The sequence below is a fragment of the Opisthocomus hoazin genome, chromosome 21 (genome assembly GCF_030867145.1).
Source record: "Opisthocomus hoazin isolate bOpiHoa1 chromosome 21, bOpiHoa1.hap1, whole genome shotgun sequence".
Classification (NCBI taxonomy): domain Eukaryota; kingdom Metazoa; phylum Chordata; class Aves; order Opisthocomiformes; family Opisthocomidae; genus Opisthocomus; species Opisthocomus hoazin.
Window position 1 is genome coordinate 16,281,151 of NC_134434.1, and position 68,312 is coordinate 16,349,462.

Genomic DNA, 68,312 nt, shown 5'->3' on the forward strand with positions numbered 1-68,312 from the left:
CCTCGCCCTGCCCCGCCGGCTTCCCCGTCCCCGGGCCGGCGAGGCGCGGACGCGCGGGAGTTGGCGGGGCTGCGGGCGGCCTTGATGATCTTGAATTTTTTTCTGCGCAAAAAATGCTGTGCCGCTGTGGCTGAAGAACAAGAGGAAAGGAGCAAGGAAGCAGGAAGCGAGACCCAGACTCCCGGCCAAGAGAGAAGGTCGGGTGAGCGACGCAGGACGATCAATCCGAAGAACGAAGGAACCGCGTGCCGAGAGACCCTCGGCAGGGGACTCTGGGGTGGGGGACAAGGGGATGTTATGGATATCTAATAAAATAGATGTTATGGATGCCCAATAAAGCGCTTCTGCTGCTGCTTCTGTCGGGAGCTCCCCGCAGCCGTGCTGGGCCCCGCGGGCGATGGAGACCTCCCCGCGCCACAGCCGCCCGCGACGCAGGCGACGCGCAGGGCGCTTTGGGGACGAGTTTTTGGATGTTTTGCGTCAGGGGAGGCTTAGATTGGACATCGGGAAAAAACGTCCGTGCTGCGGGGCGGCCGGGCGCTGGCGCGGGGGTCCCCGGCCCGGGGGGTTCAGGCACCCCGGGGTCGTGGTCCAGCAGGGCGGTGCTGGGGTGCGGCTGGACGTGGCTGTCCCCGAGGTCCCTTCTGCACCCTCCGCGAGCCCCCGCGATCCCGGGGGGGTCCGGCAGCCCCCTCCCGCCCGCGACCCCCGCGCCGGGCACAGCCGGTGCCCGCAGCAGCCGTGGGCGGGTGGGTGCGGGGCACGGCTGGGTGCGGGGAGGGGGGATGAGGGAGAGTGGGCAGGGCCCGGGCGGTGACGCGGGGAATGCGAGGCACGGCTGGGTGCGGGCGGGGGGGGGGTGATCAGGGCCCGGTTGGGTGCGGGGGGGGGGATGCGGGGCCCGGCTGGGTGCGGGGAGGGATGTGTGAGTGATCAGGGCCCGGCTGGGTGCGGGGGGGGGGGGGGGCGGGGCACGGCTGGGTGCGGAGGGGGATGCGGGGCACGGCTGGGTACGGGGGGGGGGGTGGACGGGGCCCGGCCGGTGACGCGGGGAGTGCGGGGCCCGGCTGGGGGCGGGGCCCGGCTGGGTGCGGGTGGGTGCAGGGCCCGGCTGGGTGCGGGGGGGAGGTGAAGGGGGGGGGGGTGGGCAGGGCCCGGGCGGTGACGCGGCAGAGCCCGCCCAGCCCCGCATCCTCCGCCCGGGGCCGCGCAGCCGGCGGGGCCGGGAGCGATGGCGGCGGTGGCGGGGCTGTCCCTGGCCGTGCCCCTGCTCTGCACCGTCCTGGCCATCGTCCTCGCCGCCCTCTTCGTCCGGCTGCGGGGGGGCGGCGGGGGGCGGCCGGCGGAGCGGCCCCGGGAGCCGGAGCCGGGGGCCGAGGGGGGCCGGGAGCCGGCGGGGGGGGTCGGGGAGGAGGCGGCGGCGGAGCCGAGCCCGGCGGCCCCCAGCCCCCCCCAGCAGCCCCCGGCCGAGCCCCCGGAGCCCGGGCAGCGGGAGGAGGCGGAGGAGAGCGAGGTAAGGCCGGAGCCCCCGCACCCGCACCCGCACCGGCCCCGATGTCCCCGCGGGGGGGGTGCGGGGGGGGGGGGGTGCGCAGCGCCCGGGGTTTGCTCTGAAACGGGAGAGATTGGGGCAAAAGGCGGGGTTTGCCCCGGGAGGGGGGGGGGGGTTGGGGCTCCTTTCCACCCCCGCACCCCCCCGCCCAGGAACGCTCTTAACGATAATCGCGACAGCGAAGGGTTAAGGGAAGGGACGCGTGCCTCGGTGCGAGCCCCTCCCGCCCGCACGCCCCTCCCTGGGGAGCCTTTCCCTCCCCCGGGGGGTTGGGGGGGGCTTCTTTCTTCCCCCCATCCGCACCGTCTCTCTCCGGGCTGCCGGAGGGGCCCACACTCGCAGTGCGGGGGTTTCTCTCCTGGGGGGGGTCTCTCCTGGGGGGAGTCTCTGTTGTGGGGGGGTCTCTCCTGAGGGGGGGGGTCTCTCCTGGTGGGGGTCTCTCCTGGGGGGGGTCTCTCCTGGGGGGGGGTCTCTCCTGGTGGGGGTCTCTCCTGGGGGGGGGTCTCTCCTGGGGGGGGTCTCTCCTGGGGGGGGGTCTCTCCTGGTGGGGGTCTCTCCTGGTGGGGGTCTCTCCTGGGGGGGGGTCTCTCCTGGGGGGGGTCTCTCCTGGTGGGGAGTCTCCCCTGGGGGGTCTCCCCTGGGGGGAGTCTCCCCTGGGGGGGGTCTCCCCTGGGGGAGGGTGTCCTCTGGGGGGAGTCTCCCCTGGGGGGTCTCTCCTGGGGCAGCCCCGTGTCCCCGCGGGCTCAGCTGAGCATGGGGATGCTCGGGCCGGGCAGCGCAGGCCCGGGGCGCAGGCGCCGCTGGTCATCAACAGCAGCGTTGCCGACCCTCGGCGGCCGCGTGCCGGCTGCGGGGCAGCGCGCAGACCCCCCCTCGCCTTGGGAGGCGTCGCCGCCGCCTCACCGGCCGGCCCTGGGCGAGGCCCGGGGGCTGCGCTCGCCCCACGCGCCCCGGTGCTCCGCGACGCCCCGGCGAGCCCGGAACCGCTGTGTGGCTGGGGCGGGGGGCTGCCGCCCCGCACCCCTCCTCGCCTCCCCTCCCGCCGAGCCTCGCGGCTCTCCCCTGCCCGGCAGCCCCCTCCCTCCGCCCCGCGTCCTGGAAGCCGCGTCGGTCCCTGTGCCGCGGGATTTGCCGGTGCCTTCGGGTGCCAGGGGCTCGGTCGAGCCCCGGGGCCGCCGTGGGCAGCGAGGCTGGGGCGCAGGCAGCGCAGGGCCCCGTCGGGACAGGCGCCCGTGCCCAGCGCTGCCGGAGCCCGCGGGTTCGGCTGCCGGAGCCTTCTCCGGAACGCTTCCCCTCCCCTCCGGCTGCCGTCGGCCCCCGTTTCGCTGCTGCGATGCCCACGGCCCGCAGGGGTGGGCTCAGCCGCTTGGTCCCAGGGCTGCGTGTGCCCGCAGGCGAGCCCTTGCTGAAGGCACGGGGGTCCCGCGCCCTCCATGAGCCTGGCCGGGCCCCGCGGGACCACCCTCCTGCGCTGCCCGCGGACCCCCACACAAGGCACCCTTGAAGCAGGGTCCTGGCCAGCTGCTCCTCTGGGAGATGGGTGCTGGCTGCGGGAGCACAGCAGGGCAGGTCGCCCCGGCCCCGAGCAGCATCCCTCCGGGGGGACGGGGACCGGGCGGGGGGAGTCCGTGCGTTCCCCCCGCGCGCGTGTGAGCGGGGAGCAGCGCCCGGGCTGCGCAGCCAGCGGCCGATCCCGCGAGCAGAGACCTGGCCCACAGGGTCTGCCCTGCGCTCCCCGGTTTTCCAAGCTGCTCCCTGCAGACATCCTCAGAGCTGCTTCCTCCCCCTCCTCCTCCTCCTCCTCCTCCTCCGAAGCACTGCTTAGGCCAGAGCCCAGCAGACGGTACGGGCACGGACGGGGCTGGCCTTGGGCAGGGCAGCGAGCGCCGGTGGAAGCGTGCCCGGCCCGACCCGCGTGGGCTCGGCCGAGGGCTCGGACCCCGACGTGACTCAGCAGAGGAGGCTCCCGGATGGCGTCCGCTCGGCCGCGGGCTCCCGGCAGCGCGGGGCTGCTTGGCTGACTCGGTGCCTCGGCAGGCAGAGGGCTGTGCCTGGCACTCCCAGAGTTTTATTTCCTTTTTTCCCCCCTCTCCTCTGCGCTGGGCTGGTTCGGCTCCGCGGCAGCCGTCAGATGCTGACGGGTGAAGGGCGCAGGGAGCAGCCAGGCTGTGGTCCATGCCCGGAGCTCTGCATCCCGCTCCCGGCCCCGCGGTGTGCGACCGGCTGCTCCGAGCGGCGCGGGTTGAGGGTCCCCTGCCCGGCCCCGGGACAAGCGGCCGATGCAGCGTCGTGCCCGCAGCTACGAAACGAAGCAGGGGCAGAGAGGGAAAGGAGCCCCGGAGTCCGTGTTTCCATAACTGCTGGCAGTGGTTCCCCTTGTCTCTGCTGGCTCCCGTCACTGGAAAAAAGTTAATTAGTGTGTCGCCGTCTGTTCTCATCCCCATCCCCAGCTCGTTAACGGATCAGGCAGTGCCTCAGAGCGATCCCCTAACGGAAAACTGCCGGGTGGGAACCACAGCATCACCAGGGCTGCTGAGTCTTGCTCTGGTGAGAAGCGGTCGGCGACCCTCCGCTCTCGGAGGGGTCTTTCTGCTGGGGAAGGGGCCGACGGCAGCGACCAGGCAGGGTTTTCGGCACCGGGGACGCTGTCCTGGCCAGGGTGCTCTGAGGTGGGGAGGGCAGGCGGGCAGTGACAGGCTCTCTGCCGGTCTGCTTTGCCAAGGGTTACAGAATCACAGAATCCCAGCATGGTGGGGGTTGGCAGGGCCCTCTGGGGATCCCCCAGCCCAGCCCCCTGCCCAAGCAGGGTCACCCAGAGCAGGCTGCACAGCACCGCGGCCAGGCGGGGCTGGAATATCTCCAGAGAAGGAGACTCCACAGCCTCCCTGGGCAGCCTGGGCCAGGGCTCCGGCACCCTCAGAGGGAAGAAGTTCTTCCTCGGGTTCAGCTGGAGCTTCCTCTGCTCCAGTTTGTGCCTGTTGCCCCTTGTCCTGTCGCTGGGCACCACTGGAAAGAGTCTGGCCCCGTCCTCCTGACCCCCACCCTGCAGATATTTATCAGCATTTTGAAGGTCCCCTCTCAGCCTTCTCTTCTCCAGGCTGAACAAGCCCAGCTCCCTCAGCCTCTCCTCGTAGGAGAGATGCTCCAGTTAACCACAGCTGGTGGCTGCAGAGAGAGCAGTGCCCCGTGGGTGACAGAGGGGACAGCTCGAGGTGACCCAGCAAGGGGCATCCTTGCCCTCGGAGGTGCCCTGGCTGCTCATCGTAGCCAGGGAAAGTCGCGTAAACCCTGCCCATTGGGGACAGCGTGCTGTGCTGTGCTGTCCCGGACAGGGATGTCACCTGCCTCTTCTGCCCCGGTCCCCTGCGTCCCCCACCCCGTCTGTGCCTTCCCGGGGTTCCCAGCACCCCGGGCACACCAGGCAGCAGAAGCAGAAACCACCCGGCTCCCAACTTGCGTTAAATTTCAGAAGTCGGCATCTCCCCCTCTAATACCTCCAGCCCGCCTTCCCCGTGGCACCAGGGAGACCGCGTCTAATTAGTCTGGCTTTAATTGGCAGCCACACAGGCTTCCTCCGCGCTGCCACGGGGCTGGGGCACGGTGTGGGGCATGGCGTGGGGCACCGTGTGTCCCCTCCAGTGGGACCCGGAGGTCGGGGGGCTGGGTGCGGCCCGGGAGCTTGCGCAGAGCCCTCGATGCCTCGACGCCTTCCGAAGCGCCCGGCCACGCGAGGCTGCGGGGCGAGGGCTCCCTGCCCGAGGGTGCCGCTGGCCCACCCGCCGCGGCCGGGGACCTCCCGGCGCTGGTACCCGCGGCGTTTGCGAGGGGCAGCACCGAAGGAGCCGTCCGGGCGCGGGGCTGGGGGTGCTGCGCCGGGGTGCGATGGGTGCTCTGAGCCAGGGCTCAGCCCGGCCGTGGGGCTCCTCGTCTCTCGCCGTCGGGCGCAACGGGACGTTCCTCGTCAGCCCCGGGGCTGCTCGACCCCTCGCTGCGGGCGGGTGGCCCCGGAGCTGCGGCAGGGCTCCAGCCGCTCCGTGGCTCGTCCTCACCCGCAGCGGTGACGGGGGGACTGGCGGGAGCAGAGGGTCCCCGCGCTCGGGGGGTCACAGCTCGGCACGAGGCACGTCCCCCGCCGGCACCCTGCGGCTGCCGGGGCCGTCACCCGGGGCAGGAGAACGGCTCTCGCTCGGTGGCAGAGCAGAGGGGAGCTGCCGGCGTAGCGGCTGCTTTGCTGGGCTAAACTCTGCCCAACATTATTATTTATCCTTTTTTTAAAGGCTAAACTCTGCCCAACATTGTTATTTATCGTTTTTTTTAAAGGCTAAACTCTGCCCAACATTATTATTTGTCCTTTTTTTTTAAAGGCTTCTTCCTTCCCCTGTTTCTGCTGGCTTTTCTCTCTGGCTGGCTGGCTGCTGTCTGCTTTCTCTGCCTCTTGCAACGTCTTGCATCAGGCTTGGAGCAGAAAGCGCAGCCATAAATGGCAACGCGCGGGGCCCGGGAGCTTCATCCGAGACAGTTTTCTCCCCCAGCTTTGCAGCCTGGGATCCTCCCTGCTCCTGGAGCTGGGCTGGGGCACTTGTCTGTCCCCGTTCTGCCCGCAGTGCCGGGGCTGCCCCGATGACCGAGGGCAGACACCAGCCCCCCGGCCTCCCCGCGTCCCTGCCGAGACGGGAAAGCCGAGGGGTTTGCGCCGGGGATGGAGGAAGCGGGGAGGAAACGGCCAGACATGAGCTGAAAACCAGATGATGCTGCGATGGGGAGCCCAGCCCCCGCCTCCCGTGGGGCGGGGAGAGGGCTCGCGGCGGCAGAGCAGGGGGGGGATTTTGGGGGGCCAGCACCAAGCTCCTGCGGCTGAGCCATCGTTCCCCAAGTGACCCGTGGCCCTCGGAGCTGCCCGTGCCCCCGGCGTCCCCGGAGCTCCCCTCCTCCCTCCTGCTCGGCTCCGGAGCCCGGTGCTGCCCAGGCGTCGCGCGGGCGTCTGGCTTGTCGGCCGCGGGAGCTGAAGGGCGAACGCGTTTCTGATGACCCAACGAATGCCTCGGCCCGGCGCTGCCGACAGCCAAGGTGGACGCGTGGCTGCGTTGTTATTTAAGGTCAATGGCTTGCTGGGTTTTAACCCCGCGGCGGCGGGCGCTGGGCTCTCCGGAGCCGCTGGCAGGCTGTGCAGAGGGATGCGTCACCCTGGTCCATCCCGGCAGGCGGGGAGCGTGGGGCAGGTTCCCGGCGCCGGGGCCAGGCAGCTGCCCCCAAACACGTCCCCGTGCCGACGCCGGTGGCGACGCCATCCTTGTTTGCCGCGGCAGCCGGCCGGTGTCGAGTCTCCTCCGGATGCTCCTGGATCATGGCGCGCGCGGTTGCCCGCGGTGCTGCTTCTCACCCTTTTCTCTTCCGTGGGGAGGCTTGCTTGGTCGGCGTGCGACCGTGGAGAGACGCCGGCTCGCAGGCTGGCGGCCGCAGCACTCAGGTCATCGCTTCTCCAGCAGCTCCTCCTGCCCCCGTGCCCCGGTCCGTGCTCCCCTCGCTCCCCACCGCTCACAACAGCCTCCTGGGCTGGGTTTCATGTAGCAGAGCAGTGCCCGGGGTGCCACAGCGAACTCTTTGGTGGTCCTGTCTCCCAGCACTGCCCCAACACCTTCCCCCTCTGTTTTTGGCTGCCGGACACTGCCCGGTTCGGGCAGAGCAGCCCCCAGCCCCCAGCTCCCGCTGCGGGGGGAACCAGCACGGCAGCCCCCGCGGCAGGGCCGAGGAGCCCCAAAACTCGGGGCAGGATCCCAGGGTGTCAAGATGCTCCAGGCAGGGAATGCTCTCCCCCCCGGCCTGGCGGCAGGGGCTGCGGGCACGGCCGGGCTCCGAGTGGGGATTCGGTCCCTGCTGACCGTTTTCCAAGCCAGCTCCCAGCCTGGCGCTGGCGTTTCACCGAGAGGCCGACGGACGCGGCGTCCCGGCTCCCGGCCCACGTGTGTGCTCCCCTCCGGCACAGAGGGGAAGGGGTGGGCTGGGGGGTGCTGGGCGGGCTGGGGGCAGGTGGGGGAAGGCTTCGTGCAGGGGTCGAGGCCATTCTGCTTTCAAAGCTGTCGCGGGACTGAGAGGGTCGGGGAGCCCCAGCTCCGGGACCGCAGCAGGGGGACAGGGGGTGTCGAGGGGGTGCTACCCGGTGATGGAGAAGGCGGAGGACAAGGGGCAACGGGCACGAACTGAAGCAGAGGAAGCTCCAGCTGAACCCGAGGAAGAACTTCCTCCCTCTGAGGGTGCCGGAGCCCTGGCCCAGGCTGCCCAGGGAGGCTGTGGAGTCTCCTTCTCTGGAGATATTCCAGCCCCGCCTGGCCGCGGTGCTGTGCAGCCTGCTCTGGGTGACCCTGCTTGGGCAGGGGGTTGGGCTGGGTGCCCACAGAGGGCCCTGCCAACCCCCAACATTCTGGGATTCTGGGATTCTGTGGTGCCCTTGCGCTGGTGGTGCTCAAAGCTTTCACCTCTTTCCAGCTCCTGCCTCCGGGTCCCTCGCCTGCCTCCAGCCTGGAGCACACGGGAGAAGTGGAGGATGGATGCGGCCCCACGGCGCTTTCCAGCAAGGCAGAGGTGCGTGGGGCAGCGAGCCGGCCCGGGAGGGTGGCACGACGACGTGCCGGTGTCCCTGCACAGGTGGGACGTCGTCGCGGGGTAGCAGTGGCCGTGGAGGGGGTGAAGCCTCCTGCTGCGCTCCCCTGGGGGGGGGGGGGGCTTTTAAAGCCTTGATCCGTTTGAAGCAGAGAGCATCGGCGCTGCGGGTGCGAACGCGCTGCTCGGGTGTGCGGGGGGCTGGGGGTCAGCAGCGGGGGTCGCGCTCGGGCAGCCTGGGCGGCTCTGCCGCCGGCACAGCGATGGCTGCGGGCGCGAGGGAGCGGGCGGGCGGACGGACCAGGGGAAGGAGGTGCTGGCATCTGCTCCGAGCCGTCCAGGCAGAAAAATGCTGCGCTGCGGCGAGCTACCGGCTGTCGCGAGCGGGGGGTTCCCAGCACGGCCACGGCCACGCCGTCGCCTGCGCCTGGCAGCCCCGCTGCTCCCTCATCGCTCCCGTCAAACATTTCGTCCTCTGGCTTGGAGCAGTGAGATTTTCCTTCCTTGGGGGTTTGGCACCCAGATTTCCTGCTTGCTCCCGCTGTTAAATGCTCAGAAATGCTCCGTTCCTGACGCCTGGGCGGGGAACGGGCTGAAATATCCCTGCTTGTGCCGGCTCCCGGGGGCATCCCGGCTGGCACGGAGAGAGGGACATGATGGGGAGCCTCTGCCCCAGGCTGGCGGCCGAGCCCTCGGGGCCGGGGCTGGGCATCCCCTCCCCAGGGCCACCCTTGGGGTGCTTCCGCTCCCCACTGTCCCGGGAAGCCTGGCTGTCCGGAGGGACGTGCCCGTCTTTGGGGCGGTGGCTGCGGGGGTGTCGGCGGCACGTCCTTCTGGGCAGCCCGAGCGCAGGGCGGCGAGAGGAGGCCGAAGGGCTGGGAATAACGCGCATTCCTCGCCGATGACAGGCTGACCGAGCTCTGGGCGCGGGCTGCGTACCGCGCTCCCGCGGGTCGTGTAAAGCCGGCGCTCGGCTCCGCGCGGGGTCCCCCCCGGGCCGCCTTCACCTCCGCCTCTCCCGCGTCCCCCTCGACGGCCTGGTGCCTCGCCGGGCTCCTTCCCCTCTGCCCCGTGTGTTGTGTCCAGCCCCATCGCTCCGGATGGGACGTGTGGGGCCGGGAGGGGTGCGGGAGGACGCGTGCTCGGGGGGCTGCGGACCCCCCGGCTCGGCTCGCGGGGGTGCGCAGCTGGGGCGCTGGGTGCTGCGCGTTGCGGGAGGAAGGCGCGGGGGCATCGCCGTGTCTCCAGGGCCGGAGCGCTGCTCTCCCTCCCTGCTCGCCGTCCACGTGGCTCCGCTGTGGGTACGGCAAGGGGAAGGGGTCTGGGCTGGATAACGCTGCTTGTAGCTTGCGGGGGGCAGCCCCCAAAACTTCTGATACAGCTTTGCATCCCGGCGGCTCGCGATGCAGCCCCCTGCGCGTCCCTGGGCTGGGCGGGGGGTGCGGGGGGTGCTGGCGGGGGGTGCCGGCGGGGGGTGCCGGCCCGGGAGGGTGCTGGCACCAGACTGCGCCTGGGGATGCCGGGCTAGCGGGTCCTGCTTACAAACCTCACCGTCCCCTCGGGGATGGGTGGGCACCCGCAGCTCGCAGCCCTTGGGTGGGAGATGGCAGGAGGAAGGCAGACTAATGAACCTCGCTCGTTAGCGAGCATCCTGCTGGTCTCTTCCTGGAAGGAGGCAGGGACGGGGCGCCCAGCCCTCGCCTCGGGAGCTCCGGTCTCTGCCCTGTGGGCTCCGGCGCCAGGGCCAAGCGCGGGTTGTGGAGCACAGCACCTCCTCCTCACAGCTGCTCTCTGTTCAACTCCCCCAGGAGGAAGATCCGGACTTGGAAAATGAGGAGTTGGTGGTGAGAGAGCCGGAGGATGAGGATGGTGAGTGCCGAGCACGCCAGCGCTCTGAGGAGAGGGCGCGGATGGGTTCGCGGGGCTGAAGCCCGGAGTGCTTGGGGATGGGCTCCTTCCTCCGGGGAACGCAGAGGAGGTTCCTGCCCTGGCCGCAGCCCATGTGCTTCCCCAGCTGCCCTCGGGTGTTCGCCATGGGCTGGCTTTGTGATGAGGCTGCCCCAGAAGCTCCTTCCTCGCATCCAGGACAATCTCTGGGGGCTTTAGCCAGAGCTGTGTTTAACTGATTAGCCAATTAGTTGACTGGAAAATGATTAATTGACTAATTGGGGTGGCAGCTGCTGTGCTCGTAAGAAAATGAAGCAGATGGTGCCAAGCCAGAGCGCGTGTCTGGAGGGGACTCTGCTCTCCCGAGCAGCCCCGGCGATGCTGGGCCGTGCCAGGAGCCCCTGCCTGGGGTGCCCGTGGGCAGCAGCGGGGCTTGGGGTGTGCCCCTCGCCCTGCCCCCCTTTCCGCTTGCCCTTTTTGAGGTGCTGCCTGGCAATCCCCTGGCTCGGGAGGATTACGCCTAATGCCGCAGAGAATCAGATTTTAATCCCGGCGCTGTGCCCGCAAGGTGGGGGAAGCGCCTTTGGGGACGGAGCTCCCCGAAGACACTTGCTCCGCGCCGTTGGGCTTCCTCGCAGCGCTGGGGTCGGGGAAGCTGCGGTGCGGGGCCGCGGGAGAGCTGGTCTGAGGCGCGATGGGCGCGTCCGGCCGAACGGATGCTCCGGGATGCGGCTCTGCCAGGCGCTGCCTCCCTCGCTGCAGCCCGGTGTCAGCGCTGCTCCGGCACCGCTCGCATCGCCCCGGAGCGCGGTGGCTTGGGATCAGGTGGAGACGATGGTCCCTGGCCAGGGGTCATCGCTAGCCCAGCATCCTCCCTAAGCATCTCCCGCAGGCAGCCACCAGCCCCTCTCCTGGGTCGTTCACAGTTTCTGGGGCGGTTTGTAACGGGACTGGGCGAAGCACCGGCTCAGCCCGGTGAGGAGGAGGTGAGCGGAGCGCAGCTGGGAATATCGGAGCTGCCTGGGCTTTGCTGGGAAGCAGCCTCGCTCCTTCCCTCGCCCCTTCTCCCGCGCGGTGCTGGGTCCTGGCCCGGCCGCAGCCGCTGAGCTGCCGCCCGGCAGAGATCCCTCTCAGGCTCACGGGCCTGGCCCGGGGGTCAGTCCCCGGCCCGGGGTGCAGCCGTGGGGCCAACCCCCCGGAGCAGCTTCTCCGTGCCGGGCAGCGGGGCAGGCAGGGGGGAGGCAGGAACTCGTGGCGTGCGCTGGAGCCAGCGCCTTCGGAGCAGAGGCGCGCTGGAGGGGCTGCTTCCCCCGGGAGCCCCCGGTCACGGCGCGGGCAGGGAGAGGAAGGACAAATGTTTTCTTTAATAGGAACCAGTGGAGGCTCGGAGTGAGTGGGTCACCTCATCTTTCTTAGGGGCTTCGCTGTCCCTGTGAAAACTCGCCCTCCTCCTTTCCGCCTCTTTCCTGGTGTTTGTTTTCAGTCTGTGAAGGAAGTTCCCAAGCTCAGAAAACACCCAGTGGTTCCCAGAGCCACACGCCGGCTCCTTTTTAACCACGACATGTGGGCAGGGAGAAGGGTGGCCTCCTCGCCTCCCTCTTCCCTTGTTGTTTTCTGGTGGGGTGGCAATTAAACTGCCCTTTGTGGGACAGGCAACATCCCAAATCTCACTTTACTCGGCAGAAGGCCACATGAGGAAAATGATCTTAATTTTCCTTGAAATCCGGCGAGCTATAGGCAATGCAACGGCTCCCGCTCGGCAGCAGGGTAAGAAGCAGGATGGTACACACCCTCTTTTGTTTTTCCCCTTTCTCTCCATATCCCCCAAAGCAGCAGCCAGCCGAATTGTCTCGCCGTGCGCTTTTACGGCCGCCGAAGCCGCAGCGTTACTGCTTGTCGCCAGCTGGCCAGGCGTATGTGTCTGCGGGTTCGGCGGGCTTCCCCGCGAGGGAAGCGGGGTGTGAACGTCTGGAGCTGCGGGACTGGAGCGTGGCGGTGTCTGGGCTTGTGTTTGGACACTTGCCCAAATACCGGGGAAACGCTTCACCTCGTCATTCCCTCAGGAGCCCCGGTGGTGGTTTGGGATTAGAGGAACACTCGGATCAGTAACTGGACAGTAACCCACCAGGACCTCCCCGGGAAGCTCCCTGAGATCAGGGACGCAGAGATGTAGAGGAGCAGGGAGGAAGCAGAGGCGTCTGCAGGGAGGAGGTTTCTGTTCAATGCCCAGCCCGCTGGCATCACTCCGGGCACACTCCGCTCGCTGGTGGCAGTGACCTCGCAGCGCTCGGCGTGCTCAGTCTCAGCTTGTTTGTGAGATCTCAGATTGCCCCTTCTGCAGAACAAGGCGCTGACTCGTCTTCTGCCTGGGGGTCCCCAAGGTCAGCGAGAGCTGAGGGCGTGCGGGAGCTTTGGGTCGGAGGAACCCTGAAGTCAGCAGCTGACCCTGGACACAGGGAGAAAATCCTTAAGGGCAGAATTGTCCGGAAAATAAAGGGAAGCTGCTGATGCTGGATCCTTCTGGCTGTGAGGAGGGGAGGAGAGGGGCCGCGGGGTTTTTTCATTTGAGTGGGTGACCTGGACAGGCTGGAGAGCTGGGCAGAGAGGAACCTGATGAGGTTCAACAAGGGCAAGGGCAGGGTCCTGCCCCTGGGGAGGAACAACCCCAGGCACCAGTACAGGCTGGGGCGGACCTGCTGGAGAGCAGCTCTGCGGAGAGGGACTGGGAGTGCTGGGGGACGACAGGGTGACCATGAGCCAGCAGCGTGCCCTGGGTGCCAAGAAGGCCAATGGGATCCTGGGGTGCATGAGGAGGAGTGTGGGCAGCAGGGCGAGGGAGGTTCTCCTGCCCCTCTGCTCTGCCCTGGGGAGGCCCCATCTGCAGTGCTGTGTCCAGTGCTGGGCTCCCCAGTTCAAGAGAGATGAGGAGCTACTGGAGAGAGTCCAGCGGAGGGCTATGAGGATGAGGAGGGGACTGGAGCATTTCTCCTACGAGGAGAGGCTGAGGGAGCTGGGCTTGTTCAGCCTGGAGAAGAGAAGGCTGAGAGGGGACCTTCGAAATGCCTCTAAATATCTGCAGGGTGGGGGTCAGGAGGATGGGGCCAGACTCTTTCCAGTGGTGCCCAGCGACAGGACAAGGGGCAACGGGCACAAACTGAAGCAGAGGAAGCTCCAGCTGAACCCGAGGAAGAACTTCTTCCCGCTGAGGGTGCCGGAGCCCTGGCCCAGGCTGCCCAGGGAGGCTGTGGAGTCTCCTTCTCTGGAGATATTCCAGCCCCGCCTGGCCGCGGTGCTGTGCAGCCTGCTCTGGGTGACCCTGCTTGGGCAGGGGGTTGGGCTGGGTGACCCACAGAGGGCCCTGCCAGCCCCTGCCATGCTGGGATTCTGTGATTCTGTGGGTGGAGGCTTAGAGACTGTGGTGAACATGGTGCCTGCAGCAGCAGCGGCGAGGGTTGGAAGGGGCTTCCCAGGCGGCTGGGGCAGGGAACAGTTTATGTACAGCTGGAACAGTCTCTTCTGCTACAGAAGACGGAGGAGTTTCACCACTCTTGGGGTCTTCCTGGTGCTGGGAGGTACCGTTCTGGGTATCTGGGTTGTGGAGAACGTGCAATTTTTCAGGGCTGTGCAGATAATACAGTAACATCTTCTTTTTGCGGACCCCTTGGAGGTGTCCCCAGGACTCCGAGGGATGGTGGGAGCAGCAGATGTTTCGGGATGGATGTGGAAATAGCGATGCTGGATGGCTCGAGGTGAGGCAGCCGAGCCCTGCAGTCCTTGGCAGATAACGGCTGGCGGATAAACAGCCCGCGGATCACCAGCAAAGGCAACCACGCCGCTCCTCCGGGGCTGCCCTGTGGGTTGACCTCCACTCCCGTTGTTGTCCTCATCCGTGGGAAGATAAAGCAGGGGAGAAGTTTTTAAGAGCAAACAGTGCTCGAACAAAATCCGATTGGGAAAGGATCGGCTTTGGCTCCGAGTCGTGAGCGTCGGTGCTCTGCTTAGCGCAGGGCCGAGCCGGGGAGGAGAGCAGCGGGGCTGGAGCAGGAGCCCTCGGCTGCCTCTGCGGGTCCGTCGGCCACGGCAGAGCGGCTGGGCCCCGGCTCTGTTGGGGCTCCCGGGGCTGCCTTGGCCCAGCTCCCTTTGCAGCCCCAGCATTTACAGCGCGGCACCTCCTTTCTTCACGAGGCTCGTCAAGGGCTGCAGGAGAGCTGCTGGGCTGTGCGGCCGGGGACGGCTCTGCTGGTGGCTCCGTCCGTCAGCCACCACCTCAAAGGAATGCTTACGAAGTTGTGTCAGGCAGTGCTGCTGATGGGACTAAATGCAATGTGTTCATTACGTCTTGTCAACATTTTTCTGGCTTTCTCTGTAATGAAAACAAGATAAATGTGAAAAGTTAGGCTCAAGAGAAAGGTTGATGTTTACTGACCCAGATATCCTTAGTCTTCTTTAGTTTTCCTTTAACCTCAGGGGTCCATACGGGGACCAGTACTGTTAAATATCTTAAGCAGCGACGAAGACAGAAAGATTGAGTGCACCCTCCACAAGCTTGCAGGTGACAGCAAGCAGAGTGGTGCAGTCATGCCTGAGGGACAGGATTTTTAATTATGTTTTATGGTGGTGATGGGTTGACAGTTGGACTTGATGATCTTAGAGGTCTTTTCCAACTGTAATGATTCTGTGATTCTATGACTCTGTGATTCTGTGTAAGGGCCCCTGGGCAAGGGGAGGGAGAGAGGAGGAATGCAGGTCTGGAGAGAAGCGGAAAATGCCACGAGCTAATCGGGGCAGGATTAGCATGTCTTGATAAGCCAAGATGGGCCTGCCAGGCTTTGAATCCAAAGAGAGCAGCAGCAGATGGCTCCTGTGCTGTGGGATTTAAGTGTGTCTGCTCCCGCGCCGGGCTGCTCGCTCGCAGCAGTCCTCGCGGTTTCCAGCGCCGGCTGCAGCCGAGGCTCCCACCGTCCTCTGGCCAGCAACGCCTCGGCTCTGCACCGCAGTCCACACAGCTTCCCCGGAGCTGCCCAGGCTTTCTGGAGCCTTGAGCTGGCTGTGGAAGCATCTTCTGGGGTGGCCATAGCGTTTAGGGCGCGTGCGTGGGAACAGCCGGAAGCTCGAGGGAGCCGCCTGCTGCGGTCGGTCGTCGCTCTCGGGAGGTCCCGGGCTCACACAATCTCTTGCTCTGCTTCATCTCTCCCTCTCCCACCCGCCAGCTGCAGATGAGGCGTTCTCTTTCAAGTACAGTCCTGGGAAGCTGAGGGGAGACCAGTACAAGTCAATGATGACCAAAGAAGAACTTGAGGAAGAACAGAGGTAGGTTGGGTTTCCTTTTTCTTCTTGCCGAAGGCCATCTGGTTGGTGTCCTCCCACAGCAAGCTGGGCGTGCTCAGACGTCTCTCCCCAAACCTCCTTGGTAGCCTTGGGCTCAGCATCTCATTGCACCGTGGTCCAGACCTCTCCCTCCCAGGAATACGTGAGAACAACGAAGGTCACGCTGATCCCGGAGGTGAAGGCTGTGGCCCTGTGTGCCGTGGGAGCTGCTCAAGCTCCTGCTCTGGATGCTCAGACCAAGTTTCCCAGCTGCTGCGAGCTGATGTAGTTCCCCTGATCCCATCAGTACCATGCTGATTTACATCTGTTGAGGACCTCATCTCTGGCTGTTTCCCTTCGCTTTACCCTGCGGGTGGCCTCCAAGCTGAGGGCATGGGCATAGCTCAGAAATGCTGCAGCAAAGCGAGCGAGTGTGGAGCTTGGGAGCTCCCTGTGACGGGGCTGAGGTGGGAATGGCTGTCCCTGGGGCTGGCTCCTCAGCTCTCAGCGGTGGGGGGGGGTTCGCCACATCGTGGCCCTGGTACAGAAGGAAAAGTGTCCATCTCGCACTTTTTGCTGAAGTTTCCTCCTGGGCTTGAGGCCTGCCTGAAGAAAGGAGGAGCCTGTCTCACTGCCAAAAACCAGCTTTCCCGCTCAAGATCTCCCAGCCTGCACACGGGAAATCAAAGCCAGCCCCGCACCTCAAGCCGCAGAGCCCTGCCCGAAGCCAGGCTGTGCTGTCGGCGTGGAGGCTCTGCCTGCAAGCGGGGGCAGAACCGGAGGCACCGGACCCTGCCGCCACGGCTCTGCCCCGCGAGCAGGCTCTGCGGCAGGCGGCTCCCCGCAGACCCGGGCGGCTCGGACCCCCCCTCCAGGGCGAGCTGCAGGGAGCCGATCTCCCCGTGGCAGCCCAAAGCAAGCCCAGGAGACACTGTCCTCTCCGCTGCTGTCCCGGGGGCTGTGGGGCTCTCTCTGCCCAGCGGCGTGCACCTTCTGCGATGGCTGTGGGGGATTCGTCACCTCTGATGCTGGGGGTTGGGTACCACCACGCTTGGTACGGTGCAAAGGCCTCACGCGGACCAAGCGGAAACTCGGACGCAGCGGGGAAGGCCAGGATGGAGGGATGGCACCTTGCCCCCGGGTCAGGCGTTCTCCTGACCCAAGGCCTCTGGGCAACACCAGCATGGGTTGCTGGTGGCTGGGCTGGCCGGGGCTTCTCTCCGTGGCACGGACAGGGCGCTGCAGAACGCAGCGTGAATCCAGAGACCTGCACAGGGCTGGCACTGAGACGTCCTCGCTCCGCTCCCGGGGAGACTCGGGCGGTGCGCAGGGCTCCATGCAGGCGGCTGTCACGAGCCGAGCCCACAGCCGTTCTCTCCATTTCAAACCCGGCTTTCCCAGCAGGAGATGTCTTCCCTTTCTCAGCTGGCTTCTGGGCTCCCACCTGCCCCCAGATCTTGGGCTTCACCAGCCTGATAGTACTGCTGGGAGCAGAGAACTGCGAGGGCTGTGTGCTCTGGGGCCGGCAACGGAAACGAGCTCCGGTGTCCTCTGGCAGTGGGTGATTCTGCATTGGCGGTGTCAGGAAAAGTGCTGTTTGCTTTCTTCCTTTTGTTATATATTGTACCTGGAGCCCCCAGCCTCCGAAACGCCAAGCAGGTCCGTTAGCATTGTCGTATTTTCCACTTGGGGAGGGCGGCGCTGGAATGAACTGGATGAATGTGACACGCATGGGGCTCGACGGGAGCTGCTCTTCAGGAGCCTGCGGAGCACCGACGCGAGCAAACCAACCAACAAACCAATCCACCTGCAGCAGGCAAACCCAAACCCTTTGAACCAGCAGCTCCGTCCAAACCAGCTGAGCAACTGCCACGCAGGTTTTCACAGCCACAAGTCCTGCTGGGCCTATGGCTGGCTCCTCCGTGGCTACCGATGCTCCTGCAGTCACCCAAGGGTCTGGGGACGCTGAGGGGATGCTGCCCGCGGACAGCAGTGGGCAGGGGTTCTGTGCTCAGGGCTGTAGAGCGTGCTCCAGGGGCTGGTGGACCTTTCCTGGGTCAGTGGGACCTCCCAGGCATCACTGGTCGTGTCTGTCTGGAGCTCCAGGGGCTGGTGGACCTTTCCTGGCTCTGTGGGACCTCCCAGGCATCGCTGGTCATGTGCATCTGGAGTTCCAGGGGCTGGTGGACCTTTCCTGGGTCTGTGGGACCTCCCAGGCATCGCTGATCGTGTCCGTCTGGAGCTCCAGGGGCTGGTGGACCTTTCCTGGGTTGGTGGGACCTCCTGGGCATCATTGATCGTGTCCGTCTGGAGCGGTCCCAGGGCAGGACGGTGCACCTGGGACTCATGGACGGTGCCTGGACATCGGAATCCCTGGGAGGCTCTCCGCAGCCTTCTGCTCTGCAGGCCGTTGGCAGACGTGTTTTTCCTCCTGCTCCTTTATTTTCTCCTCTTCCGTATTTGTGTTGTTCATTTCTTTAGGGCAGCTTTGTGATTTCTTTTTGTCTTGCTTTGTTGCTGGCTCACTTTTCCCCCCTCAATCTTCCCTGCGGCATCAGCAGCTTTGCATGTCGGGCCTCGCGGGTGGCGTCGGGGTCAGGGCTGCTGCTGGGTGAGCTGAGCGCCGTGGCTCAGCCCCGTCCCGCATCCTCATGCCCCGCAGTCCCACCCGACCCCGCGCACCCCGGCCATGCTGCCGGCCTGCCGTGACCCGGCTTTGCCACCTTTCTGTTGCAGGATTGAGCTGACCTCTGACCTCACATCTCTGTAGCAAGCACCGTAGGTCCTCGGCCACAAACATTCTTGCAAATGGTTTTGGTAAGGACACGCTGTTTCTCAGAAGTCGTGGTACCACTGGTAACATCTGCTAACGTGGGGTTGTTGCTGCTGGGTCTCGTTTTCTGGGGGAGGGCTGGTTTCTGAGCTGCAGTTGACTGCCTGTCCCACCTCCCTCCCCACCTCCCTCCCCCTTCCCTCCTCGTAACAGATCGATGAGTCCGCTTCCCTCTCTCTCCACCTCATTTTCCATGAGGGCAACGGGGGCTCTGGCATTTGGGGCTCACCTCTTCCATCCGGGATGCCTGAGGTTGGACATCCCACCACCACTTCTGTTTCCTGACGTGGAAAATGAGGGCTGCTGAGCAAGAGAGGGGTTTGTCTTAAGGCATGTGCCAAAGCTGGGGCTTTGCTTAGCCTTTGCTTTTAGCCCTGTCAGCCCTCCAGTTTCCACAGAATCACAGAATCCCAGCATGGCAGGGTTGGCAGGGCCCTCTGTGGGTCCCCCAGCCCAGCCCCCTGCCCAAGCAGGGTCACCCAGAGCAGGCTGCACAGCACCGCGGCCAGGCGGGGCTGGAATATCTCCAGAGAAGGAGACTCCACAGCCTCCCTGGGCAGCCTGGGCCAGGGCTCCGGCACCCTCAGGGTGAGCCAGCTCTTCCCGTAGACCACCAGGTTCCTGTATGAAGCAGCATCCCCAGAAATGCCAGCAGGTCCCCCAGGCCCCCTCCAGGCTCCTTGTTGCGGTGGTCAGTAGTCCACGAGTCTTCATTTGGGGACCCTTGATTTTGGAGGTGCCATTGGAAAGAACAACTTGCCTTCTCCAGGAAGGGCTGCAGGTCTTCTGCCAGGAGCGGACAGGCACGCAGTCGATTGGGTTGTTTCACCAGAAACCCACTTCTGCTTTGACCTGCATCACTCCAGAGCCGGCGGTTCTCTTTGTAGTACTCACTGGAGTCTTGCGGCTTCAAACTGGTGCTAAATCTGGACTAAAAGGGGAAGGAATGTGACCTTTACTGAGTGATGCAACTTCCTGCTCCTGGCTACTTCAGTCTTTAGAAACAGAGGGACTGCTCAGCGAGGGAGGAGGCCAGTAAATCCAGCTGGGAAATACGTCTGCTCGGGTGGTGGCTGTGCCTGGTCGCGGCTGGTGGGTCACCAGCACTTCCAGAACAGAAGCACGTGGTGTTTGCTCCCCGGGGGAGAAAAATAGTCTGGGCAGGAAGGGGGAGAGTGCAGGGGGAGGACGCAGCCCTCGGCCAAGCCAGCACAGCGTATTTCCCAAGCCCTTCTCTTCTGCACCCGAGGCTTTCGGCCGTCTGTGGCCGCCTGCAGCTGCTGCGGGGCGAAGCGCTGGTTCAGGCTGAGGAACGCGGCTCGTCGCGGGGCGGCTGGCCCCTGCGCAGACAGGGCTGGGCGGTGTCGGCACGCGTAGGTGCTTGTGTCCTGGCTGGGAGGAAGAGGAAGGGCTCCCCAGTGTGCCTTCAGGGCTCACATGGATGGGTTGAAGTGGTCTCTGCCGCTGCCTTTCAGACTTCCCGTGAGGTTGGAAGAGGCCAGTGGGAGTTTTCTGGCGTTAGAAAGGAGCGTGATCAGGGCTGCGTTGAGCGTTGACAGCTGCAGCAAGGCAAAACAATCAAGAGAACAACCCCCTCGGGTCTCTGCCTCCAGTTCTCCCTTTCCGTGAGGCAGAGCAGGTCCTGACCAAGTCTGGGTCGGCCTCGGTGGTGCCACAGGGTTGAGCTGTCTCTGCTCTGTCCTTGCCCCTCTTCGCTGAGTGTGTTGGCTGGGGAAAGGAGAGCAGATCCCACGTGATGGTCTGTGGAAAGGCCTCTCCTCTCTGTCACCTCTCTTGTTTCTGGGGTTTAGGAAGAGGTGGGGGTGGAGAGCCAGAAGCTGTCCCATGTGGGGCACCCGTGCAGACCCCTTACGCAGGGTCTGAGTGAATGGCCCCGGCCGGCTCAGACGCTCTCTGCTGTTTGCTGGTGCGCTCTTGGATGGAACCGGCGATCGCCCTGACCACAGGCCAGCCTCTGTAGGGCTGAGAAGGTAGAGATGACTTCCCAGGTGATCCCCCCCGACCATGGGCCAGCCTCTGTAAGGCTGAGAAGGTAGAGATGACTTCCCAGGTGATCCCCCCGACCACGGGCCAGCCTCTGTAAGGCTGAGAAGGTAGGGGTGAATTCCCAGTTTCCTGGGCTAATGGGCCCGGTTCCTGCAGCCAGGTGACCCGTTCTAGAAGCAAACTGTCCTCCTTCCCCACAGTCCTCTCCTCTCATCCTGGCCAGCCATGGGTGGGTTGAGGAGACGCTGCTTGAATCCGGGCTAGGCTTAACCCTAGGGCTCAACCGCAAGCTGGAATTCATGCGAGGGGAACTGGACGGCTGCACGTCTCGCACTCAGTCCTTTTCTTGGTGGTGATTTAGCAATGGAGATCTGCCTCCTCCCCGGCTGGGTTCAGAGCTCCTCTTGGTTACGAGGCACAGAAGAAAACTGGGCTTGGACCCTGGACTTTCAGCAAGGCAGGCTGCCCTGGACAGATCCCGGCTCTGGGAGTGACAGAGAGGAGAGGCCTCTCCCTGCTCTGCCTGGCATTCCGGGTCAAAGCGGGGATGTGGCTGTGGCTGGAGGGAGAACCGTGCTGAGGTTTGGTTTTGAAGAAGACAACGCTTGCGATGAAGCACACAGGGCAGGAGGCAGCTGCCAGGGTCTAATGACCATCTGGACAGACCTTGACCTGTTTTGAGCATCCCCACCACTGGCCCTCCAAAATGAAGTGGGTGGACTGGGCTGGGGGAGGTTGCGTTTTGGGAGAGATTTCTGTCACCGTCTGTCCCTGCCCACCCCCTGCATCGCCATCACGCAGCCCTGGCTCGCTCGCTTGCTCCCCGCTCCATAGCATGGGACCTGGGCCTCCTCCTCCTCCCTTCCCTTCTGCTGACCCTCACCCCACCCCGGCAGCGTCGCTGTCCTGTCCTCTCCAGCATGGGGCTGCTTTTGGATGAGGGACGCTGGTAAGCTTATGCCTTCTTTGGGGTTTTATTATTGATTTGCTTTTCATCTTCTGCAGCACGATAGTCATCCTGGGCTGGGGGGAGAGGAGCAGCAGCAAGGGACCGCGCAGCCGGGGGCGGTGGGACGCTTCGGGTCGGGCTGGCCATGGCTTCACCGCGGGCACCAGCCACGGGGATGGCAGCAGCCGCAGGCACGGCTGCCGTCAGTGGTGTAACGCCCAGCACGGGAGCACGGTGCCTTCCCACCCGCCTCGTGGGAAAGGGGCACTTTGTGTCCGGGGGTCCCCGCTGAGGAGTCTCCGGTGGCCCCGTGCTCTTCCTGGCCCCCCCCGTATCCCTGGGGAGCCGTCCTGGGACCCGCGGGACGTCAGTCGCCTTCCGCTCCGGCCCTGTTTGTGGAGCATCCGACTGAGCCGCGAGTCCCCAGCAGCTTTAGAACGGAGCTGCTTGGGATGCCTCCCTCGGAAACCCAGGGGAAGGGGAGCCCAGGAAGCCCCTTCCCCGTCTCCTCCTCTCCTGTCCCAGAGAGGAAACGTTTGCAAGCTCCCCGAAGCCTTTGCAGGACGCGAGTCTCCGAGCCTGCCGTGGGATGAGGTTTCAGACCAGGCAGCAGCTCTGCTTTGAGCTCCCGGTTTTTGCCTTTTGGCTCCGATCCTGCATTGCCCCAACTTGCGGCTGCTTCTCCGTCCCTCCCTCGCCCAGCGCTCACCGCTTGTCTCCACCTGCTTCTGCCTGACCCTGTGCAGCACGGGCGCCTTGCGTTGGCTGTCTGCTGACTCTCCGGGGTCTGGCTCTGCCTCTCCCGCGGCTCCCCTGCGCCTGGGGAGACCGAGGGCTGCGGGGACCGGGGCGTCCCGCCAGGCTGGGTGCGGGCTGGAGACAGCGAGGCAGAGCACAAACTCTCAGTGATGGAGGAAGGCGCCGGCTGGCCCGCTGCGGCGTGGGCTGGGGGTCGCGGAGCACTGCGAGGGGATGGTCTGAAGGAGGTGATGGTGGCCTCTCGGAGCCTGAGCCGCTGGCCTGGCTGTGCTCTGCGCTGCTTGGCCGTCGCCGCTGTGGCTGGGAAACGTGCGAGGCTTCTGCCCGGAAGCAGCGGTGGGCAGGGTCAGTTGGGGGGCAGCAGCCCCCAGCCCCATGGACTCCTCGCCAACCCCTGTCCTACGGGCAACGGGACTCGTGCTTCCCGGTCGCGCGGGCTCCGGCAGTCTCGACAGCTTTCCCAGTGCTCCTGAGGAGCAGTAGGTATCTCCTGAGGAGCAAGAGGTATCTCCCGAGGCCATGTGCACCTCTCAGCTTTTCTGTCCCGCTGGAGGAGCTCAGACTTGTGCTGTTAGAAGCTCCCTTTGGTACCTCTCGCTGTTCCGCGCTTTACTTTTCTAAGCACTGACTGTCGCTCCCTGTTGTGCGTTTAAGTCCCCCCTCTCTCTCCATGTTTTACCTGTTGGTTGAAGCAACTGGCCCACACTTTAGGGACCACTTGGAAAACTTAGATTTAGTGGATCGTTCCTCTTGTTCTGCCTGCAGTACCCCGACCCTGGACAAGACTGGGTCACGGTCACTACCAGAAGTGAGAAGGTAGTGGTCCCAACGGTAGAGACATGGGAAGCAGCGGTGATGGGACCATCCCCAGCAGTGAAATGGGAGGAAGCTGCCTGGGGAAAGCTTGACCACCCATTGCCAGGTCTGCCCCACACCCAGGGCCTTTCTTCACTGCTCTCGGTCCTCACGGGTCAATCCTGGCCCATCCGGATTGAAAAAGGTCTGGAGCCAGATTGCTGCCTGCCCTCCTTGCCAGGATGTCAGACCAGAGGACCGATGTTCCCGAGGAGCCGAGCACCTCTGCCAAGGGAAGGAGCTGGGAATGGTCTGCGCTTCAGAAAATCAGCTTTGAGTGAAATTATTCCTGAAAAGGGCACAAGTGATTGCCGGAGATGGTGACAGCAGGATGCTCTGGGATCTCCTCGGAGTGGGTCAGGATTCCTTTGGAAAGCTGCAGTCTGTGGGTGGGCTGCAGGATTCCCTGACCTCCTGCTGCAGATTTTGCACGCATGAGGGACGAACACATACGGGAATGCCACCAGCCCCCCGTTTGTCTGTGCTGGGATGCTGTCTGCTCTCAAAGGCAAGGAGTCCAGGCCCTTGTCCTGATGCCACGGCTGAGCTGGAGTGCTTCTGAGGCCACCAGAAGGACATGCAGTTTCCATGCTTCAGGAGAAGCATGGTCTTGGAGATCTTCAGTATCTGAGCCTCTCTCATGAGCCAGCACCTGCCCTTGTCTGAGCTCCTTGTTCTCCAGATGTTCCTTGCACAGAACCATGTCCAGCTGAAAAATTGTACAATTCGCTGACTTAGCCTTCGGCTGGGGCTGGAGCAGAGATCTTTGGGTAATCGGTATCTGCAGAGAGGGTACGACCTTCCACCAAGAGAAGACTCTAAGCCAGTTTGACTGATGGGCTGCCACAGGAAAGCAAGCCAGCCAGGTTGATCTCAACGTCCAAGGAGAATGGAAAGGAGGGAAGAACCGGGAATGAGCAGTGGCTCAGAGCTCTCAGCCGCCATCCCCAGCTAATTCAGTCTCCTGGGCTCTGTGGCAGCAACGTCAGAGCTTCTCAGCCGGAGGGTTCATATGGCCCTGATGTCCCCAGTGACAGAGCCGCGTGCTCTCTAATCTCATCCCCCTCTCAGCTGGCTCCAGGAGCAGTGAGGGGTGTTCCCGTTGTGCAGAGGGAGAATTTACGGCTCTGACGGACATCCTCCTTGAAGTTCATGCTTGGTTTCAGAACTTCTCAGCCCAGCTGTCGGTCTGGAGATGAGTATCCCCACGAGGGGCTGCAGCGGAGCCCCATCCCATCCCTGCGACCCTCCATCCCTCACCGCTCCAGCTTCGGCGTGCTGGAGGGAACCTCTCCGCGTGGCCCCCACGGCAACGAGCTGATGCCCCCGCGCGTGAAATCTGATTACGCTCGCGTGACTGGAGCGGGACGATCTGATCCTCGGCGCTGTGAATCCTGCGGAGCGATTATCCCCTCCGGACAATCTCCTTCCTTTGTCCTGAAGCGTCAGCCGCGGAGCCTCCGCGGTGTTGCTGGGGTAACCCCGGTCCCGCATGATGCTTCAGCCCGTGTCTGCCATCCGGGATCCGGCTGGAGAAGGCGACCTTTGGCAGGGATTGAGGAAGGGATGAGGCTGTCATCCGCCTTCGTGCTGCGGCTGTGGGGATCAGGGGTCTTCCAAGCGGGGCTCAGGTGTTCTGGGCAGGGAACCCTACTGAATTCAGGAGGAATCGGGCTGGGGTGCGTCTGGGTGTGTTTGTGATGTGAGCTGTGGCTTCCCTCTGCCGTTGCGCAGGTCTCTGGCCGTTGCCCAGCCTGTCGTTGGGTGTTTGGGCCGTGAGATGCTGGCACAGGACGGGCAGAGTCTGAGAGGTTTGAGCTGAGAACAAGCGACCACGCTTTTCAGCCCCGGCGTGCTGACGGCACGCTGCAAGACCGCGGGGAGTGCCTGGATGTCCGCACCCACAAAGCACATCTCATCATCTCGCCCGCCTTCCCCAGGACACCGGGAGAGCTTCCCAGCAAAGGGAAGCCCTGTGACCTGCCGAGAGTCGGGGGGTTCTGCCTGCTCCCCTGGAGCAGACGCATCTGTAGGAAGATGGAGAATGGCCGAACTGCTCCGGCACGCTGCCCGGTGAGACCGGCGCTTGCTCCCGGCTCGTCCGGCTGCAGGTGGGAGGAGGAATCGGGGCTGGACAAGGGTGCCAGCAGCCCAGGGAGCTCGGCACAGGGCAGTGAGGCAGTAACCCCTGGAGCTAACAAAGGCTCCCAATTAGCTGGGCTTCTCCAGCCTCTGGCAGTAGGTCAGAAGGGTTGTAACTTAGCCTTGGTTCTGAGTTTCGACCATCCTGCTGCAGTTGATGAAGCAAAGTGCCTCCTCCCTCCTTCTTAGCACACGAGGTTTGCGAACAGCGGCTTGTTCTGCCCGGAGGTGGGAAGTTGCCTTGCCTTCCCTTCCCCCAAGTTTTCTCCCTGCTCATTTGTGTGAACAATAATGAACCAAGATGAGGGGTGAAAGGACTGAAATTATTTCTCTTCTCTCCCTGTTTCTCTTTGCAGAACTGAAGATGATATGAAGTTGTCCCTAGCCTCCTCCTAAAGGCATCCCTTGGCTTCTTTAAAGGCTTGAGAGAAATTCCAAAACCAACCAAATGCACCCATAAGAGAAATCCATAAACCCTCAAAAGCTGGGATCCCCTCTTTCTCTGAAGTTGAGTTCTTCAAAAACTCCTCTGGTGTCAGGTCTGAGGAGCTCCTGCTGTGGGGCTCCACGGGCTGGGGCTGGGCCCAAGCAGCGACTTGAGTTGTGTTTGGGGGACCGGGGTGTCCTAGGAGATGATCCTTGCTCCCTCTCCCCCAGACAGAACCCAGATTGGACACTCAGTATGCAGCGAGTTATTAGTTGTGTTCATTACCGTGCGTTAGACCTGCCATGGAATCTGTCTTGTTCCTTTCCTGGGGTGGGCAGACCACGGCTCTTCCCCCAGACCAGCCTGGACCTTCTTCCAGCCCACCAAGCTGCTTCCTCCCGGGGCCAGACTCCTCTCTGTGCCGGGGTGGGACCTGCCTCTGACTCCAGACGCTGTGAGACGCAGCTTTCTTCTGAGGGGTGAGGGGCCAAGTGGGGTCCAAGAGGGGGACGGCGGGTGGTAGCTGGACCAACTCAAACCTTGCTTCTGTAGTTATTTTAGTGGAGAGCTGATGCTGTAGGTAGACAGAGAGACTCGAGAAGTGATGAAGATTGATGGTTTAGCCGTTCTGCGTGTGGTGGAGGTTTAGGAGACCACGCTTTGGCTGTTGTTCATATCCGGATTCTCGCTTTTCCCTACCCCGGTTCCCAAGAGCAGAGACCCGAGGAGGCAGCTGTGGCACCAGGGCTTCTCCCCGGCCCAGGATGAGATGGGGGGGGGTCCTGGAAGAGCCACCGTCCCCCTTCCTCTGCCTGCTCGCTGGTCCAGTGCCCTCTTCTCTTGCGAGCCCTGCGGCGCGTCCGCCGGAGCCAGAGCTGGGCGCTGCTCCTCAGCTCCGTCACAGGCAGAAGATGGGTTCAGCCAGGCGCGTGATGCTGCAGACAGAGCGGGTTTCAACCCAAACCCAGCTGGTTCACGAGAGCGGGAGGAGAGCCTGTGGCCTCTAGCGAGGTTGTAGGAACACCAGGCTGGGTGGGGACGTGTCCTTCACCGTTTTTCTCCCGCTGCAGGACAACAGCCTCTTGGCCAACGCCGCGAGCATATCAGAAACCCAACAGGCCATGCTTTCCCCCCCCCTTTTTAATTCCTATGCAGACAGTGCTTGAACCCGTGCACACAGTTGTCCTTTCCCACGCCTGGGGTTGGCAAACCCCTCATGAAAGGGCTGGTTCAAAGAGGCTTCGGCTTCGGAGGAGGCCGGGCTGCCCCTTCCCAGCCGACGACTGCCAGCGCGCTCAGTGCTTCGCGTATGAATTTGGGCACGTCTGGACCCTCCGCTTCACCGCCCCGCTGGTGCGGCCGCCGTCTCCCCGCGGTGCTGGCCGGCTCGGCGTCCCCAGCGCCCAACTATGCAAAGAATGCCTTACACACCTTGTGTTTAGGTTACACGGCAGCGCTTGCACCGAGCAAAGCCTGTAGCTGAGTCCGGATGGCTGCTGGTGGCAGCGAGTTGGGCGGCTTCTGCAACGCCGATGGCTGGCTGGGTCTTTTTCACTTTGGTTTGTTTGGTTTGTATCTTACACGAAGGACTGTAATTCTAGCGGCTTGAATCTGTAAAAACTGCCTTTCTTTGGTCCAATAAACCTTTGAATAGTTCATTTGGTTTGTGCTCGTTCTCCCTGCCCCTGGCAGCTCGCAGCTGCTTCCTCAAGGGATTTCTGTTGGAAATCTGGATTTTAGGTCAGAGGCACGTCCTGTCCTCCCGCGCCTTTCACCCTGTAAATGGTTCCACTGGTTTCCTGCACAATAGTCAGAGCAGTGGCAGAAGGCAGGGGTTTTCCCTCCGCTCTGCGGGCGCAGCGCCGTGCTGCCGCAGGGTCCCGGTCCGGTTTGGCCACGGAGCAGTCGCGACGCTCCCAGCGCAGGGTCCTGCCCGGGATAGCGGCTGCCGGGAGCGCGGACGCCCGGCAGTTCCTGAGACGGAGATCTCTGTTAGTGTACCGACGGGCTCCCTGCCCCAGACCCCCAGTTCGTGGTGAAATTCTTGGACTGGAACGTCTGAAGAGAGCCGGAGGGAGTGAAGGGTGCGAATGCAGTTGCCTATCAGGAAGAATCAGGCTGCTCTGAAAATCCTTAATTAATCGATGTTGTCAGCAATAAGTAAAATCCTGTCAGACCTCTTGAAGAGGATGATTTGACTTGTGAGCGGGCTGGGTTTGTTCCGAAATCATCAGAAGAAACACGACGCAGAGCACCACGAGGCTGCTGTATGAGGTCGCTTTGATTGGAAAAGCTCCTTTCTGACAGCAGTTGCGTGTTTTCGATGCCTCGCTCTCCCTTCCCAAGCTCTGTTCTCTCTTTGTCTTCACTTTGCTCTCCCTTTGCTGCAGAGGGTGTCGCGCGGAGGAGTCACAGCAGCAACAGCTCCGTTTTATTTCTGCTTTCCAAATGCGCAGTCGTCGTGTTTGAAGTTGAGGGGAGAGCCAAATGCATTGATGTTGCACTTAGAAAAACCAGAGTGAAAGCTGTCTGTGACCTTGACTTTGGAGTTCCGGAGAGACGGAAATGGGCTGTTGGGGGGTTTCAGCAGCGCTGGTGTCTGTGGAATGAGGAGCAAGGGATGCGGAGCAGCGTGGAGCGCTCCCGGCCCGGCTGCCATTCAGATGCCTGAGGCCACGCTGTGCATTGAATTTCTCCACGTCAGACTGGAGATGAGTCCTCTGGTGCCCAGCGACGATCTGAAATAATAAACTATCGATCGTTAACAACTGCGCTTCCCCTCCACTCGTCGGGAAAGGGCGGCTGGGTGCTGTTCATGAGAGCACAGAGAATTACAGAAGAGGCAGACAGATCATGGCACAGCCAGAGCTTTCCTAACCGAAAGATCCCGCATCGTTATCAGGAGATGTTTGGCCTTGGACAACGGCATTTTAATAGCCACAGCAAAGAGCTGGCATGCGAGCTTTCCTCTGCTGGGACCCACTGTTCCCTGCGCAGCCGTGGTGCTGGGAGGACGGCGCGTGGTCCTGGGGCTGCGGGGCTGAGCCCGGGAGCAGGGAGACGCGGGGCCCGCTCGCAGAGCGCGGCAGGCGCAGGCTGCTCCACTCGCCCGGTCTCCGGCCGCTGACGCTGTGCCTGGTGCGGTGACACCGCGGGGACGCCGTCCTCTCCTCTCCTCTCCTCTCCTCTCCTCTCCTCTCCTCTCCTCTCCTCTCCTCTCCTCTCCTCTCCTCTCCTCTCCTCTCCTCTCCTCTCCTCTCCTCTCCTCTCCTCTCCTCTCCTCTCCTCTCCTCTCCTCTCCTCTCCTCTCCTCTCCTCTCCTCTCCTCTCCTCTCCTCTCCTCTCCCAAGCCAAGCTCATGTCCCAGCTCTGCCTGTCCGCAGCCGTTTCTGCCCCTCCTGCACCGGCACAGCCGGCGGCTGCTCCACGCGGGGCTCGCGGGAAGGCTGCGCCAGGTTAACGAACGGTGCGTGGTTAAATGGGTTAATTACTGTGTATTAATGACCTGTGCAGAAAGCCAGCCGTGGTGGGGACAGAGGACTCCTGGTGGGGTGACCATGTGGAAGTTGAAGCCAGAGGCTGTGCTTCGAGCCCAGGGGGGTCTGAAGATGCTGAGCAAGCAGGGGGAGCCAGGATGGCGGCAGATCTGTGGTCGGGGCGGCCACTGGACTCTGGGACCACGGTCAGTGACACCGGGGCAGAACGGTCCCCACAGTGACAGAAACGGCCTTCCCCTGGTACACAGCCCCTCGGTCGGTCGTTCAGTCTCACCCAGGAGAGCCAAGTGTGGGGTGTGCTCGGCCGTGCTGTGATCCCGACCAGGCAGGAGCCCGGCAATGGGACGAGCCAGCCCACAGCCCCGCAGCCCTGCAGCCAGCCCCGGCCGCAGCCAAGCTGCGCGTTCGCTTGGCTCTAAAAGAGAACTTTGCAGAAATCGGCTTCTCTCCACGAGCCACATGCAAACGAATGACCCTCCTGCGCCGCCCACCCGTCCGTACCCGGAGCGATGGCCAGTCGGTGGGTGACCAGTGTAAGCCCTCCTGTAAAGCTTCCTCAAATCAAGCCCTGCAACAGGTACAAATCCTTGTGCTGCAGGACACAAAACAACGGTTAACTGCTTCAGGCTGGGGAAAAACCAGGAGATCATCTGTCCTGGGGAGAAGGGGGTTGATCACCTGCGATCGGAGTTTCCAGGGACAGAGACCGGAGCTGGACGCCCGCCGGCCAGCCCCTGCCCACGCAGGGGTCGCCTCCTTGCTGCGCGAGCCCAGCTGGCTGCGGCAGACGCGCTCTCAGATCAAAGCCAGCTCCTGGCTGCGAGTTTCCCTTCCGGGGGCTGATCGCAGTCCTGTCCGCGCTGGCGGGCGACCTGGCCCCAGTCCTGAGCCGGGGTCTGCACTGAAAATGGAGCCGCTGTTCCTGAGCGACGCTGCGCCTGCGCGCTCTCCTCACAGAGCGAGAGGACGCTGTGCTGGGGGAGCCCAGCGCAGCTTCGTTATGGGGTCGGCTAAACGGGGAGGTGTCGGTCTTGTGAAATCCCCTGTGTGGAGTTAACTCGAAGCTCGGAGCGCAGGCCAGCCCTCCAGAGCTCCACAGCTCCGGCTGAAGCCGTCTGGTTTAGCTCCGTATTTCCAGAGCGGCAGCGAGACGCCCGGAACGGCTGGGTGGGTGGGAAGGTAGGGGAAGGAGAACCAGTGGTATCTCCTTCTCCTGTCTGCTGGGCAGATCTCCGGCAGCCGGGAAGGCCGGGAAACGACCGGCGCTTGGCTCCTGGCTGCGTCTGACCGCAGTGTCCCTGCTCAAGGTGCTTCCCGGGGCCTGGCTGCTCCCACCTCTCCTCTTCTTCTCGGCAGGGCGCGGCGGGAGCAGCTGGCCGCCATCCTCGGGCTCCTGAAGGAGAGAAGCGATGCGCTGGGAGAGCTGTCTGAAGGAGACATGCAGGAGCAGCTTCGCCTGTACGATCTCTGACCATGCCGCCGGCGCAGACCGTGCCCCAGGGTCGCGACGGCCATGCTCGTGCAGCACGCTGGGGGCCGCAGCGCCAGGAGTGTGTTCCAGTAGCGACTGTGCAGTTCCAGGTTGTTTTACAAACGCGTACGGGCCTGTGCGCGGTGTTTCAAGAGACCCGCAATCTCTCACCGTTTCTATCGTTTCTCGTTGAGGAGCCGTCGTGATGTTTTGACCTCGCGCAGAGACATTCACCTCTCTCTGGCCGGGCCGTGCGTCCCAGTCACCAACAACCATTAAACCGCAGCTTTTCTCTGGCCGGGCTTTACAAAAACGAGCTTTCAAGCCTGTTCTGTATCAGTCTGAGACCTGAGGAAAGCCAGAGGTGAGAGAGGTAAAGTGGATGAGAAGAGCAGAACCATGGAACAGCTCAGGGTGGGAGGGACCGGAGGGGGTCCGTGCTCCAACCGCCAGCTCGAAGCAGCATCGGGGAGACCCAGCCAGGTTCCCAGGGCTTCGTCCTGTGGGGCTGGAGAACCTCCAGAGTCGAGACAGCGCAGCCGCTCCCGGCAGAGACGCTGCCAGGCCTCAGCCGGAACACAAGGAGCCGCGGGCAAGGCCTGAGTGCCCCGTGGCTGCAGGACGTGCCCCATGGCTGCAGGACGTGCCCCATGAATGCGGGACCTGCCCCGCAGATGAGGGACCTGCGCCATAGATATGGGACCTGCCCCATGGCTGTGGTAGGTTCCACATTTAAGGGACAGGTCCGCATCTATGGGGCAGGTCCAGCAGCCATGGGCAGGGGTGGCAGGGTGACGGGGAGCAGGGCCGGGAGCGGGGCGAGGGCCCAGCTCCCTGCCGGGTCCCCGGCGCAGCTCCCCCAGCCCAGCGCCTGCTGCATCGCCCGGATCTGCTCTCGCCTTGTTCACATCCGGACGGAATCTCTGCGGAACGTCCCGCCGCGCGAAGCGCAGCAGCCGTCCCTTCCAGCAGAGAAACTCGTCAGATCCCAGAAACCAGCTCACCCAGTGACACCCCCTGTGACACCAAGCACACCACACGCCCCGTTACAGCCACGCCTGCACGCACACGGCACACCGAGTGTTCAGCATCAATCTCAACATTACAGCTGACAGGGACTTACAACAGTCGCCACTGTTAACAACAACCAGACACAACTATAACATTTTGACAACACTTATGACAAATACAGCTTACTATTCTAATTCTCACCAATAGCGCTCCACAAATAACAACTACAATGTGATAATTGTTTAAAATCAACGCTCACTCATTTCTTACGCTTGGTTTGTCTCCGGCTGCTTCCCCCGTGGGAGAGCAGAGCCGCGCATCAGAGCTCCTGTTTCGCTTGACACTGCTTTGTACGTCTCATTCACACAGAGGCCTCACACACAGTCAGACAAGACCAGCTTCGAGTTACGGCACTCCGAATCGCTGACCAGAATCATAGCCGGTTTCCAGAATCATGGCATACATATACCCCAGCTCAGCTCAGACCATGTCCCGTGGGGACTCGAACCCCGTTAGTGGTGGGGACCCGAACCCCGTGTATCCCTTGGAGTTGCTAGCAGCCCGGTATGCTCTCCCTGCGTCATCAGATTGCCACTTCTGGGAGTCCCTGGTGGGGACTCGAACCCCATCAGTAGCAGGAGAATCCCTTTACGGACGGATGGTCCTTGTCTGCTGCTGCGGTGATCCAGATCAGGCGAGGAGCCCCTTTGGGAAAAAGCTCCCGAGGGCGCCCAAGAGCCTGTGCTTCCCGGGTCCCGCAGCCGAGCAGAGTCGGAGCCATCTGGGGTGCCAGTCGATCCGAAGACCCGGTAATACCCGAGCAGTGCTCTGTGCACTGCTCCGTAGGCATCCTTCATTACGGGGCCGGGCACCCCGGGCCACACGTGGGCACCAAACACCGTTTGATTTCAGGTTAAACACAATCCCAAGATACATATTCATTGTTTAGCGGAGAAATGCTTAGCATAGTCATGACTTTTCCGAGCACTAATTAGCATATGCGAATGTCTGCTCGCGTCCCCGGCTGGTCCTGGCGCGCACGTGCTCTCCCAAGGCCGAGCTGTCTGGGGTGGAATTCTTTAGGAGACTCTCTTCTCCTACAATTATCCCAACTATTTGCTGAGGACCAAGACTCGCTTTGCTTTTCGTTCAATTATTTTGTCTAATGACTTCAAGTGATAACGATATCTACATTCATCCACTGCACTCCTTAGCAGAAACAGGGATTAGCAGAATAGTTACATCCTGAGATCCCTGCGTATGCAGGAATACAGACTGTCAGAATAAAAATGACCAACAACTAGCAAATATTATTAAATCTTCTTTTTTATTGTTTGATGTTTCTTACGATCCCTTCCATCCCTTACCCTGCAGGCTGGGAGCCTTTCTGCCTGCAGGGCACCTGGCTGCCTGGGAGGGAAGGGAGCGGACGGGCAGCCGGCAGCAGTCCTCGTCCTCCTCTCTGCAGAGAGCGACCGGGGGCAGCTTCAGTGCGGATGTTCTCAGCCCTGCAAAGGCTGGGCTGCGTGTGCCGGACCCTGCTCCTTGTTCTCAGGTCACAGGAGGTGCTGGCTGCATCCGCGGGGTGGTGGTCCGCGTGCCAGGGCGCACTGGCTGCATCCGCGGGGTGGTGGTCTGCATGCCAGGGGACCCTGGCTGCATCCGCGGGGTGGTGGTCCGCGTGCCAGGGGACCCTGGCTGCATCCGCGGGGTGGTGGTCCGCGTGCCAGGGCGCACTGGCTGCATCCGCGGGGTGGTGGTCTGCATGCCAGGGGACCCTGGCTGCATCCGCGGGGTGGTGGTCTGCGTGCCAGGGGACCCTGGCTGCATCCGCGGGGTGGTGGTCCGCGTGCCAGGGCGCACTGGCTGCATCCGCGGGGTGGTGGTCCGCGTGCCAGGGCGCACTGGCTGCACCCGCGGGGTGGTGGTCTGCGTGCCAGGGGACCCTGGCTGCATCCGCGGGGTGGTGGTCTGCGTGCCAGGGGACCCTGGCTGCATCCGCGGGGTGGTGGTCTGCGTGCCAGGGGACCCTGGCTGCATCCGCGGGGTGGTGGTCTGCGTGCCAGGGGACCCTGGCTGCATCCGCGGGGTGGTGGTCTGCGTGCCAGGGGACCCTGGCTGCATCCGCGGGGTGGTGGTCTGCGTGCCAGGGGACCCTGGCTGCATCCGCGGGGTGGTGGTCTGCGTGCCAGGGGACCCTGGCTGCATCCGCGGGGTGGTGGTCTGCGTGCCAGGGGACCCTGGCTGCATCCGCGGGGTGGTGGTCTGCGTGCCAGGGGACCCTGGCTGCATCTGGAGGGTGGTGGTCTGCGTGCCAGGGGACCCTGGCTGCATCCGCGGGGTGCTGGTCCGCGTGCCAGGGCACACTGGCTGCATCCGCGGGGTGCTGGTCCGCGTGCCAGGGTGCACTGGCTGCATCCGCGGGGTGCTGGTCCGCGTGCCAGGGCGCACTGGCTGCATCCGCGGGGTGCTGGTCCGCGTTGCAGGGCGCACTGGCTGCATCCGCGGGGTGCTGGTCCGCGTGCCAGGGCGCACTGGCTGCATCCGCGGGGTGCTGGTCCGCGTGCCAGGGCACACTGGCTGCATCCCTGCGGTGCTGGTCCGCGTGCCAGGGCGCACTGGCTGCATCCGCGGGGTGCTGGTCCGCGTGCCAGGGCGCACTGGCTGCATCCCTGCGGTGGTGGCCCTGGCATCAGAACGCTTTGTCTCCTTCGAGCGAGCGCCTCTCTCCTCAGCGATCACTGGCGCTCTCTGTGTCCCTGCTTGCACCGCCAGGGAGCCAGGATGTGGCCCTGGAGCCTCCTTGCTGCTCCTGGGCACAGGCTGTGTCCCTGCTCCCTCCAGCCCCAGCTCTGAGCCAGTCCCGTGCTGCTTGTCCACATCGGGGTGGGGGGGCTCGGCGGGGCGGGACTGGCCCCCCCTGCCCTCCTGGGAAGAGGAGCCAAAGGGCAGCAGGTTCACGGGCAGAGGCTGGGCCTGTCCTGCAGCCTTTTCCTGCGAAGGAAGGGAGGGAGGGAGGGGTCAGGGATTCAGCGCGGCCACGGAGCCGCGGGGGGACGGGACCCACAGGGACGGGATCCCCCAGCATGGCTGCCCAGCACCGCCAGCCCACGGACCGTGCCCCGACGCAGGAGGGCTGGTCCCCCCGAGGGAGCCGGGGACGCGGCCGCCTCCTGTCCCGCGGCAGGAGCCAGGCGTGCTCGCGGCCGTCCCACATGGCCGTCCAACGCCGCCTGGTCGCGGAGGCCCGGCAGCCGGCCGGCAGCATCCTGCCTGTTCCTCTGGAGCTGGCGCCGAGAGGGACGCCAGTCCGGATGGCAGGGAGCGATTGAAAAGGAGCATCCGCAAATGACCTTGGGCACAAGACGCTGGGCAGCTCTGAGCTGCCCTGCTCCCCACCTCGGGACACCCTTCCCACTCTTGCCTCCTCGTGTCCTTCGCGCTGGGAGACGCCGATGGCCGCGGGGCAGGAGCTGGGGTGGCAGGGCGACGGGGAGAGGGGCAGGGAGGGGGACGAGGGCTCAGCTCCCTCCCGGGGGCACCGGCGGCAGCTCACCGAGCCAAGCGCGTCCTCAATCATGCGGATCCGCTCTCGCATCGTCCGCTTTTCATCCTGCGTCCTCCTCATGCGCTCTCGCATCGTCCGGTTTTCATCCTGCATCGTCCGGATCTGCTCCCTCATCGTCCGGACGTCCTCTTGCACGCGGGACTGCGCCGCCTTCATCCCACCGATCTCCTCGAGGAGATCCTGGGAGAGAGCCACGGCCTGGGAGAGGGGGGGGCGGGGGTGAGCCCCAGGGCAGGGTCCCTGGGGACCGGGACCTCCACCCTGCCGTGCGCGGAGCCCGGGGGAGGGGGGGTCTGGCGCGGCAGCCCCCAGGGCACCGGCCAGAGCCTCTACCTTGGAGATGCCGCTCTCCTTGGCTGCCATCGCCGCCTCCACGCGCTCCACGTTGGCGGCCAGGGAGGAAACCTGGGAGCCACTGGCGCAATCCTGCAGCTGCTTGACCATGGCGTGCAGCAGCCCGTGCAGCCCCGGGAAGATGCTCCGCACGACCGAGGAGGAGGCCTCATCCAGCAGCTGGGCCAGGCTGTGCGAGGCCATGGCTGCTGCTCTGCCGGAGCAGACGGAGCCTGCCCTGGGGGGCCGCAAGCCTTTCTGCCTGGAGGGCACCTGGCTGGGCAGGGAGCCTGGCATCACGCAGCCTTCCTCCTCCTCCTCTCCGCAGAGACTGACCGGCCCGGGGGGTGACGGGGCACAGGGGACAATGGGGCGTCTCCCGCTGCCAGCGACGAAGCCGTGTCCGCGGAGACGGCGGGCCCCGCCCCGGGTCCCTGCCACACAGAATCACAGAATCCCAGAATGTTGGGGGTTGGCAGGGCCCTCTGTGGGTCCCCCAGCCCAACCCCCTGCCCAAGCAGGGTCACCCAGAGCAGGCTGCACAGCACCGCGGCCAGGCGGGTCTGGAATATCTCCAGAGAAGGAGACTCCACAGCCTCCCTGGGCAGCCTGGGCCAGGGCTCCGGCACCCTCAGAGGGAAGAAGTTCTTCCTCGGGTTCAGCTGGAGCTTCCTCTGCTTCAGTTTGTGCCCATTGCCCCTTGTCCTGTCGCTGGGCACCACTGGAAAGAGTCTGGCCCCGTCCTCCTGACCCCCACCCTGCAGATATTTAGAGGCATTTCTAAGGTCCCCTCTCAGCCTTCTCTTCTCCAGGCTGAACAAGTCCAGCTCCCTCAGCCTCTCCTCATAGGAGAGATGCTCCAGTCCCCTCCTCATCCTCGTAGCCCTCCGCTGGACTCTATCCAGCAGCTCCTCATCTTTCTTGACCTGGGGAGCCCAGCACTGGACACAGCACTGCAGATGGGGCCTTCCCAGGGCAGAGCAGAGGGGCAGGAGAACCTCCCTCGCCCTGCTGCCCACACTCCTCCTCATGCACCCCAGGATCCCATTGGCCTTCTTGGCACCCAGGGCACGCTGCTGGCTCATGGTCACCCTGTCGTCCCCCAGCACTCCCAGTCCCTCTCCGCAGAGCTGCTCTGCAGCAGGTCCGCCCCAGCCTGTACTGGTGCCTGGGGTTGTTCCTCCCCAGGGGCAGGACCCTGCCCTTGCCCTTGTTGAACCTCATCAGGTTCCTCTCTGCCCAACTCTCCAGCCTGGCCACGTCACGCTGAATGGCAGCACAGCCTGTCAGTGCATCCACCACACCTCCCAGTTTGGTGTCATCAGCAAACTGGCTGAGGGTGCACTCTAACTCTTCATCCAGGTCATTGATGAAGGAGTTAAACAAGGCTGGGCCCAGTACTGGCCCCTGGGGGACACCACTACTTACCGGCATCCAACCAGACTCAGCGCTGCTGATGCCAACCCTCGGAGCTCTGCCGTTCAGCCAGTTCTCAAGCCACCTCACCGACCACTCCTCCAGCCCACACTTCCTGAGCTTCCCTAGGAGGATGTTCTGGGAGACAGTGCCGAAAGCCTTGCTGAGGCCGAGGTAGACAACATCCACGCCTCTGCCCTCATCTACCCAGCCGGTCACGCCATCGTAAAAAGCCGGGCTGACGCCTCGGCTCCAGGAACCGGCAGAGCTGCAGGCTCCGCAGCTCTCCAGCGACCCGCAGGGACTGGGCAAGCTTTCTCGACAGCCCTCGCCACGGGCAGGAAACGCTGCCAGAGCCCGACCACAGCCCGGGGCCGCGTCGGCGCAGCGCTACAGCTACAGCAACGGCGAGGGGAGGCTCTTGGGGCAGAAGGCAAAACGCTGAGCTTCCACGCTGCTGTGAGGGCAAGCCAGGCCCAGGCTGGGCCAGCTCGGGCAGCTGCTGCGTCCCAGCTGCACCGGCCCCAGCCCACTCCTGGGTCGGGACAAGGACCGTGTCACAGAACAGCGAAGGAAACCAGGAGTGACACCAGTAATACCGATTAAAAAAAGGGTCTCCTGTCTCATCTCACTGTGCCCTCTGTCACCTTGCAGCCACCACCCCTTGTCCTATCACTCCACGCCCCTGTAAAAAGTCCCTCTCCAGCTCTCTGGCAGCCCCTCCAGCCACTGGCAGCTGCTCGAAGGTGTCCCCGCAGCCTTCTCTTCCCCAGGCTGAGCAGCCCCAAGCCCCAAGTCCTCGGCATTGCTGCTCTCACTCCATTCTCCACCCAGCCTGGATCTGGGCTTGGGACTGCCCCGACCCATGCGCAGGACCTTGCCCTTGGCCTTCTTCAACCTCACCAGGTACGCACAGGACCACCTCTCCAGCCTGCCCAGGGCCCTCTGGACGGGATCCCTTCCCTCCAGCGTGCCGAACGCACCCCTCGGCTTGGTGTCACCTCCTGACTTGCTGAGGGTGCACTCAGTCCCACTGTCCACGTCACGGACTGTTCTGGTTTAGCCTGGATAAATCCCAGGTGCCCACTAAAGCTGCTCTGTCACTCCCCCTCCTCAACCGGACAGTGGAGAGAAAATACGATGAAAGGCTCACGGGTCGAGAGAAGGGCAGGGAGAGATCACTCACCAGTTACCGTCACAGGAAAAACAGACTGAACTTGGGGAGGGAAAAAAAAAGTTTAATTTATCACCAACCAAATCAGAGTAGGATCATGAGAAACAAAACGACATCTTAAACCACCTCCCCACCCCTCCCTTCTTCCCAGGCTCAACTTCACTCCCGGTTTTCTACCTCCTCCCCCCGAGCAGCGCAGGGGGACGGGCAAAGGGGGCTGTGGTCAGTTCATCACTCCTCGTCTCTGCCGCTCCTTCCTTCCTCAGGGGGAGGACTCCTCACACTCTTCCCCAACTCCAGCATGAGGTCCTCTCACGGGAGACAGCTCTCCACGACCTTCCCAACATGAGTCCTTCCCACGGGCTGTGGCTCTTCATGAACTGCCCCACCGTCAGTCCCTTCCATGGGGTGCCGTCCTTCAGGAACAGGCTGCTCCAGCGTGGGTCCCCCATGGGGTCACAAGCCCTGTCAGCAAACCTGCTCCAGCGTGGGCCTCTTTCTCTCCATAGATCCACAGGTCTTGGCAGGAGCCTGCTCCAGCACGGGCTTCCCACCGGGTCACAGCCTCCTTCAGGCATCCACCTGCTCCGGCCTGGGGTCCCTTCCACGGGCTGCAGGTGGACATCTGCTCCACCGTGGACCTCCATGGGCTGCAGAGACAGCCTGCCTCACCATGGTCTTCTTCACGGGCTGCAGAAGAATCTCTGCTCCGGCATCTGGAGCACCTCCTCCCCCTCCTCCTTCACTGGCCTTGGTGTCTGCAGGGTGCTTTCTCTCCCATCATCTCGCTCCTCTCTCTCGACTGCTGCCTCACCGCAGGTGTTTTCCGCTTCTGAAATGTGTTATCCCAGAGGCGCTGCCACCGTCGCTGGTGGGCTTGGCCTTGGCCAGTGGCGGGTCTGTCTCAGAGCCGGCTGGCATTGGCTCTATCAGATGGGGGGAAGCTCCTCGCAGCTCCTCACAGAAGCCACCTCTATAGCCCCCCCCGCTACCCAAACCTCACCACGCAAACCCACGTCACTGACAAAGATGTTAAAGAGCGCCGGTGCCAGCACCGACCCCTGAGGAACGCCACTCGTCACGGGTCTCCACTGGGACATCGAGCCCTTGGCCACAGGTCTCAGAGTGCCACCACCCAGGCAATTCCTTACCCACCGAGTGGTCCGTCCCTCCAATCCCCGTCTCTCCAGTTTGGAGAGAAGGAAGCTGTGGGGCACCGGACAGCCAGAGATCAGACTGGCTTGGCAGAGGGAGGGAACTGGGGAAGGGGGGGGTGTCTGGGCCAGGGCGTCGGAAGCAGGGGCTCCCCCAGAAACGCACGGATTTTCGAGGTGAAACGAATGGAGGCCGCTGTCGGCACCCCGGATCATGGCCCCCGGGGCACGGAGCCGCTGGGGCCCCCCCGGCTCTGCATTTCCCGGACTCTTGTTGAAGTGCCCAGGACACGGCGTCGGGGCGGCCACTGGACTCTGGGACCACGGTCAGTGACACCGGGGCAGAACGGTCCCCACAGTGACAGAAACGGCCTTCCCCTGGTACACAGCCCCTCGGTCGGTCGTTCAGTTTCACCCAGGAGAGCCAAGTGTGGGGTGTGCTCGGCCGTGCTGTGATCCCGACCAGGCAGGAGCCCGGCGATGGGACGAGCCAGCCCACAGCCCCGCAGCCCTGCAGCCAGCCCCGGCCGCAGCCAAGCTGCGCGTTCGCTTGGCTCTAAAAGAGAACTTTGCAGAAATCGGCTTCTCTCCACGAGCCACATGCAAACGAATGACCCTCCTGCGCCGCCCACCCGTCCGTACCCGGAGCGATGGCCAGTCGGTGGGTGACCAGTGTAAGCCCTCCTGCAAAGCTTCCTCAAATCAAGCCCTGCAACAGGTACAAATCCTTGTGCTGCAGGACACAAAACAACGGTTAACTGCTTCAGGCTGGGGAAAAACCAGGAGATCATCTGTCCTGGGGAGAAGGGGGTTGATCACCTGCGATCGGAGTTTCCAGGGACGGAGACCGGAGCTGGACGCCCGCCGGCCAGCCCCTGCCCACGCAGGGGTCGCCTCCTTGCTGCGCGAGCCCAGCTGGCTGCGGCAGACGCGCTCTCAGATCAAAGCCAGCTCCTGGCTGCGAGTTTCCCTTCCGGGGGCTGATCGCAGTCCTGTCCGCGCTGGCGGGCGGCCTGGCCCCAGTCCTGAGCCGGGGTCTGCACTGAAAATGGAGCCGCTGTTCCTGAGCGACGCTGCGCCTGCGCGCTCTCCTCACAGAGCGAGAGGACGCTGTGCTGGGGGAGCCCAGCGCAGCTTCGTTATGGGGTCGGCTAAACGGGGAGGTGTCGGTCTTGTGAAATCCCCTGTGTGGAGTTAACTCGAAGCTCGGAGCGCAGGCCAGCCCTCCAGAGCTCCACAGCTCCGGCTGAAGCCGTCTGGTTTAGCTCCGTATTTCCAGAGCGGCAGCGAGACGCCCGGGACGGCTGGGTGGGTGGGAAGGCAGGGGAAGGAGAACCAGTGGTATCTCCTTCTCCTGTCTGCTGGGCAGATCTCCGGCAGCCGGGAAGGCCGGGAAACGACCGGCGCTTGGCTCCTGGCTGCGTCTGACCGCAGTGTACCTGCTCAAGGTGCTTCCCGGGGCCTGGCTGCTCCCACCTCTCCTCTTCTTCTCAGCAGGGCGCGGCGGGAGCAGCTGGCCGCCATCCTCGGGCTCCTGAAGGAGAGAAGCGATGCGCTGGGAGAGCTGTCTGAAGGAGACATGCAGGAGCAGCTTCGCCTGTACGATCTCTGACCATGCCGCCGGCGCAGACCGTGCCCCAGGGTCGCGACGGCCATGCTCGTGCAGCACGCTGGGGGCCGCAGCGCCAGGAGTGTGTTCCAGTAGCGACTGTGCAGTTCCAGGTTGTTTTACAAACGCGTACGGGCCTGTGCGCGGTGTTTCAAGAGACCCGCAATCTCTCACCGTTTCTATCGTTTCTCGTTGAGGAGCCGTCGTGATGTTTTGACCTCGCGCAGAGACATTCACCTCTCTCTGGCCGGGCCGTGCGTCCCAGTCACCAACAACCATTAAACCGCAGCTTTTCTCTGGCCGGGCTTTACAAAAACGAGCTTTCAAGCCTGTTCTGTATCAGTCTGAGACCTGAGGAAAGCCAGAGGTGAGAGAGGTAAAGTGGATGAGAAGAGCAGAACCATGGAACAGCTCAGGGTGGGAGGGACCGGAGGGGGTCCGTGCTCCAACCGCCAGCTCGAAGCAGCATCGGGGAGACCCAGCCAGGTTCCCAGGGCTTCGTCCTGTGGGGCTGGAGAACCTCCAGAGTCGAGACAGCGCAGCCGCTCCCGGCAGAGACGCTGCCAGGCCTCAGCCGGAACACAAGGAGCCGCGGGCAAGGCCTGAGTGCCCCATGGCTGCAGGACGTGCCCCATGAATGCGGGACCTGCCCCGCAGATGAGGGACCTGCGCCATAGATATGGGACCTGCCCCATGGCTGTGGTAGGTTCCACATTTAAGGGACAGGTCCGCATCTATGGGGCAGGTCCAGCAGCCATGGGCAGGGGTGGCAGGGTGACGGGGAGCAGGGCCAGGAGCGGGGCGAGGGCCCAGCTCCCTGCCGGGTCCCCGGCGCAGCTCCCCCAGCCCAGCGCCTGCTGCATCGCCCGGATCTGCTCTCGCCTTGTTCACATCCGGACGGAATCTCTGCGGAACGTGCCACCGCGCGAAGCGCAGCAGCTGTCCCTTCCAGCAGAGAAACTCGTCAGATCCCAGAAACCAGCTCACCCAGTGACACCCCCTGTGACACCAAGCACACCACACGCCCCGTTACAGCCACGCCTGCACGCACACGGCACATCGAGTGTTCAGCATCAATCTCAACATTACAGCTGACAGGGACTTACAACAGTCGCCACTGTTAACAACAACCAGACACAACTATAACATTTTGACAACACTTATGACAAATACAGCTTACTATTCTAATTATCACCAATAGCGCTCCACAAATAACAACTACAATGTGATAATTGTTTAAAATCAACGCTCACTCATTTCTTACGCTTGGTTTGTCTCTGGCTGCTTCCCCCGTGGGAGAGCAGAGCCGCGCATCAGAGCTCCTGTTTCGCTTGACACTGCTTTGTACGTCTCATTCACACAGAGGCCTCACACACAGTCAGACAAGACCAGCTTCGAGTTACGGCACTCCGAATCGCTGACCAGAATCATAGCCGGTTTCCAGAATCATGGCATACATATACCCCAGCTCAGCTCAGACCATGTCCCGTGGGGACTCGAACCCCGTTAGTGGTGGGGACCCGAACCCCGTGTATCCCTTGGAGTTGCTAGCAGCCCGGTATGCTCTCCCTGCGTCATCAGATTGCCACTTCTGGGAGTCCCTGGTGGGGACTCGAGCCCCATCAGTAGCAGGAGAATCCCTTTACGGACGGATGGTCCTTGTCTGCTGCTGCGGTGATCCAGATCAGGCGAGGAGCCCCTTTGGGAAAAAGCTCCCGAGGGCGCCCAAGAGCCTGTGCTTCCCGGGTCCCGCAGCCGAGCAGAGTCGGAGCCATCTGGGGTGCCAGTCGATCCGAAGACCCGGTAATACCCGAGCAGTGCTCTGTGCACTGCTCCGTAGGCATCCTTCATTACGGGGCCGGGCACCCCGGGCCACACGTGGGCACCAAACACCGTTTGATTTCAGGTTAAACACAATCCCAAGATACATATTCATTGTTTAGCGGAGAAATGCTTAGCATAGTCATGACTTTTCCGAGCACTAATTAGCATATGCGAATGTCTGCTCGCGTCCCCGGCTGGTCCTGGCGCGCACGTGCTCTCCCAAGGCCGAGCTGTCTGGGGTGGAATTCTTTAGGAGACTCTCTTCTCCTACAATTATCCCAACTATTTGCTGAGGACCAAGACTCGCTTTGCTTTTCGTTCAATTATTTTGTCTAATGACTTCAAGTGATAACGATATCTACATTCATCCACTGCACTCCTTAGCAGAAACAGGGATTAGCAGAATAGTTACATCCTGAGATCCCTGCGTATGCAGGAATACAGACTGTCAGAATAAAAATGACCAACAACTAGCAAATATTATTAAATCTTCTTTTTTATTGTTTGATGTTTCTTACGATCCCTTCCATCCCTTACCCTGCAGGCTGGGAGCCTTTCTGCCTGCAGGGCACCTGGCTGCCTGGGAGGGAAGGGAGCGGACGGGCAGCCGGCAGCAGTCCTCGTCCTCCTCTCTGCACAGAGCGACCGGGGGCAGCTTCAGTGCGGATGTTCTCAGCCCTGCAAAGGCTGGGCTGCGTGTGCCGGACCCTGCTCCTTGTTCTCGGGTCACAGGAGGTGCTGGCTGCATCCGCGGGGTGGTGGTCCGCGTGCCAGGGCGCACTGGCTGCATCCGCGGGGTGGTGGTCCGCGTGCCAGGGGACCCTGGCTGCATCCGCGGGGTGGTGGTCTGCGTGCCAGGGGACCCTGGCTGCATCCGCGGGGTGGTGGTCTGCGTGCCAGGGGACCCTGGCTGCATCCGCGGGGTGGTGGTCTGCGTGCCAGGGGACCCTGGCTGCATCCGTGGGGTGGTGATCTGCGTGCCAGGGGACCCTGGCTGCATCTGCGGGGTGGTGGTCTGCGTGCCAGGGGACCCTGGCTGCATCTGTGGGGTGGTGGTCTGCGTGCCAGGGGACCCTGGCTGCATCTGGGGGGTGGTGGTCTCCGTGCCAGGGGACCCTGGCTGCATCTGCGGGGTGGTGGTCTGCGTGCCAGGGGACCCTGGCTGCATCTGCGGGTGGTGGTCTGCGTGCCAGGGTGCACTGGCTGCATCCGCGGGGTGCTGGTCCGCGTGCCAGGGCGCACTGGCTACATCCGCGGGGTGCTGGTCCGCGTGCCAGGGCGCACTGGCTGCATCCGTGGGGTACTGGTCCGCGTGCCAGGGCACACTGGCTGCATCCGTGGGGTGCTGGTCCGCGTGCCAGGGCGCACTGGCTGCATCCGCGGGGTGCTGGTCCGCGTGCCAGGGCGCACTGGCTGCATCCATGGGGTGCTGGTCCGCGTGCCAGGGCGCACTGGCTGCATCCGCGGGGTGCTGGTCCGCGTGCCAGGGCGCACTGGCTGCATCCGCGGGGTGCTGGTCCGCGTGCCAGGGCGCACTGGCTGCATCCGTGGGGTGCTGGTCCGCGTGCCAGGGCGCACTGGCTGCATCCGCGGGGTGCTGGTCCGCGTGCCAGGGCGCACTGGCTGCATCCCTGCGGTGGTGGCCCTGGCATCAGAACGCTTTGTCTCCTTCGAGCGAGCGCCTCTCTCCTCAGCGATCACTGGCGCTCTCTGTGTCCCTGCTTGCACCGCCAGGGAGCCAGGATGTGGCCCTGGAGCCTCCTTGCTGCTCCTGGGCACAGGCTGTGTCCCTGCTCCCTCCAGCCCCAGCTCTGAGCCAGTCCCGTGCTGCTTGTCCACATCGGGGTGGGGGGGCTCGGCGGGGCGGGACTGGCCCCCCCCGCCCTCCTGGGAAGAGGAGCCAAAGGGCAGCAGGTTCACGGGCAGAGGCTGGGCCTGTCCTGCAGCCTTTTCCTGCGAAGGAAGGGAGGGAGGGAGGGGTCAGGGATTCAGCGCGGCCACGGAGCCGCGGGGGGACGGGACCCACAGGGACGGGATCCCCCAGCATGGCTGCCCAGCACCGCCAGCCCACGGACTGTGCCCCGACGCAGGAGGGCTGGTCCCCCCGAGGGAACCAGGGATGCGGCCGCCTCCTGTCCCGCGGCAGGAGCCAGGCGTGCTCGCGGCCGTCCCACATGGCCGTCCAACGCCGCCTGGTCGCGGAGGCCCGGCAGCCGGCCGGCAGCATCCTGCCCGTTCCTCTGGAGCTGGCGCCGAGAGGGACGCCAGTCCGGATGGCAGGGAGCGATTGAAAAGGAGCATCCGCAAATGACCTTGGGCACAAGACGCTGGGCAGCTCTGAGCTGCCCTGCTCCCCACCTCGGGACACCCTTCCCACTCTTGCCTCCTCGTGTCCTTCGCGCTGGGAGACGCCGATGGCCGCGGGGCAGGAGCTGGGGTGGCAGGGCGACGGGGAGAGGGGCAGGGAGGGGGACGAGGGCTCAGCTCCCTCCTGGGGGCACCGGCGGCAGCTCACCGAGCCAAGCGCGTCCTCAATCATGCGGATCCGCTCTCGCATCGCCCGGTTTTCATCCTGCGTCCTCCTCATGCGCTCTCGCATCGTCCGGTTTTCATCCTGCATCGTCCGGATCTGCTCCCTCATCGTCCGGACGTCCTCTTGCACGCGGGACTGCACCGCCTTCATCCCACCGATCTCCTCGAGGAGATCCTGGGAGAGAGCCACGGCCTGGGAGAGGGGGGGGCGGGGGTGAGCCCCAGGGCAGGGTCCCTGGGGACCAGGACCTCCACCCTGCCGTGCGCGGAGCCCGGGGGAGGGGGGGTCTGGCGCGGCAGCCCCCAGGGCACCGGCCAGAGCCTCTACCTTGGAGATGCCGCTCTCCTTGGCTGCCATCGCCGCCTCCACGCGCTCCACGTTGGCGGCCAGGGAGGAAACCTGGGAGCCACTGGCGCAATCCTGCAGCTGCTTGACCATGGCGTGCAGCAGCCCGTGCAGCCCCGGGAAGATGCTCCGCACGACCGAGGAGGAGGCCTCATCCAGCAGCTGGGCCAGGCTGTGCGAGGCCATGGCTGCTGCTCTGCCGGAGCAGACGGAGCCTGCCCTGGGGGGCCGCAAGCCTTTCTGCCTGGAGGGCACCTGGCTGGGCAGGGAGCCTGGCATCACGCAGCCTTCCTCCTCCTCCTCTCCGCAGAGACTGACCGGCCCGGGGGGTGACGGGGCACAGGGGACAATGGGGCGTCTCCCGCTGCCAGCGACGAAGCCGTGTCCGCGGAGACGGCGGGCCCCGCCCCGGGTCCCTGCCACACAGAATCACAGAATCCCAGAATGTTGGGGGTTGGCAGGGCCCTCTGTGGGTCCCCCAGCCCAACCCCCTGCCCAAGCAGGGTCACCCAGAGCAGGCTGCACAGCACCGCGGCCAGGCGGGGCTGGAATATCTCCAGAGAAGGAGACTCCACAGCCTCCCTGGGCAGCCTGGGCCAGGGCTCCGGCACCCTCAGAGGGAAGAAGTTCTTCCTCGGGTTCAGCTGGAGCTTCCTCTGCTTCAGTTTGTGCCCATTGCCCCTTGTCCTGTCGCTGGGCACCACTGGAAAGAGTCTGGCCCCGTCCTCCTGACCCCCACCCTGCAGATATTTAGAGGCATTTCTAAGGTCCCCTCTCAGCCTTCTCTTCTCCAGGCTGAACAAGTCCAGCTCCCTCAGCCTCTCCTCATAGGAGAGATGCTCCAGTCCCCTCCTCATCCTCGTAGCCCTCCGCTGGACTCTATCCAGCAGCTCCTCATCTTTCTTGACCTGGGGAGCCCAGCACTGGACACAGCACTGCAGATGGGGCCTTCCCAGGGCAGAGCAGAGGGGCAGGAGAACCTCCCTCGCCCTGCTGCCCACACTCCTCCTCATGCACCCCAGGATCCCATTGGCCTTCTTGGCACCCAGGGCACGCTGCTGGCTCATGGTCACCCTGTCGTCCCCCAGCACTCCCAGTCCCTCTCCGCAAAGCTGCTCTGCAGCAGGTCCGCCCCAGCCTGTACTGGTGCATGGGGTTGTTCCTCCCCAGGGGCAGGACCCTGCCCTTGCCCTTGTTGAACCTCATCAGGTTCCTCTCTGCCCAACTCTCCAGCCTGGCCACGTCACGCTGAATGGCAGCACAGCCTGTCAGTGCATCCACCACACCTCCCAGTTTGGTGTCATCAGCAAACTGGCTGAGGGTGCACTCTAACTCTTCATCCAGGTCATTGATGAAGGAGTTAAACAAGGCTGGGCCCAGTACTGGCCCCTGGGGGACACCACTACTTACCGGCATCCAACCAGACTCAGCGCTGCTGATGCCAACCCTCGGAGCTCTGCCGTTCAGCCAGTTCTCAAGCCACCTCACCGACCACTCCTCCAGCCCACACTTCCTGAGCTTCCCTAGGAGGATGTTCTGGGAGACAGTGCCGAAAGCCTTGCTGAGGCCGAGGTAGACAACATCCACGCCTCTGCCCTCATCTACCCAGCCGGTCACGCCATCGTAAAAAGCCGGGCTGACGCCTCGGCTCCAGGAACCGGCAGAGCTGCAGGCTCCGCAGCTCTCCAGCGACCCGCAGGGACTGGGCAAGCTTTCTCGACAGCCCTCGCCACGGGCAGGAAACGCTGCCAGAGCCCGACCACAGCCCGGGGCCGCGTCGGCGCAGCGCTACAGCTACAGCAACGGCGAGGGGAGGCTCTTGGGGCAGAAGGCAAAACGCTGAGCTTCCACGCTGCTGTGAGGGCAAGCCAGGCCCAGGCTGGGCCAGCTCGGGCAGCTGCTGCGTCCCAGCTGCACCGGCCCCAGCCCACTCCTGGGTCGGGACAAGGACCGTGTCACAGAACAGCGAAGGAAACCAGGAGTGACACCAGTAATACCGATTAAAAAAAGGGTCTCCTGTCTCATCTCACTGTGCCCTCTGTCACCTTGCAGCCACCACCCCTTGTCCTATCACTCCACGCCCCTGTAAAAAGTCCCTCTCCAGCTCTCTGGCAGCCCCTCCAGCCACTGGCAGCTGCTCGAAGGTGTCCCCGCAGCCTTCTCTTCCCCAGGCTGAGCAGCCCCAAGCCCCAAGTCCTCGGCATTGCTGCTCTCACTCCATTCTCCACCCAGCCTGGATCTGGGCTTGGGACTGCCCCGACCCATGCGCAGGACCTTGCCCTTGGCCTTCTTCAACCTCACCAGGTACGCACAGGACCACCTCTCCAGCCTGCCCAGGGCCCTCTGGACGGGATCCCTTCCCTCCAGCGTGCCGAACGCACCCCTCGGCTTGGTGTCACCTCCTGACTTGCTGAGGGTGCACTCAGTCCCACTGTCCACGTCACGGACTGTTCTGGTTTAGCCTGGATAAATCCCAGGTGCCCACTAAAGCTGCTCTGTCACTCCCCCTCCTCAACCGGACAGTGGAGAGAAAATACGATGAAAGGCTCACGGGTCGAGAGAAGGGCAGGGAGAGATCACTCACCAGTTACCGTCACAGGAAAAACAGACTGAACTTGGGGAGGGAAAAAAAAAGTTTAATTTATCACCAACCAAATCAGAGTAGGATCATGAGAAACAAAACGACATCTTAAACCACCTTCTCCCCACCCCTCCCTTCTTCCCAGGCTCAACTTCACTCCCGGTTTTCTACCTCCTCCCCCCGAGCAGCGCAGGGGGACGGGCAAAGGGGGCTGTGGTCAGTTCATCACTCCTCGTCTCTGCCGCTCCTTCCTTCCTCAGGGGGAGGACTCCTCACACTCTTCCCCAACTCCAGCATGAGGTCCTCTCACGGGAGACAGCTCTCCACGACCTTCCCAACATGAGTCCTTCCCACGGGCTGTGGCTCTTCATGAACTGCCCCACCGTCAGTCCCTTCCATGGGGTGCCGTCCTTCAGGAACAGGCTGCTCCAGCGTGGGTCCCCCATGGGGTCACAAGCCCTGTCAGCAAACCTGCTCCAGCGTGGGCCTCTTTCTCTCCATAGATCCACAGGTCTTGGCAGGAGCCTGCTCCAGCACGGGCTTCCCACCGGGTCACAGCCTCCTTCAGGCATCCACCTGCTCCGGCCTGGGGTCCCTTCCACGGGCTGCAGGTGGACATCTGCTCCACCGTGGACCTCCATGGGCTGCAGAGACAGCCTGCCTCACCATGGTCTTCTTCACGGGCTGCAGAAGAATCTCTGCTCCGGCATCTGGAGCACCTCCTCCCCCTCCTCCTTCACTGGCCTTGGTGTCTGCAGGGTGCTTTCTCTCCCATCATCTCGCTCCTCTCTCTCGACTGCTGCCTCACCGCAGGTGTTTTCCGCTTCTGAAATGTGTTATCCCAGAGGCGCTGCCACCGTCGCTGGTGGGCTTGGCCTTGGCCAGTGGCGGGTCTGTCTCAGAGCTGGCTGGCATTGGCTCTATCAGATGGGGGGAAGCTCCTCGCAGCTCCTCACAGAAGCCACCTCTATAGCCCCCCCCGCTACCCAAACCTCACCACGCAAACCCACGTCACTGACAAAGATGTTAAAGAGCGCCGGTGCCAGCACCGACCCCTGAGGAACGCCACTCGTCACGGGTCTCCACTGGGACATCGAGCCCTTGGCCACAGGTCTCTGAGTGCCACCACCCAGGCAATTCCTTACCCACCGAGTGGTCCGTCCCTCCAATCCCCGTCTCTCCAGTTTGGAGAGAAGGAAGCTGTGGGGCACCGGACAGCCAGAGATCAGACTGGCTTGGCAGAGGGAGGGAACTGGGGAAGGGGGGGGTGTCTGGGCCAGGGCGTCGGAAGCAGGGGCTCCCCCAGAAACGCACGGATTTTCGAGGTGAAACGAATGGAGGCCGCTGTCGGCACCCCGGATCATGGCCCCCGGGGCACGGAGCCGCTGGGGCCCCCCCGGCTCTGCATTTCCCGGACTCTTGTTGAAGTGCCCAGGACACGGCGTCGGGGCGGCCACTGGACTCTGGGACCACGGTCAGTGACACCGGGGCAGAACGGTCCCCACAGTGACAGAAACGGCCTTCCCCTGGTACACAGCCCCTCGGTCGGTCGTTCAGTTTCACCCAGGAGAGCCAAGTGTGGGGTGTGCTCGGCCGTGCTGTGATCCCGACCAGGCAGGAGCCCGGCGATGGGACGAGCCAGCCCACAGCCCCGCAGCCCTGCAGCCAGCCCCGGCCGCAGCCAAGCTGCGCGTTCGCTTGGCTCTAAAAGAGAACTTTGCAGAAATCGGCTTCTCTCCACGAGCCACATGCAAACGAATGACCCTCCTGCGCCGCCCACCCGTCCGTACCCGGAGCGATGGCCAGTCGGTGGGTGACCAGTGTAAGCCCTCCTGCAAAGCTTCCTCAAATCAAGCCCTGCAACAGGTACAAATCCTTGTGCTGCAGGACACAAAACAACGGTTAACTGCTTCAGGCTGGGGAAAAACCAGGAGATCATCTGTCCTGGGGAGAAGGGGGTTGATCACCTGCGATCGGAGTTTCCAGGGACGGAGACCGGAGCTGGACGCCCGCCGGCCAGCCCCTGCCCACGCAGGGGTCGCCTCCTTGCTGCGCGAGCCCAGCTGGCTGCGGCAGACGCGCTCTCAGATCAAAGCCAGCTCCTGGCTGCGAGTTTCCCTTCCGGGGGCTGATCGCAGTCCTGTCCGCGCTGGCGGGCGGCCTGGCCCCAGTCCTGAGCCGGGGTCTGCACTGAAAATGGAGCCGCTGTTCCTGAGCGACGCTGCGCCTGCGCGCTCTCCTCACAGAGCGAGAGGACGCTGTGCTGGGGGAGCCCAGCGCAGCTTCGTTATGGGGTCGGCTAAACGGGGAGGTGTCGGTCTTGTGAAATCCCCTGTGTGGAGTTAACTCGAAGCTCGGAGCGCAGGCCAGCCCTCCAGAGCTCCACAGCTCCGGCTGAAGCCGTCTGGTTTAGCTCCGTATTTCCAGAGCGGCAGCGAGACGCCCGGGACGGCTGGGTGGGTGGGAAGGCAGGGGAAGGAGAACCAGTGGTATCTCCTTCTCCTGTCTGCTGGGCAGATCTCCGGCAGCCGGGAAGGCCGGGAAACGACCGGCGCTTGGCTCCTGGCTGCGTCTGACCGCAGTGTCCCTGCTCAAGGTGCTTCCCGGGGCCTGGCTGCTCCCACCTCTCCTCTTCTTCTCGGCAGGGCGCGGCGGGAGCAGCTGGCCGCCATCCTCGGGCTCCTGAAGGAGAGAAGCGATGCGCTGGGAGAGCTGTCTGAAGGAGACATGCAGGAGCAGCTTCGCCTGTACGATCTCTGACCATGCCGCCGGCGCAGACCGTGCCCCAGGGTCGCGACGGCCATGCTCGTGCAGCACGCTGGGGGCCGCAGCGCCAGGAGTGTGTTCCAGTAGCGACTGTGCAGTTCCAGGTTGTTTTACAAACGCGTACGGGCCTGTGCGCGGTGTTTCAAGAGACCCGCAATCTCTCACCGTTTCTATCGTTTCTCGTTGAGGAGCCGTCGTGATGTTTTGACCTCGCGCAGAGACATTCACCTCTCTCTGGCCGGGCCGTGCGTCCCAGTCACCAACAACCATTAAACCGCAGCTTTTCTCTGGCCGGGCTTTACAAAAACGAGCTTTCAAGCCTGTTCTGTATCAGTCTGAGACCTGAGGAAAGCCAGAGGTGAGAGAGGTAAAGTGGATGAGAAGAGCAGAACCATGGAACAGCTCAGGGTGGGAGGGACCGGAGGGGGTCCGTGCTCCAACCGCCAGCTCGAAGCAGCATCGGGGAGACCCAGCCAGGTTCCCAGGGCTTCGTCCTGTGGGGCTGGAGAACCTCCAGAGTCGAGACAGCGCAGCCGCTCCCGGCAGAGACGCTGCCAGGCCTCAGCCGGAACACAAGGAGCCGCGGGCAAGGCCTGAGTGCCCCATGGCTGCAGGACGTGCCCCATGAATGCGGGACCTGCCCCGCAGATGAGGGACCTGCGCCATAGATATGGGACCTGCCCCATGGCTGTGGTAGGTTCCACATTTAAGGGACAGGTCCGCATCTATGGGGCAGGTCCAGCAGCCATGGGCAGGGGTGGCAGGGTGACGGGGAGCAGGGCCAGGAGCGGGGCGAGGGCCCAGCTCCCTGCCGGGTCCCCGGCGCAGCTCCCCCAGCCCAGCGCCTGCTGCATCGCCCGGATCTGCTCTCACCTTGTTCACATCCGGACGGAATCTCTGCGGAACGTGCCACCGCGCGAAGCGCAGCAGCTGTCCCTTCCAGCAGAGAAACTCGTCAGATCCCAGAAACCAGCTCACCCAGTGACACCCCCTGTGACACCAAGCACACCACACGCCCCGTTACAGCCACGCCTGCACGCACACGGCACACCGAGTGTTCAGCATCAATCTCAACATTACAGCTGACAGGGACTTACAACAGTCGCCACTGTTAACAACAACCAGACACAACTATAACATTTTGACAACACTTATGACAAATACAGCTTACTATTCTAATTATCACCAATAGCGCTCCACAAATAACAACTACAATGTGATAATTGTTTAAAATCAACGCTCACTCATTTCTTACGCTTGGTTTGTCTCTGGCTGCTTCCCCCGTGGGAGAGCAGAGCCGCGCATCAGAGCTCCTGTTTCGCTTGACACTGCTTTGTACGTCTCATTCACACAGAGGCCTCACACACAGTCAGACAAGACCAGCTTCGAGTTACGGCACTCCGAATCGCTGACCAGAATCATAGCCGGTTTCCAGAATCATGGCATACATATACCCCAGCTCAGCTCAGACCATGTCCCGTGGGGACTCGAACCCCGTTAGTGGTGGGGACCCGAACCCCGTGTATCCCTTGGAGTTGCTAGCAGCCCGGTATGCTCTCCCTGCGTCATCAGATTGCCACTTCTGGGAGTCCCTGGTGGGGACTCGAGCCCCATCAGTAGCAGGAGAATCCCTTTACGGACGGATGGTCCTTGTCTGCTGCTGCGGTGATCCAGATCAGGCGAGGAGCCCCTTTGGGAAAAAGCTCCCGAGGGCGCCCAAGAGCCTGTGCTTCCCGGGTCCCGCAGCCGAGCAGAGTCGGAGCCATCTGGGGTGCCAGTCGATCCGAAGACCCGGTAATACCCGAGCAGTGCTCTGTGCACTGCTCCGTAGGCATCCTTCATTACGGGGCCGGGCACCCCGGGCCACACGTGGGCACCAAACACCGTTTGATTTCAGGTTAAACACAATCCCAAGATACATATTCATTGTTTAGCGGAGAAATGCTTAGCATAGTCATGACTTTTCCGAGCACTAATTAGCATATGCGAATGTCTGCTCGCGTCCCCGGCTGGTCCTGGCGCGCACGTGCTCTCCCAAGGCCGAGCTGTCTGGGGTGGAATTCTTTAGGAGACTCTCTTCTCCTACAATTATCCCAACTATTTGCTGAGGACCAAGACTCGCTTTGCTTTTCGTTCAATTATTTTGTCTAATGACTTCAAGTGATAACGATATCTACATTCATCCACTGCACTCCTTAGCAGAAACAGGGATTAGCAGAATAGTTACATCCTGAGATCCCTGCGTATGCAGGAATACAGACTGTCAGAATAAAAATGACCAACAACTAGCAAATATTATTAAATCTTCTTTTTTATTGTTTGATGTTTCTTACGATCCCTTCCATCCCTTACCCTGCAGGCTGGGAGCCTTTCTGCCTGCAGGGCACCTGGCTGCCTGGGAGGGAAGGGAGCGGACGGGCAGCCGGCAGCAGTCCTCGTCCTCCTCTCTGCACAGAGCGACCGGGGGCAGCTTCAGTGCGGATGTTCTCAGCCCTGCAAAGGCTGGGCTGCGTGTGCCGGACCCTGCTCCTTGTTCTCGGGTCACAGGAGGTGCTGGCTGCATCCGCGGGGTGGTGGTCCGCGTGCCAGGGCGCACTGGCTGCATCCGCGGGGTGGTGGTCCGCGTGCCAGGGGACCCTGGCTGCATCCGCGGGGTGGTGGTCTGCGTGCCAGGGGACCCTGGCTGCATCCGCGGGGTGGTGGTCTGCGTGCCAGGGGACCCTGGCTGCATCCGCGGGGTGGTGGTCTGCGTGCCAGGGGACCCTGGCTGCATCCGTGGGGTGGTGGTCTGCGTGCCAGGGGACCCTGGCTGCATCTGCGGGGTGGTGGTCTGCGTGCCAGGGGACCCTGGCTGCATCTGTGGGGTGGTGGTCTGCGTGCCAGGGGACCCTGGCTGCATCTGGGGGGTGGTGGTCTCCGTGCCAGGGGACCCTGGCTGCATCTGCGGGGTGGTGGTCTGCGTGCCAGGGGACCCTGGCTGCATCTGCGGGTGGTGGTCTGCGTGCCAGGGTGCACTGGCTGCATCCGCGGGGTGCTGGTCCGCGTGCCAGGGCGCACTGGCTACATCCGCGGGGTGCTGGTCCGCGTGCCAGGGCGCACTGGCTGCATCCGTGGGGTACTGGTCCGCGTGCCAGGGCACACTGGCTGCATCCGTGGGGTGCTGGTCCGCGTGCCAGGGCGCACTGGCTGCATCCGCGGGGTGCTGGTCCGCGTGCCAGGGCGCACTGGCTGCATCCATGGGGTGCTGGTCCGCGTGCCAGGGCGCACTGGCTGCATCCGCGGGGTGCTGGTCCGCGTGCCAGGGCGCACTGGCTGCATCCGCGGGGTGCTGGTCCGCGTGCCAGGGCGCACTGGCTGCATCCGTGGGGTGCTGGTCCGCGTGCCAGGGCGCACTGGCTGCATCCGCGGGGTGCTGGTCCGCGTGCCAGGGCGCACTGGCTGCATCCCTGCGGTGGTGGCCCTGGCATCAGAACGCTTTGTCTCCTTCGAGCGAGCGCCTCTCTCCTCAGCGATCACTGGCGCTCTCTGTGTCCCTGCTTGCACCGCCAGGGAGCCAGGATGTGGCCCTGGAGCCTCCTTGCTGCTCCTGGGCACAGGCTGTGTCCCTGCTCCCTCCAGCCCCAGCTCTGAGCCAGTCCCGTGCTGCTTGTCCACATCGGGGTGGGGGGGCTCGGCGGGGCGGGACTGGCCCCCCCTGCCCTCCTGGGAAGAGGAGCCAAAGGGCAGCAGGTTCACGGGCAGAGGCTGGGCCTGTCCTGCAGCCTTTTCCTGCGAAGGAAGGGAGGGAGGGAGGGGTCAGGGATTCAGCGCGGCCACGGAGCCGCGGGGGGACGGGACCCACAGGGACGGGATCCCCCAGCATGGCTGCCCAGCACCGCCAGCCCACGGACTGTGCCCCGACGCAGGAGGGCTGGTCCCCCCGAGGGAGCCGGGGACGCGGCCGCCTCCTGTCCCGCGGCAGGAGCCAGGCGTGCTCGCGGCCGTCCCACATGGCCGTCCAACGCCGCCTGGTCGCGGAGGCCCGGCAGCCGGCCGGCAGCATCCTGCCCGTTCCTCTGGAGCTGGCGCCGAGAGGGACGCCAGTCCGGATGGCAGGGAGCGATTGAAAAGGAGCATCCGCAAATGACCTTGGGCACAAGACGCTGGGCAGCTCTGAGCTGCCCTGCTCCCCACCTCGGGACACCCTTCCCACTCTTGCCTCCTCGTGTCCTTCGCGCTGGGAGACGCCGATGGCCGCGGGGCAGGAGCTGGGGTGGCAGGGCGACGGGGAGAGGGGCAGGGAGGGGGACGAGGGCTCAGCTCCCTCCTGGGGGCACCGGCGGCAGCTCACCGAGCCAAGCGCGTCCTCAATCATGCGGATCCGCTCTCGCATCGCCCGGTTTTCATCCTGCGTCCTCCTCATGCGCTCTCGCATCGTCCGGTTTTCATCCTGCATCGTCCGGATCTGCTCCCTCATCGTCCGGACGTCCTCTTGCACGCGGGACTGCACCGCCTTCATCCCACCGATCTCCTCGAGGAGATCCTGGGAGAGAGCCACGGCCTGGGAGAGGGGGGGGCGGGGGTGAGCCCCAGGGCAGGGTCCCTGGGGACCGGGACCTCCACCCTGCCGTGCGCGGAGCCCGGGGGAGGGGGGGTCTGGCGCGGCAGCCCCCAGGGCACCGGCCAGAGCCTCTACCTTGGAGATGCCGCTCTCCTTGGCTGCCATCGCCGCCTCCACGCGCTCCACGTTGGCGGCCAGGGAGGAAACCTGGGAGCCACTGGCGCAATCCTGCAGCTGCTTGACCATGGCGTGCAGCAGCCCGTGCAGCCCCGGGAAGATGCTCCGCACGACCGAGGAGGAGGCCTCATCCAGCAGCTGGGCCAGGCTGTGCGAGGCCATGGCTGCTGCTCTGCCGGAGCAGACGGAGCCTGCCCTGGGGGGCCGCAAGCCTTTCTGCCTGGAGGGCACCTGGCTGGGCAGGGAGCCTGGCATCACGCAGCCTTCCTCCTCCTCCTCTCCGCAGAGACTGACCGGCCCGGGGGGTGACGGGGCACAGGGGACAATGGGGCGTCTCCCGCTGCCAGCGACGAAGCCGTGTCCGCGGAGACGGCGGGCCCCGCCCCGGGTCCCTGCCACACAGAATCACAGAATCCCAGAATGTTGGGGGTTGGCAGGGCCCTCTGTGGGTCCCCCAGCCCAACCCCCTGCCCAAGCAGGGTCACCCAGAGCAGGCTGCACAGCACCGCGGCCAGGCGGGGCTGGAATATCTCCAGAGAAGGAGACTCCACAGCCTCCCTGGGCAGCCTGGGCCAGGGCTCCGGCACCCTCAGAGGGAAGAAGTTCTTCCTCGGGTTCAGCTGGAGCTTCCTCTGCTTCAGTTTGTGCCCATTGCCCCTTGTCCTGTCGCTGGGCACCACTGGAAAGAGTCTGGCCCCGTCCTCCTGACCCCCACCCTGCAGATATTTAGAGGCATTTCTAAGGTCCCCTCTCAGCCTTCTCTTCTCCAGGCTGAACAAGTCCAGCTCCCTCAGCCTCTCCTCATAGGAGAGATGCTCCAGTCCCCTCCTCATCCTCGTAGCCCTCCGCTGGACTCTATCCAGCAGCTCCTCATCTTTCTTGACCTGGGGAGCCCAGCACTGGACACAGCACTGCAGATGGGGCCTTCCCAGGGCAGAGCAGAGGGGCAGGAGAACCTCCCTCACCCTGCTGCCCACACTCCTCCTCATGCACCCCAGGATCCCATTGGCCTTCTTGGCACCCAGGGCACGCTGCTGGCTCATGGTCACCCTGTCGTCCCCCAGCACTCCCAGTCCCTCTCCGCAAAGCTGCTCTGCAGCAGGTCCGCCCCAGCCTGTACTGGTGCCTGGGGTTGTTCCTCCCCAGGGGCAGGACCCTGCCCTTGCCCTTGTTGAACCTCATCAGGTTCCTCTCTGCCCAACTCTCCAGCCTGGCCACGTCACGCTGAATGGCAGCACAGCCTGTCAGTGGATCCACCACACCTCCCAGTTTGGTGTCATCAGCAAACTGGCTGAGGGTGCACTCTAACTCTTCATCCAGGTCATTGATGAAGAAGTTAAACAAGGCTGGGCCCAGTACTGGCCCCTGGGGGACACCACCACTTACCGGCATCCAACCAGACTCAGCGCTGCTGATGCCAACCCTCGGAGCTCTGCCGTTCAGCCAGTTCTCAAGCCACCTCACCGACCACTCCTCCAGCCCACACTTCCTGAGCTTCCCTAGGAGGATGTTCTGGGAGACAGTGCCGAAAGCCTTGCTGAGGCCGAGGTAGACAACATCCACGCCTCTGCCCTCATCTACCCAGCCGGTCACGCCATCGTAAAAAGCCGGGCTGACGCCTCGGCTCCAGGAACCGGCAGAGCTGCAGGCTCCGCAGCTCTCCAGCGACCCGCAGGGACTGGGCAAGCTTTCTCGACAGCCCTCGCCACGGGCAGGAAACGCTGCCAGAGCCCGACCACAGCCCGGGGCCGCGTCGGCGCAGCGCTACAGCTACAGCAACGGCGAGGGGAGGCTCTTGGGGCAGAAGGCAAAACGCTGAGCTTCCACGCTGCTGTGAGGGCAAGCCAGGCCCAGGCTGGGCCAGCTCGGGCAGCTGCTGCGTCCCAGCTGCACCGGCCCCAGCCCACTCCTGGGTCGGGACAAGGACCGTGTCACAGAACAGCGAAGGAAACCAGGAGTGACACCAGTAATACCGATTAAAAAAAGGGTCTCCTGTCTCATCTCACTGTGCCCTCTGTCACCTTGCAGCCACCACCCCTTGTCCTATCACTCCACGCCCCTGTAAAAAGTCCCTCTCCAGCTCTCTGGCAGCCCCTCCAGCCACTGGCAGCTGCTCGAAGGTGTCCCCGCAGCCTTCTCTTCCCCAGGCTGAGCAGCCCCAAGCCCCAAGTCCTCGGCATTGCTGCTCTCACTCCATTCTCCACCCAGCCTGGATCTGGGCTTGGGACTGCCCCGACCCATGCGCAGGACCTTGCCCTTGGCCTTCTTCAACCTCACCAGGTACGCACAGGACCACCTCTCCAGCCTGCCCAGGGCCCTCTGGACGGGATCCCTTCCCTCCAGCGTGCCGAACGCACCCCTCGGCTTGGTGTCACCTCCTGACTTGCTGAGGGTGCACTCAGTCCCACTGTCCACGTCACGGACTGTTCTGGTTTAGCCTGGATAAATCCCAGGTGCCCACTAAAGCTGCTCTGTCACTCCCCCTCCTCAACCGGACAGTGGAGAGAAAATACGATGAAAGGCTCACGGGTCGAGAGAAGGGCAGGGAGAGATCACTCACCAGTTACCGTCACAGGAAAAACAGACTGAACTTGGGGAGGGAAAAAAAAAGTTTAATTTATCACCAACCAAATCAGAGTAGGATCATGAGAAACAAAACGACATCTTAAACCACCTTCTCCCCACCCCTCCCTTCTTCCCAGGCTCAACTTCACTCCCGGTTTTCTACCTCCTCCCCCCGAGCAGCGCAGGGGGACGGGCAAAGGGGGCTGTGGTCAGTTCATCACTCCTCGTCTCTGCCGCTCCTTCCTTCCTCAGGGGGAGGACTCCTCACACTCTTCCCCAACTCCAGCATGAGGTCCTCTCACGGGAGACAGCTCTCCACGACCTTCCCAACATGAGTCCTTCCCACGGGCTGTGGCTCTTCATGAACTGCCCCACCGTCAGTCCCTTCCATGGGGTGCCGTCCTTCAGGAACAGGCTGCTCCAGCGTGGGTCCCCCATGGGGTCACAAGCCCTGTCAGCAAACCTGCTCCAGCGTGGGCCTCTTTCTCTCCATAGATCCACAGGTCTTGGCAGGAGCCTGCTCCAGCACGGGCTTCCCACCGGGTCACAGCCTCCTTCAGGCATCCACCTGCTCCGGCCTGGGGTCCCTTCCACGGGCTGCAGGTGGACATCTGCTCCACCGTGGACCTCCATGGGCTGCAGAGACAGCCTGCCTCACCATGGTCTTCTTCACGGGCTGCAGAAGAATCTCTGCTCCGGCATCTGGAGCACCTCCTCCCCCTCCTCCTTCACTGGCCTTGGTGTCTGCAGGGTGCTTTCTCTCCCATCATCTCGCTCCTCTCTCTCGACTGCTGCCTCACCGCAGGTGTTTTCCGCTTCTGAAATGTGTTATCCCAGAGGCGCTGCCACCGTCGCTGGTGGGCTTGGCCTTGGCCAGTGGCGGGTCTGTCTCAGAGCCGGCTGGCATTGGCTCTATCAGATGGGGGGAAGCTCCTCGCAGCTCCTCACAGAAGCCACCTCTATAGCCCCCCCCGCTACCCAAACCTCACCACGCAAACCCACGTCACTGACAAAGATGTTAAAGAGCGCCGGTGCCAGCACCGACCCCTGAGGAACGCCACTCGTCACGGGTCTCCACTGGGACATCGAGCCCTTGGCCACAGGTCTCTGAGTGCCACCACCCAGGCAATTCCTTACCCACCGAGTGGTCCGTCCCTCCAATCCCCGTCTCTCCAGTTTGGAGAGAAGGAAGCTGTGGGGCACCGGACGGCCAGAGATCAGACTGGCTTGGCAGAGGGAGGGAACTGGGGAAGGGGGGGGTGTCTGGGCCAGGGCGTCGGAAGCAGGGGCTCCCCCAGAAACGCACGGATTTTCGAGGTGAAACGAATGGAGGCCGCTGTCGGCACCCCGGATCATGGCCCCCGGGGCACGGAGCCGCTGGGGCCCCCCCGGCTCTGCATTTCCCGGACTCTTGTTGAAGTGCCCAGGACACGGCGTCGGGGCGGCCACTGGACTCTGGGACCACGGTCAGTGACACCGGGGCAGAACGGTCCCCACAGTGACAGAAACGGCCTTCCCCTGGTACACAGCCCCTCGGTCGGTCGTTCAGTCTCACCCAGGAGAGCCAAGTGTGGGGTGTGCTCGGCCGTGCTGTGATCCCGACCAGGCAGGAGCCCGGCGATGGGACGAGCCAGCCCACAGCCCCGCAGCCCTGCAGCCAGCCCCGGCCGCAGCCAAGCTGCGCGTTCGCTTGGCTCTAAAAGAGAACTTTGCAGAAATCGGCTTCTCTCCACGAGCCACATGCAAACGAATGACCCTCCTGCGCCGCCCACCCGTCCGTACCCGGAGCGATGGCCAGTCGGTGGGTGACCAGTGTAAGCCCTCCTGTAAAGCTTCCTCAAATCAAGCCCTGCAACAGGTACAAATCCTTGTGCTGCAGGACACAAAACAACGGTTAACTGCTTCAGGCTGGGGAAAAACCAGGAGATCATCTGTCCTGGGGAGAAGGGGGTTGATCACCTGCGATCGGAGTTTCCAGGGACAGAGACCGGAGCTGGACGCCCGCCGGCCAGCCCCTGCCCACGCAGGGGTCGCCTCCTTGCTGCGCGAGCCCAGCTCGCTGCGGCAGACGCGCTCTCAGATCAAAGCCAGCTCCTGGCTGCGAGTTTCCCTTCCGGGGGCTGATCGCAGTCCTGTCCGCGCTGGCGGGCGGCCTGGCCCCAGTCCTGAGCCGGGGTCTGCACTGAAAATGGAGCCGCTGTTCCTGAGCGACGCTGCGCCTGCGCGCTCTCCTCACAGAGCGAGAGGACGCTGTGCTGGGGGAGCCCAGCGCAGCTTCGTTATGGGGTCGGCTAAACGGGGAGGTGTCGGTCTTGTGAAATCCCCTGTGTGGAGTTAACTCGAAGCTCGGAGCGCAGGCCAGCCCTCCAGAGCTCCACAGCTCCGGCTGAAGCCGTCTGGTTTAGCTCCGTATTTCCAGAGCGGCAGCGAGACGCCCGGGACGGCTGGGTGGGTGGGAAGGCAGGGGAAGGAGAACCAGTGGTATCTCCTTCTCCTGTCTGCTGGGCAGATCTCCGGCAGCCGGGAAGGCCGGGAAACGACCGGCGCTTGGCTCCTGGCTGCGTCTGACCGCAGTGTCCCTGCTCAAGGTGCTTCCCGGGGCCTGGCTGCTCCCACCTCTCCTCTTCTTCTCGGCAGGGCGCGGCGGGAGCAGCTGGCCGCCATCCTCGGGCTCCTGAAGGAGAGAAGCGATGCGCTGGGAGAGCTGTCTGAAGGAGACATGCAGGAGCAGCTTCGCCTGTACGATCTCTGACCATGCCGCCGGCGCAGACCGTGCCCCAGGGTCGCGACGGCCATGCTCGTGCAGCACGCTGGGGGCCGCAGCGCCAGGAGTGTGTTCCAGTAGCGACTGTGCAGTTCCAGGTTGTTTTACAAACGCGTACGGGCCTGTGCGCGGTGTTTCAAGAGACCCGCAATCTCTCACCGTTTCTATCGTTTCTCGTTGGAGGAGCCGTCGTGATGTTTTGACCTCGCGCAGAGACATTCACCTCTCTCTGGCCGGGCCGTGCGTCCCAGTCACCAACAACCATTAAACCGCAGCTTTTCTCTGGCCGGGCTTTACAAAAACGAGCTTTCAAGCCTGTTCTGTATCAGTCTGAGACCTGAGGAAAGCCAGAGGTGAGAGAGGTAAAGTGGATGAGAAGAGCAGAACCATGGAACAGCTCAGGGTGGGAGGGACCGGAGGGGGTCCGTGCTCCAACCGCCAGCTCGAAGCAGCATCGGGGAGACCCAGCCAGGTTCCCAGGGCTTCGTCCTGTGGGGCTGGAGAACCTCCAGAGTCGAGACAGCGCAGCCGCTCCCGGCAGAGACGCTGCCAGGCCTCAGCCGGAACACAAGGAGCCGCGGGCAAGGCCTGAGTGCCCCATGGCTGCAGGACGTGCCCCATGGCTGCAGGACGTGCCCCATGAATGCGGGACCTGCCCCGCAGATGAGGGACCTGCGCCATAGATATGGGACCTGCCCCATGGCTGTGGTAGGTTCCACATTTAAGGGACAGGTCCGCATCTATGGGGCAGGTCCAGCAGCCATGGGCAGGGGTGGCAGGGTGACGGGGAGCAGGGCCGGGAGCGGGGCGAGGGCCCAGCTCCCTGCCGGGTCCCCGGCGCAGCTCCCCCAGCCCAGCGCCTGCTGCATCGCCCGGATCTGCTCTCGCCTTGTTCACATCCGGACGGAATCTCTGCGGAACGTCCCGCCGCGCAAAGCGCAGCAGCCGTCCCTTCCAGCAGAGAAACTCGTCAGATCCCAGAAACCAGCTCACCCAGTGACACCCCCTGTGACACCAAGCACACCACACGCCCCGTTACAGCCACGCCTGCACGCACACGGCACACCGAGTGTTCAGCATCAATCTCAACATTACAGCTGACAGGGACTTACAACAGTCGCCACTGTTAACAACAACCAGACACAACTATAACATTTTGACAACACTTATGACAAATACAGCTTACTATTCTAATTATCACCAATAGCGCTCCACAAATAACAACTACAATGTGATAATTGTTTAAAATCAACGCTCACTCATTTCTTACGCTTGGTTTGTCTCCGGCTGCTTCCCCCGTGGGAGAGCAGAGCCGCGCATCAGAGCTCCTGTTTCGCTTGACACTGCTTTGTACGTCTCATTCACACAGAGGCCTCACACACAGTCAGACAAGACCAGCTTCGAGTTACGGCACTCCGAATCGCTGACCAGAATCATAGCCGGTTTCCAGAATCATGGCATACATATACCCCAGCTCAGCTCAGACCATGTCCCGTGGGGACTCGAACCCCGTTAGTGGTGGGGACCCGAACCCCGTGTATCCCTTGGAGTTGCTAGCAGCCCGGTATGCTCTCCCTGCGTCATCAGATTGCCACTTCTGGGAGTCCCTGGTGGGGACTCGAGCCCCATCAGTAGCAGGAGAATCCCTTTACGGACGGATGGTCCTTGTCTGCTGCTGCGGTGATCCAGATCAGGCGAGGAGCCCCTTTGGGAAAAAGCTCCCGAGGGCGCCCAAGAGCCTGTGCTTCCCGGGTCCCGCAGCCGAGCAGAGTCGGAGCCATCTGGGGTGCCAGTCGATCCGAAGACCCGGTAATACCCGAGCAGTGCTCTGTGCACTGCTCCGTAGGCATCCTTCATTACGGGGCCGGGCACCCCGGGCCACACGTGGGCACCAAACACCGTTTGATTTCAGGTTAAACACAATCCCAAGATACATATTCATTGTTTAGCGGAGAAATGCTTAGCATAGTCATGACTTTTCCGAGCACTAATTAGCATATGCGAATGTCTGCTCGCGTCCCCGGCTGGTCCTGGCGCGCACGTGCTCTCCCAAGGCCGAGCTGTCTGGGGTGGAATTCTTTAGGAGACTCTCTTCTCCTACAATTATCCCAACTATTTGCTGAGGACCAAGACTCGCTTTGCTTTTCGTTCAATTATTTTGTCTAATGACTTCAAGTGATAACGATATCTACATTCATCCACTGCACTCCTTAGCAGAAACAGGGATTAGCAGAATAGTTACATCCTGAGATCCCTGCGTATGCAGGAATACAGACTGTCAGAATAAAAATGACCAACAACTAGCAAATATTATTAAATCTTCTTTTTTATTGTTTGATGTTTCTTACGATCCCTTCCATCCCTTACCCTGCAGGCTGGGAGCCTTTCTGCCTGAAGGGCACCTGGCTGCCTGGGAGGGAAGGGAGCGGATGGGCAGCCGGCAGCAGTCCTCGTCCTCCTCTCTGCACAGAGCGACCGGGGGCAGCTTCAGTGCGGATGTTCTCAGCCCTGCAAAGGCTGGGCTGCGTGTGCCGGACCCTGCTCCTTGTTCTCGGGTCACAGGAGGTGCTGGCTGCATCCGCGGGGTGGTGGTCCGCGTGACAGGGCGCACTGGTTGCATCCGCGGGGTGGTGGTCCGCGTGCCAGGGGACCCTGGCTGCATCCGCGGGGTGGTGGTCTGCGTGCCAGGGGACCCTGGCTGCATCCGCGGGGTGGTGGTCTGCGTGCCAGGGGACCCTGGCTGCATCCGCGGGGTGGTGGTCTGCGTGCCAGGGGACCCTGGCTGCATCCGTGGGGTGGTGGTCTGCGTGCCAGGGGACCCTGGCTGCATCTGCGGGGTGGTGGTCTGCGTGCCAGGGGACCCTGGCTGCATCTGGAGGGTGGTGGTCTGCGTGCCAGGGGACCCTGGCTGCATCTGCGGGGTGGTGGTCTGCGTGCCAGGGCGCACTGGCTGCATCCGCGGGGTGGTGGTCCGCGTGCCAGGGGACCCTGGCTGCATCCGCGGGGTGGTGGTCTGCGTGCCAGGGGACCCTGGCTGCATCTGCGGGGTGGTGGTTTGCGTGCCAGGGGACCCTGGCTGCATCCGCGGGGTGGTGGTCTGCGTGCCAGAGGACCCTGGCTGCATCCACGGGGTGGTGGTCTGCGTGCCAGGGGACCCTGGCTGCATCTGCGGGGTGGTGGTCTGCGTGCCAGGGGACCCTGGCTGCATCTGCGGGGTGGTGGTCTGCGTGCCAGGGGACCCTGGCTGCATCTGCGGGGTGGTGGTCTGCGTGCCAGGGGACCCTGGCTGCATCTGCAGGGTGCTGGTCTGCGTGCCAGGGGACCCTGGCTGCTTCTGCGGGGTGGTGGTCTGCGTGCCAGGGGACCCTGGCTGCATCTGCGGGGTGGTGGTCTGCGTGCCAGGGGACCCTGGCTGCATCCGCGGGGTGGTGGTCCGCGTGCCAGGGGACCCTGGCTGCATCCGCGGGGTGCTGGTCCGCGTGCCAGGGCGCACTGGCTGCATCCGCGGGGTGCTGGTCCGCGTGCCAGGGCGCACTGGCTGCATCCGCGGGGTGCTGGTCCGCGTGCCAGGGCGCACTGGCTGCATCCGCGGGGTGCTGGTCCGCGTGCCAGGGCGCACTGGCTGCATCTGTGGGGTGCTGGTCCGCGTGCCAGGGCGCACTGGCTGCATCCCTGCGGTGGTGGCCCTGGCATCAGAACGCTTTGTCTCCTTCGAGCGAGCGCCTCTCTCCTCAGCGATCACTGGCGCTCTCTGTGTCCCTGCTTGCACCGCCAGGGAGCCAGGATGTGGCCCTGGAGCCTCCTTGCTGCTCCTGGGCACAGGCTGTGTCCCTGCTCCCTCCAGCCCCAGCTCTGAGCCAGTCCCGTGCTGCTTGTCCACATCGGGGTGGGGGGGCTCGGCGGGGCGGGACTGGCCCCCCCTGCCCTCCTGGGAAGAGGAGCCAAAGGGCAGCAGGTTCACGGGCAGAGGCTGGGCCTGTCCTGCCGCCTTTTCCTGCGAAGGAAGGGAGGGAGGGAGGGGTCAGGGATTCAGCGCGGCCACGGAGCCGCGGGGGGACGGGACCCACAGGGACGGGATCCCCCAGCATGGCTGCCCAGCACCGCCAGCCCACGGACCGTGCCCCGATGCAGGAGGGCTGGTCCCCCCGAGGGAGCCGGGGACGCGGCCGCCTCCTGTCCCGCGGCAGGAGCCAGGCGTGCTCGCGGCTGTCCCACATGGCCGTCCAACGCCGCCTGGTCGCGGAGGCCCGGCAGCCGGCCGGCAGCATCCTGCCCGTTCCTCTGGAGCTGGCACCGAGAGGGACGCCAGTCCGGATGGCAGGGAGCGATTGAAAAGGAGCATCCGCAAATGACCTTGGGCACAAGACGCTGGGCAGCTCTGAGCTGCCCTGCTCCCCACCTCGGGACACCCTTCCCACTCTTGCCTCCTCGTGTCCTTCGCGCTGGGAGACGCCGATGGCCGCGGGGCAGGAGCTGGGGTGGCAGGGCGACGGGGAGAGGGGCAGGGAGGGGGACGAGGGCTCAGCTCCCTCCCGGGGGCACCGGCGGCAGCTCACCGAGCCAAGCGCGTCCTCAATCATGCGGATCCGCTCTCGCATCGTCCGCTTTTCATCCTGCGTCCTCCTCATGCGCTCTCGCATCGTCTGGTTTTCATCCTGCGTCCTCCTCATCTGCTCTCGCATCGTCCGGTTCTCATCCTGCGTCCTCCTCATGCGCTCTCGCATCGTCCGGTTTTCATCCTGCATCGTCCGGATCTGCTCCCTCATCGTCCGGACGTCCTCTTGCACGCGGGACTGCGCCGCCTTCATCCCACCGATCTCCTCGAGGAGATCCTGGGAGAGAGCCACGGCCTGGGAGAGGGGGGGGCGGGGGTGAGCCCCAGGGCAGGGTCCCTGGGGACCGGGACCTCCACCCTGCCGTGCGCGGAGCCCGGGGGAGGGGGGGTCTGGCGCGGCAGCCCCCAGGGCACCGGCCAGAGCCTCTACCTTGGAGATGCCGCTCTCCTCGGCTGCCATCGCCGCCTCCACGTGCTCCACGTTGGCGGCCAGGGAGGAAACCTGGGAGCCACTGGCGCAATCCTGCAGCTGCTCGACCATGGCGTGCAGCAGCCCGTGCAGCCCCGGGAAGATGCTCCTCACGACCGAGGAGGAGGCCTCATCCAGCAGCTGGGCCAGGCTGTGCGAGGCCATGGCTGCTGCTCTGCCGGAGCAGACGGAGCCTGCCCTGGGGGGTCGCAAGCCTTTCTGCCTGGAGGGCACCTGGCTGGGCAGGGAGCCTGGCATCACGCAGCCTTCCTCCTCCTCCTCTCCGCAGAGACTGACCGGCCCGGGGGGTGACGGGGCACAGGGGACAATGGGGCGTCTCCCGCTGCCAGCGACGAAGCCGTGTCCGCGGAGACGGCGGGCCCCGCCCCGGGTCCCTGCCACACAGAATCACAGAATCCCAGAATGTTGGGGGTTGGCAGGGCCCTCTGTGGGTCCCCCAGCCCAACCCCCTGCCCAAGCAGGGTCACCCAGAGCAGGCTGCACAGCACCACGGTCAGGCGGGTCTGGAATATCTCCAGAGAAGGAGACTCCACAGCCTCCCTGGGCAGCCTGGGCCAGGGCTCCGGCACCCTCAGAGAGAAGAAGTTCTTCCTCGGGTTCAGCTGGAGCTTCCTCTGCTTCAGTTTGTGCCCATTGCCCCTTGTCCTGTCGCTGGGCACCACTGGAAAGAGTCTGGCCCCGTCCTCCTGACCCCCACCCTGCAGATATTTAGAGGCATTTCTAAGGTCCCCTCTCAGCCTTCTCTTCTCCAGGCTGAACAAGTCCAGCTCCCTCAGCCTCTCCTCATAGGAGAGATGCTCCAGTCCCCTCCTCATCCTCGTAGCCCTCCGCTGGACTCTATCCAGCAGCTCCTCATCTTTCTTGACCTGGGGAGCCCAGCACTGGACACAGCACTGCAGATGGGGCCTTCCCAGGGCAGAGCAGAGGGGCAGGAGAACCTCCCTCGCCCTGCTGCCCACACTCCTCCTCATGCACCCCAGGATCCCATTGGCCTTCTTGGCACCCAGGGCACGCTGCTGGCTCATGGTCACCCTGTCGTCCCCCAGCACTCCCAGTCCCTCTCCGCAAAGCTGCTCTGCAGCAGGTCCGCCCCAGCCTGTACTGGTGCCTGGGGTTGTTCCTCCCCAGGGGCAGGACCCTGCCCTTGCCCTTGTTGAACCTCATCAGGTTCCTCTCTGCCCAACTCTCCAGCCTGGCCACGTCACGCTGAATGGCAGCACAGCCTGTCAGTGGATCCACCACACCTCCCAGTTTGGTGTCATCAGCAAACTGGCTGAGGGTGCACTCTAACTCTTCATCCAGGTCATTGATGAAGAAGTTAAACAAGGCTGGGCCCAGTACTGGCCCCTGGGGGACACCACCACTTACCGGCATCCAACCAGACTCAGCGCTGCTGATGCCAACCCTCGGAGCTCTGCCGTTCAGCCAGTTCTCAAGCCACCTCACCGACCACTCCTCCAGCCCACACTTCCTGAGCTTCCCTAGGAGGATGTTCTGGGAGACAGTGCCGACAGCCTTGCTGAGGCCGAGGTAGACAACATCCACGCCTCTGCCCTCATCTACCCAGCCGGTCACGCCATCGTAAAAAGCCGGGCTGACGCCTCGGCTCCAGGAACCGGCAGAGCTGCAGGCTCCGCAGCTCTCCAGCGACCCGCAGGGACTGGGCAAGCTTTCTCGACAGCCCTCGCCACGGGCAGGAAACGCTGCCAGAGCCCGACCACAGCCCGGGGCCGCGTCGGCGCAGCGCTACAGCTACAGCAACGGCGAGGGGAGGCTCTTGGGGCAGAAGGCAAAACGCTGAGCTTCCACGCTGCTGTGAGGGCAAGCCAGGCCCAGGCTGGGCCAGCTCGGGCAGCTGCTGCGTCCCAGCTGCACCGGCCCCAGCCCACTCCTGGGTCGGGACAAGGACCGTGTCACAGAACAGCGAAGGAAACCAGGAGTGACACCAGTAATACCGATTAAAAAAAGGGTCTCCTGTCTCATCTCACTGTGCCCTCTGTCACCTTGCAGCCACCACCCCTTGTCCTATCACTCCACGCCCCTGTAAAAAGTCCCTCTCCAGCTCTCTGGCAGCCCCTCCAGCCACTGGCAGCTGCTCAAAGGTGTCCCCGCAGCCTTCTCTTCCCCAGGCTGAGCAGCCCCAAGCCCCAAGTCCTCGGCATTGCTGCTCTCACTCCATTCTCCACCCAGCCTGGATCTGGGCTTGGGACTGCCCCGACCCATGCGCAGGACCTTGCCCTTGGCCTTCTTCAACCTCACCAGGTACGCACAGGACCACCTCTCCAGCCTGCCCAGGGCCCTCTGGACGGGATCCCTTCCCTCCAGCGTGCCGAACGCACCCCTCGGCTTGGTGTCACCTCCTGACTTGCTGAGGGTGCACTCAGTCCCACTGTCCACGTCACGGACTGTTCTGGTTTAGCCTGGATAAATCCCAGGTGCCCACTAAAGCTGCTCTGTCACTCCCCCTCCTCAACCGGACAGTGGAGAGAAAATACGATGAAAGGCTCACGGGTCGAGAGAAGGGCAGGGAGAGATCACTCACCAGTTACCGTCACAGGAAAAACAGACTGAACTTGGGGAGGGAAAAAAAAAGTTTAATTTATCACCAACCAAATCAGAGTAGG

At 63.7% G+C, this 68,312-nt stretch overlaps 1 protein-coding gene across 3 annotated transcripts; it reads left to right on the forward strand.

Annotated features, from left to right (window-relative positions):
• Positions 1–1,199: 1,199 nt before the first annotated feature.
• MXRA7 (matrix remodeling associated 7) lies at positions 1,200–32,593 on the forward strand. Of its 3 annotated transcripts, XM_075440795.1 has the most exons (6): positions 1,200–1,513; positions 8,036–8,131; positions 9,958–10,018; positions 15,247–15,346; positions 18,080–18,160; positions 25,245–26,973. In XM_075440795.1, exons 1-5 carry the CDS (start codon positions 1,232–1,234, stop codon positions 18,111–18,113), a joined length of 573 nt encoding a protein of 190 aa, XP_075296910.1. In that variant the 5' UTR covers positions 1,200–1,231; the 3' UTR covers positions 18,114–18,160; positions 25,245–26,973. The 3 variants fall into 3 exon arrangements, with proteins under 3 accessions (XP_075296910.1, XP_075296908.1, XP_075296909.1); XM_075440793.1 differs by lacking the exons at positions 18,080–18,160; positions 25,245–26,973 and adding an exon at positions 30,169–32,593; XM_075440794.1 differs by lacking the exon at positions 18,080–18,160.
• Positions 32,594–68,312: the final 35,719 nt, after the last annotated feature.

Bases quoted from the DNA above. Each gene is read 5' to 3' on its own strand.
- MXRA7 (XM_075440793.1), top strand. From the start codon at position 1,232: ATGGCGGCGGTGGCGGGGCTGTCCCTGGCCGTGCCCCTGCTCTGCACC. The intron at 1,514-8,035 runs GTAAGGCCGGAG...ACCTCTTTCCAG, and splicing joins AGGAGGCGGAGGAGAGCGAG to CTCCTGCCTCCGGGTCCCTC. The intron at 10,019-15,246 runs GTGAGTGCCGAG...CCCACCCGCCAG, and splicing joins AGAGCCGGAGGATGAGGATG to CTGCAGATGAGGCGTTCTCT.